General features: G+C 51.4%; 4 protein-coding genes across 22 annotated transcripts; 2 read left to right on the top strand and 2 right to left on the bottom strand.

The window, feature by feature from the left end:
- Positions 1-237: 237 nt before the first annotated feature.
- LOC135228810 (heat shock transcription factor, X-linked member 3-like) lies at positions 238-36,656 on the bottom strand. Of its 10 annotated transcripts, none has more exons than XM_064277699.1 (7): positions 35,712-35,889; positions 33,173-33,230; positions 32,121-32,204; positions 31,615-31,753; positions 30,957-31,099; positions 7,057-12,348; positions 238-6,632 (listed from the first exon to the last, which is right to left on the bottom strand). In XM_064277699.1, the coding sequence occupies exons 6-7, from the start codon at positions 7,537-7,539 to the stop codon at positions 6,030-6,032; spliced, it is 1,086 nt and encodes a 361-aa protein (XP_064133769.1). In that variant the 5' UTR covers positions 7,540-12,348; positions 30,957-31,099; positions 31,615-31,753; positions 32,121-32,204; positions 33,173-33,230; positions 35,712-35,889; the 3' UTR covers positions 238-6,029. The 10 variants fall into 10 exon arrangements, 9 of the variants coding, with proteins under 9 accessions (XP_064133769.1, XP_064133766.1, XP_064133771.1 ...); XM_064277696.1 differs by lacking the exon at positions 35,712-35,889 and adding an exon at positions 34,878-35,234; XM_064277701.1 differs by lacking the exons at positions 32,121-32,204; positions 33,173-33,230; positions 35,712-35,889 and adding exons at positions 13,321-13,540; positions 36,546-36,656.
- On the top strand, positions 3,510-5,113 carry LOC135228812 (protein EOLA1-like). The gene is made up of 2 exons (XM_064277703.1): positions 3,510-3,762; positions 4,561-5,113. Exons 1-2 carry the CDS (start codon positions 3,510-3,512, stop codon positions 4,782-4,784), a joined length of 477 nt encoding a protein of 158 aa, XP_064133773.1. The 3' UTR covers positions 4,785-5,113.
- Positions 36,138-47,896, top strand: LOC135228814 (protein EOLA1-like). Of its 9 annotated transcripts, none has more exons than XM_064277711.1 (5): positions 36,273-36,541; positions 37,431-37,481; positions 39,385-39,526; positions 40,254-40,540; positions 41,339-41,891. In XM_064277711.1, exons 4-5 carry the CDS (start codon positions 40,288-40,290, stop codon positions 41,560-41,562), a joined length of 477 nt encoding a protein of 158 aa, XP_064133781.1. In that variant the 5' UTR covers positions 36,273-36,541; positions 37,431-37,481; positions 39,385-39,526; positions 40,254-40,287; the 3' UTR covers positions 41,563-41,891. The 9 variants fall into 9 exon arrangements, 8 of the variants coding, with proteins under 8 accessions (XP_064133782.1, XP_064133781.1, XP_064133779.1 ...); XM_064277709.1 differs by having other exon boundaries at positions 36,274-36,585; XM_064277706.1 differs by lacking the exon at positions 36,273-36,541 and adding an exon at positions 36,894-37,117.
- LOC111748340 (heat shock transcription factor, X-linked member 3-like) lies at positions 42,257-47,984 on the bottom strand. 2 transcript variants are annotated; one of them, XM_023540373.2, is made up of 2 exons: positions 43,836-46,307; positions 42,257-43,411 (listed from the first exon to the last, which is right to left on the bottom strand). In XM_023540373.2, exons 1-2 carry the CDS (start codon positions 44,316-44,318, stop codon positions 42,809-42,811), a joined length of 1,086 nt encoding a protein of 361 aa, XP_023396141.2. In that variant the 5' UTR covers positions 44,319-46,307; the 3' UTR covers positions 42,257-42,808. The 2 variants fall into 2 exon arrangements, 1 of the variants encoding a protein (XP_023396141.2); XR_010319685.1 differs by lacking the exon at positions 43,836-46,307 and adding an exon at positions 47,872-47,984 and having other exon boundaries at positions 43,338-43,411.
- Positions 47,985-53,875: the final 5,891 nt, after the last annotated feature.

Genomic DNA, 53,875 nt, shown 5'->3' with positions numbered 1-53,875 from the left:
AGCCTTCAGACTTCTTCTAACCTCCACCCCTGCCGACACCTTTCTGCCCCCGCCCCCGTCACCGTCATCTAGTGCTGCTTCGAGAGAAATACCACGAGCGGATGGCCTTAACAAACAGAAATTTATTCTCTCACAGCCTAGGAGGTTAGAAACACCAGCTCCAGGGGAAGGCTTTCTCTGGAGGAAGGTCCTTGTCCTCAGTCTTCCCCTGGACTAGGAGTTTCTCTTGAGGGGGAACCCCAGGTCCAAAGGACGCCCTCTGCTCCCGGCACTGCTTTCTTTGTGGTATGAGGTCCCCCATGTTTCCCTGATGCATTCTCTCTTTTGCCTCTTGTAAGGTAAAACGTGATGCAGGCCACACCCTAGGCAAACACCCTTTACATTGGGTCAGGGATGTGACATCTATCCCACCCTAATCCTCTTTAACATAACCTAATCTTACTTCATTAACCAGGGGTGCAGATTAGGATTTACAACACAGGAAAATTACATCAATCACAAAATGGGGGACAACCACACAATACTGGCGGTTATAGCATAACCCAGTTGACACATATTTTGGGGGGAAACAATTCAATCCATGACACCACCCTTCCCCAACATTGCTGCCTTGTACTGTGGCTGTTTCTCATCATCCTTGTCCTTCTACAGGTGAAGGAGCTGAAACACGTGCAGGAACATCGCTCCTCAGCCACAAAACAGGTACTCTGTGCGCACAAGGCAGGAGGGGACTGGATCCCATCCGTTCTCACGGGCGTTGTCCTTGGGATCCTGTGCAGTTGGTGACAAGGGTCCGTCAGCCAAGGAACCAGGCGACCTTCAGGCTAGGTATAGGCCCTGATACAAGAAATAGCAACGGCCTTCCACGTGGGAGCAGCTGACCGCCCTCGCAAATAACCCAAATCCAGTGAAAACCATGGCAGGGGAACCTTGTCTTAGTCATCTAGTGCTGCCGTGACAGGAGTACCAGAAGTACGTCGCTTTCACATAGAGAAATTTATTTTTTCATAGTCTAGTAGGTTACAAGTCCAAATTCAGGGCATCAGCTCCACGGGAAGGCTCTCTCTGTCAGCTCTGGAGGTGGGCCCTTGTCATCAGTCCTCCCCTGTTCGAGGAGCTTCTCAGGCGCAGGGACCCCAGGTCCAAAGGACACGCTCTTCTCACAGTGCTGCTTTCTTGGTGGTATGAGGTCCCCAACTCTCTGTTGCTTCCCGTTCCTTTTTATCTCTTGGGAGATGAAAAGTGGTGGAAGCCACACCCCTGGGTCACTGCCTCTACCTTGGATCAGGGAAGTGACCGGAGTGAGGGTGATGTTACCATTGCACCCTAATCCTCTTAACATAAAATTACGATCACAAAATGGAGGACAACCACACAATGCTTGGAGTCATGGCCTAACCAAGTTGACACACACATTTTTGGGGGGACACAATTCACTCCATAACATTCCACCCTTTGCCCCCCTCCCCGAAATCACATCCTTGCAACATGCAAAACATATTCATCCCATCATATCATAGCAGAAGCCTTAATTCCAAATCCAAAAATTCTTCTTCACCTGTGAAATCTAAAACACAAGTTATCTGCTTCCAAGGGTACAATGGCAAAACAGACACAAGTTAGACATTTCCATTACAAATAGGAGGAACTGGCAGGAGAAGAAGGCATTAACAGGCAGCAAGCAAGTCAGCAGAAAACATTACATTAGCTCTCAAAGCTTGGAAAATAATCCACTGTTCTCTGAGACAATTTTATACAATACCCCTGCCCTCCAGACTCTAAGTACTAGCCACACTCTCCGAATTCTGAGTGGAGGCCCCTCGGCCCTGGGCTTTTAACTCTGCCTTCTAGGCCCACTGGGACGGCAACTCTATTCCCTTGGGTTTAGGTGCACAATTCCTGTAGTCCATCTGAGTGGCGACTCCACCCTTAGAAACACCAGTGGCCATGGCTCCACCCTTTGAAACCCCCCAAGGTCACGGCCATACCTTTTGAGACTGAGGCAGCTCAGCTACTTGTGTTCCCTGTCTCTTTAGCTTCTGTTTTCTCGTTTCTCGGCCTCTTGGCTCCTTGGGCCTCAAATGCCTGCATCTACCCTCCTGGGGCAAGTATTCCAAAGCTCTGTAGCTCCAGCAAGGTTGGCAAAGTCAAGCAGAAGGTTGGTGCTCAGGGTTGTCCAAGGAAGCTGAGCCCAGTGTAGAGGGAGGAAGGGCTGTGGAGGGCGTCTTAGAGACAGGCCTCAGGAGCGAGCAGAGGAAGAGGTCTTCTGAAGGAGACTGAGGCCAGGGTGGAAGAAGGAGGCGGTAGGGCAGTTGGTGTCACAGGAGCCCCGAGGAGGACAGTCTCCAGAGGGGGACAAGAGTCGGGCGAGCGAGTGTCAGGTCCTGCCAGTGCCCACGCACCAACTGAGCACCATCCCTGGAGGAGTCCCCGGCTCCTCACAGCCATCCCTGAGGCAGGGACCCATGGCACAAGAGGTGTGCACCTGAGGGAGCCAAGGACCAGAGAGATGGAGAACCCAGGCCGTGTGGGACGCTCTGGGGGTATCCCAGCCGCCTAACTCCAGGAGAGGTCACCGTCTCAGGGTGTCATAACTGCCTCCCCAGGAGAGCGGAAGGGCGGGCTGCTCAGGGAGTCCTGCTGGAGAGATCCCATCAGACGACACAGAAAGTCTCCAGGGGAGGCTGCGTGAAGTCGGGTCCCTGTGACCAGGGGCACCTCGTTTCCTGCTGCAGGGAGGGAGTGAAGGTAGCTCGGACCCTGTGGGCTCCTGTGGGGCTTTAAACTCCATTCTCTGTGGTCACGCAGCCTCTGGGCCCAGAGGTAGAAGACATATGCTTGTTAATGCCAGTCTTTCCTGCTCTGGATGGCTTGTCCCTGATGGCCTTGGGGTCCCTACAGCTCAGGGTGGGGCAGGGCCGGCTGCTGCCAGGGGACAGAAATGGTGGGGGAAAGAACTGAGGGGATGTTGCTTCAAGGGGTCAGGAGGAGAACCCCACGGGGTTTTGTGAGGTGGGGGTGGCAGGGTGTCCCAGGGCCAAGGGTGAATGTTGAGCAGCCCAGGGGAGGAGCCAGGCAGGTGGGGCCTGCAGTGCCCCCTGGGTAATGGGGCGGGAGGGAGCCCTGCAGCATCCCCACAAGTGCATGAGAGAGGGCTGAGGGCTGGAGTCCCCCTTCCCCCCCTAGGCCCAGGCCTTCCTGTGTACCCTTAGGTGACCTCTGGGCTGCCCCCACTGCACGCTGTCCTGGCTTTAACTCAGATGAGCACCAGTCACTGGATCCACACGCTCCCGTGTGTCCCACCATGGTGGGGACGCAGTGTCCCAGTGTGCATAGGGAAGGAGCAAAGGCTTTCTGCTCCCCAGTCAAAGACAGTGCAGTTTCGGGGCACGCCGGGGCCGTCAGGCCCACAGGCTGTGGCTTAGAGGCCTGGTGGGTGACTCTGGTCCACGCACGGTGCGTCCTCTTTCCCTAGCCACACTAAGAGGAGGAGCAGAAAGCTCGCGGAGATGAAGTTCGCCTGCCTCTCCTTCCGGCAGCCCTATGCCGGCTTGGTCTTGAATCGAGTCAAGACCCTGGAGACGCGCTGGCGTCCCCTGCTGAGCGGCCACTGCAACCGGACCCTGGCCATACACATCGCCCACAGGGACTGGGAAGACGACACCTGGCGGGAGCTGCTGCTGAACAGGCTGGGAATGACGCCGGCCCAGGTCCAGGCCCTGATCCAGGAGGGGGAGCGATTTGGCCGAGGGGTGATTGCAGGCAAGTGACACCAGGCCCAGCTGCTGGAGGATCCACCTTCTCTTTACTGCTGAGTGGGGTCCTGAGGGGCTGTGAGCAGCTACATTCAGAGGGCAGGGGCAGGCAACGTGCACTGGGTCGGGGGCTGACCTCGGGGGCTAGCTGGAGCCTTGTCTGCGACGGTCGGTGCCCTCGGGTCAGCCCTTGCCCTGCTCGGGGCCACAGCTCCCCACGGTGATCTGAGAGGCTAGGACAGGTCCGTTTCCACAGGTGTTGTCATGTGTGCGCATGTTTGTGTGTGCGTGTCCCTGGCAGAGACCACTGGAAGCATTATGGCTCTTAGGGCAGGTTGGATCCCCCAGCGTCCGACTGCCGGCCTAGGGTCCCAGGCCCACTCCACCCCCAGCCAGCAGCATCTTGGGCAAATCGCCTCACTTCGCGGGGGCTGAAGTTGTCCACACTGTCAGCACCTGATAGATGGTGGCCTGTGGAGGCATCGGCTTTCCTGTGAGTCCCCAGCGACCAGGGCCCCTGCCGACTGCTGCCCTGAGAATCTGGCCAGGCCCCGCACAGTCCTCGTGGGATCCTTGAGGACAGGCCCTCATCCTCCCAGCTTCGAGCCCTCCCTCGGCCTTCCCTGGCACACACTGAGCAGCATCTGGCATGTCCAGACGCTCCCTAAGGGGGGCTCAGGTCGCCGAGTTCCTTGGGGTGCTGTCATCTCAGTCCTCAGTGATTGTCACTTTGAATGAGTTTGTCGCACATGCAGGCTCGGACCTGGAAGGCAGAAACAGTCGTGTTTCTCTTGTCCGTGTGCAGGGCTCGTTGACCTGGGAGAAACCGTGCGGTTCCCCAAAGACCTAGCTCCGGAGGAGGCTGTACAGCTGGAAACCCGAGCCCTGCTCACCGATTTGAAGGACAAGTACCTGACGGCGCTCTCTAACCCACGCTGGCTGCTGCAGCCCGTACCCGGGAAAGGAGGCAAGGATGTCTTCCAGGTGGACATCCCAGAGCATCTGATCCCCTCGGGGCAGGAGGGGTGATGAGGCAGGACCCCCGAGAGGGACAGGACCGAGGGGCAAGCCTAATGCCTTCACCACTGTGACTCGGATACTTGAACCTCTTGAAATCCCAGTCGCCTCTACACCAGAGAGCAGGCCCTGCTCTGTGCTTTCCTGTGACTGACTGCCCCGCTCAAATGGGTGGTGGGGAGGGTGGGGCTCTCCTGGGGAGGTGTCTCTTTGTGCTCCTGGACAATGTCTCAAGGACTTTGTCCTCTACCAGGAAACGTCTGGGCAGGGCCACTATTTGGGTACACTGATGTCTGCATCATGCAAATAAATACACGAAGAAGACTGTTTAGCATCTGGGGGCCCCCTTGTCCCCCTCCTCTCTCTTCCCTCTGGTGAAACTGGAAGACTGTGGAGCAGCATCCGGGGGAGCTCGTGAAAGGCTGGGGTGGGGCCTGAATGTCACCTGCGCCTGGGCAGCCGTTGTGACCTCCTCCCCAATGAAGAGAACGTCTGAACTGACGCAGCGGCTACGTCCTCTGCCAGCTCCCCGTGCTCGGTTGGACAGTGGATTTGCTTAGTGAAGTACACACAGCACACACGTTTGCACAGCTCCTTCCCGTCCCTAGAGATGATCCCAAACAGCGCTCCTAGAGCTTGCCTTTGCACAGTGAGAAGTCTGTAGTGGGATTTGTTTTACCATTTCCGAGCACGCTTTCTAGTGGTCATTGTCTATGAGGGTGAGAGGCTGTTTGCCCCGGCCTTGGCTGCAACAACCCAGCTCTCCTGAGCCACAATGACGTGCTGGTGTGACCCTTGGCAGATGGGGTGGCCCTGGTTTCAGGGGCCCTCTTTGGAGCTAGGGACACTCAGCTGCAGGCCAGAAACTCAGGGGACCCATGATCCAAAGACTGCCACTTCCAGGACATCAATGGTGTCAGCTGACACCCTTGTGAGGCAGCAGCAAGTCTGGCTTGTCACCTGCTCAGCAGGCGGAGCTCAGTGACCAGAGCTTCGAACTGGCCCTCCCCACTCCCTGCAGAACCCTGTGCTAAGTGTGAAGATGCTGCCGCTGGAAAGGAAACGGTCAGCAGCGCGGTCCAGGGCCCAGCTGGAGATGACTGTCAGCCTCCTGCTTCCACCGATGAGACGCCTTTAGTGTGGAGGGCTAGAGACAACACAGACTGGCAGTTCTCATTAGGTCATTTATTTACCCTTACGAAAGCCGAAAATAGGTTCCTGGTTAGAAAATGGCTCTCCTGACCAGGGCCTGGGGGCCTACGGTGCCTGCTCATCCCTGAACTGTTCGCAGATGGAACAGTGGTAGTCCGAGGGGCTGTCCCCCTGGGGGTCGGAGGGTTCCTCGGGAGCCATGACCGACAGGCCTGCCAGCAGGATGGAGTAGCAGGCATTGTACAGGGTCATGACTGAGGACGGATCAGAGTAGCCCCCAGGCTCGGTGAGCGGCTCCCCCTCCCCCACCATCCCGGCGCTGACCTGGGGCTCGAACATGTCACGGTGAGAGGTGCTCTCCCAGCTGGGCACGCTGCACTGGGCGAGGGGAGGCTGCTCCATGGAGGCCTCGGCCACACTGCTCACCGACGAGATACTAGAGGACCTGACGGATGGGGTGGGGCTGGGCCCCAGGACGTCGGGAGGGTTCTTCGGGGACGCCTCCTTGCTTTCCTTAATGGCGTTCTTCTGCTGGATTCGAGCCGAGTGTCTGGTCGCTGCCAGCTTCTTCCTCTTGGGAGGCGGGGCCGCGGGGGCAGGCAGGGTGGGCGCCTTGGCTGGCTGAGCGCTGCCCTCGGCTTGGCGTCGTCTCTTGATGTTTTGGAGGACCAGAGGCTGGTCCCTCTTAAAGTTGCAGTTGCGGTAGACCTGAAACACAAGGGACGTGTCGGGCATCCTGGGACCCCAGAGTCATCCCCACCCCCTGCCCCGAAATCCTGGTCTCCTTGTGCTCTGCAGAATATGTGTTTTCTAAAATGGCTGTATAGTTTTCCCATACCCTAAATCAGGGGCTCTCTAAAGGGAAATATATTCACAGATGGACCCGTGACTGTGTGATCTCACAGGACCTGGCCTCTTGGAGTTGGTGGTGGCACTACAGGGCACCTCTAAGGGAGCTGCAGTTTAACGTCAACACCTATAGGTTCAAAGCGGACATTCTGGACTCTCAGCAAATAATGTCTCGTGTGAAAAACCTCATCCTGGAACATAAACCCTTTCGGTCTGTCCCTCACCCCGGCATACTACAAAGATGGTCGAGGACCAACATGGGACACAGGTGCTTCTACTTTACCATCACTTTTGTCTTCCCCAGAGCCTTGCTGGGGCGGATTTTGATGAAGCCGTGGAGGTTAAGCTGTCGATTGAAAGCCTTCAAGCTGTCCGTTTCAAAAATTCTCTCTGCACCTCTGCGGCGAAGGACTTCCCTCTGGAAGAGGTCCTTCTCGATGATCACCGTGTTCCCGCTGTCGCTCCAGCGCACGGACTTGAACGCGTCGTTCTCCACGATCATCCACAGCTTCCTTGGGAAGGCGAGCTGGAGAGCGTCACTCTCTTCTACCTGGACAGCTGCGCCTGGTGTTGGGCCCTCTGGTTCCAGCTTGTCCGGGGAGCCTGCGTCTTCGCTCGTGTCTCGGCCACCATGCTCGTCCAAAATCTCCCCGGAAGCCAGCTTTGGCTCAGGGACAGGATTCGACGGGACCCCTCCTTCTGGCTTGTCACCAACAGATGGGGCCAGGTTGACTTTGTATCTCTTTCTACAACCCTGAGCCGCCATGGAACTAAGCTAGCATCAGGAGCACTTCGTACCCAAGACCGTACCACTGTCGGATCCAGTCACCAATGCCTTTGGTCAGAGCGGGGATGCCCAGTAAATAGTGCCCACACTGTTCTAGAGTCTCCGTGGTGAGGTAACTGGCTGCTGAGGTCATCGTCCTGTGATGTCACAAAGCAGGCTCATGGGCACTCAGGGACAGGCAGCCCTGGCCAAGTGGGGGAGGGGCCGGGTGGCAGGGACCAATTTCTTCTTTTTTCAAAGTGTGGAAAGACTGAGTTCAAATTCCCAGAAAAGCCCCCCACCTACTGACAGGCACATTGTTTTCGTGGGGCCAGACCCTAGATGAGTAAAGAAAGCACGAACCCATCTCCACCCCACCTTCAAAACAGGGGAGGCTGAGAAGGCCAGCCCTTGGTTAGTCCTAGCTTGGCACCTCCAAGTATACCTGGGTTGCAGGGTTCCCTGGTGTCTCTGTAGCTCCCAGAAGATGGCAGTTGCTAGCGGCTAGTTGGCCTATTCTCCACCACGTGCCCTGTACCCCTCTTTCCTGTTGTGGGCTCCCCCTTCCAGCTGCCCTTGCCAGTTGGCTGGCACCACTCAGGAAAAAGTCCTGTTTTACTGCCACTCTGTCAAAATGTCCCCATGCAGCACCAGCCTGAGCGCAGCGGGTTGCTCCCAAAGCACCGTAGGCTCCATGACTGGATACCCACAGTGTGTGTTGCACTTGGAGTCTCCCGTTGAGTCGCCTCAGCTCCAAGACTCGTCCCACTGCAGATGGCAGCAGGTTGTCTGATCATTACCATTTCTTCCCCAAGGATACTGTTCCTGTGGCCCAAGGCCCACCCATTTAAGGAGTACCTGTGTTTGACTGCCCCTTCCACATCCCCTGCCCCAAACACTTCCTCTCAGTGGCCGCCTTGGCTCTGTCTCTAAAGCTGCAGCCCCTTCCTTCAGGAGGAGTTGTGACTGGGCTTTCCGCCCACATTTCTCCCCTCCCACGTCCACTCTGGGTCTCCTTTGGGACTTCCTCTTTCAGTGACCTGATTTGAGTTTGAGTGTGTGATGCGCCACGTCCACTCTGGGTCTCCTTTGGGACTTCCTCTTTCAGTGACCTGATTTGAGGTTCAGTGTACTATGCGCCAACTTGCCAGCCCCGTTCTCCCTACCCCGGGAGCTCGTCCACCCCTCTCCGAGTCCTTCTCCGCCATTCCCATGATTGCAGGGTGCACGTGCAATGATCTTGTTTGCTGTGTGTCAGATGCTTTTCACAACGTCTACTGTACACAAACTCAGACCCACGGGCATTCCTACATGCTTACCTAAAACCAACCAAACCACTCCTGTTGCCTTCAAGTCCATTCTGACTCATAGCTACCCTACAGGACAGAGTAGAACTGCCCCATAGAGTTTTCAAGGAGCGACTGGTGGATTTGAACTGCCATCCTTTTGATTAGCAGCCCTATCACTTAACCACTACGCCAACGGGGTTTCCACATTCTTAGCTAGACGGGACTAAGGGAAGCCAATGTGAAAATCCCCACCAATGTGTATATGAGCCTAGGGGAAACACCGAATGAGAGTGCGGGTACAAAACCCAAGGGCAAATCCTCATAGGCCCCAGGTGACGTGGTTCTGCAGTGTGTTTGGTGATACATGCTCCCTGGCCTTTGTGGACAATTTGTTCTCAATATTCACTTTCTAGGGAGGGAGTGCGGCTGCAAGGCCCCGGAGTGAAGGGCCCCTGGTTCCTGTCCCAGCTCTGCAGTGAGTATTACTCACTCCTACTTAGTTTCTAAAAGAGGGTACCAAGAGGGCTTGGAGAGAGAATCTCTCAAGGTACATTTCACTGCCAAGGCCTCTCAGCCTTCACCATGCCTCCACTCCACAACCCAGGATGGCCCGCGAGAGGCTTCTTGGCTCGTGTCTCGGCCACCATGCTCATCCAAAATCTCTCTGGAAGCCAACTTTGGATCAGGACAGGATTCGACGGGACCTCTCCTTCTGGCTTGTCATCAACAGACGGGGCCAGGTGGACTTTGTATCTCTTTCTGGTACCCTGAGTAGCCATGGAACTAGGCTAGCATCAGGAGCACTTTGCATTTGTACCCAAGACCGTACCACCATCGGGTCAAGTCACCACTGCCTTGGGGATATGTGCTCTGAGGCTAAGAATTTAAGTGGGGAAGACTGGAGGCATTCTCGAAGGAGGTGCCTAGAATCTTCAGTTAAACAGCCAGCTTCCGTCAGTTACGGACCACAGGGCTTTTTCTTAAGCAAGCTTTTCTTAAGGACAGAAGGGAAAGTTTCATGTGGCCTAGGCAGTCCGTGAACTCTACAGAAGACCTACGTGGAGGGATTTGGCCATCGGTGGCACGGAAGGTCATTGGTGGGGAGGAAGACAACTTGGGAAACCACAGTTGATGGCCTTCAGTAAAGCACAAGTTTTGGCTTTGACTTGCACACACTGTGTCCTATGGCTTCTGCCAGACCATTGTTCCCTGACATTCCTCGTCGTTCTAACTGTCACAGGATGTCTGTCCACTGGGAGGAAGAGTCTGTTATGGATTGAATTGTGTCCCCCTAAAATATGTGTGGTAATCCCTAACCCCTATACTTGTGGTTAGATTCCTGGTGGTGCAGTGGTTAAGAGCTCAGCTCCTAACCAAAAGGTATGGCAGTTCAAATCCACCAGCTGCTCCGTAGAAACTTTATGAGGCAGTTCCACTTGGTCCTGTGGGGTCGCTATCAGTGGGGATCCACTGGATAGCAACGAGTATACCTGTAGTTATAATCCCATTTGGGATCTCTTTGTCAGTCGCTACAAACCACCAGCTGACGTTCCATCTGAGCTCCCATCCCATGAAAAGGCAGAGGCACCATGGTGGGCCACACAGCAATCAGGGAGAGACTTTGCTTAAATATGAGGAATCCTTGGCTGCTGATGAGCCCTGGCCATGCAGAAGAATCCCTGAAATCCGATCCCTGTGGGGGGCCATCTTGGAACACCCCCCCAACACTCTGCTGAGTCTCATGAGCTGCAGCAAAGGTGACATGGTCTCACCTAGGCAACTGTGGAGACTTGATGCCGTCCCTATTTTCCTCCTGTCCCCTTAGGCTGTACCTGGAAGCCAACTAGTGCTAAAGGGTTGTTCCCAACATACCCCCGCAACTGCAGATGCTTCTCTGAGACTGGCTGAGCCCACACTGAGTTTCCTGGACCACCTGTACAACAAGCTCCACACGGTGCATGTCAAAAATGAGCAACTGCTTCAATGAACAGCTGAGGGACCTGGAATACTGAGCTGAACTTCTTACACACCACGCAGGCACAGCGACACCACCCATTCACCCTGTCCCCCCAAACAAGGACAGCTTTGCCGGAGTTCAGTGTCAGGGGAGGAGCTGTTTATAGGGTTCAGTTGTAGCCCAAACAGTCCACCTAGCAGTGGCCTCCTTTGAAACTCCTCCTGGCCTCTCCTGAGTGAGAACATCAACCCTCCTCTCTCCTTCCTTTAAAAAACACTACCTTTCTTTTCAGGCTGAAGGGTCTCCTACCTGTAAGAACTGGTTTCTCCCCTCCTCTGCTCCACGACTATACCAGCAGTGCTTACAGAAACCACTCTCAGAATGAAAAGCACGGGATTCAGGCTAAAGCGTTCTTGTCACCGCAGACCAAAATCTGCAGACTTGGAGCTACCCATGATACCGTTCTTCACGTTTCGTCTCTGACCACCTTCTGTAGGGTTCCAGTTTCAAACAGTGCTTTGTGATTTTTGGCAAGCCAGCGGTCCCTGGAGGTTGCGACAGCGCAGACCGTTTCTCACTTGTGGTGGCTGTCCTGGTAGTAGCAGCTGCTCCATCCGAGGAGAACCTCAAGTGGGTGAATGGCCGTGTCCATCTCCAGTACAAGCTTGTAAAAAAATACTTTAACGGAGTAGACTGTTCAGAGTAGGACTGCACACAATATGTCACAATGCTAAAATATATGTATAAATACTATACAGCCATGGAGTCACTGCATGAGAAAGGGCTTGCCAAGGAGGCTTTAAGGAAAACCTGCCGTGGTCCTGCCCCAAGAGCAAGGCCTTCGCGGGTAGGGTGCTGGGAGCGAGGCCTGCAAGGCATACAACCAGTGGGCAACAGGGACACGTGGAGAGCTCCTACTGTCTATGCGCGGCAGGAGAAGTCTGGGCCACACGTCCTGGCAGATGTGCTTTCAAAACGCTGTGATCCTGTTTAGCATTTTACCCAAGAGACACGAAGACCCCCTTCCTGGGCCTCAGCGTCCACCCCCAAGGGCAATGAGCTAGCTCCTCAGGCCCATGTGGAAGTCAGTTTCTCCTGCTCTCCAGGGCACACTCTCCATCAAGCATGCTTACCCTGACACCCTCCACACCACTTTGTCCAGGCCCCTCCTCCTCTGTGGCACGTGGTGGGGAGTCACAGATAGGCTTTGAATGCAAACAAGGCAGGAAATGACAGTCCCCAGGGTCCCAGCTCCAGTTCCAGCCCTGGGTGGAGGGTGCACACAGAGGCAGAGGGGAGATGAGGAGTGTGTTTCCGATCCACCGACGTCCTCCCCGGAAAGAAGGGCCTTTAATCTGGCATTTCGATATTTAGCTTGGGAGAAGGGAGCACATACTTTCCAGGGCTCTGTGTAACAACTACCCTGGCCTTCTTTCGAAACATAGGAGCAATTTTAGGAGGTTATCTTTGTGATGAAGGTCATATGAGATGTTTCCGTATTCTCTTAAAAATGGGAAAATTTCAAGCAGAAACTGACAGAAATCTTCCGAATACCGAACCACCCTGAAAAATAAGAAAACACTTTTTCAAAAACTTGGTTCAAGTGAGTTTCACATAAATTTTCTTTCCCGACCGTGAAGTTGCACTGCTGTGCGGTAATGCTTTATTCTGATGCCCCAGAAACAAAGACTGAACCCGGACTGAAAACCTGGAACTTGACCAGGCCCTCCAGGTGACCCTGAGGGTACACACAGCTGAGAACCTCGGCTCTAAACCAAAAAACCAAACCGAAGCCGTTGCTGTTGAGTCTATTCTGACTCATAGCGACCCTACGGGACAGAGTGGAACTGCCCCATGGGGTTTCCGAGGAGCAACTGATGGATTCGAACCCTCAACCCGTTGGTTCAGCAGCCAAGCTGTTAACCAGGGCTCTAGCGAGGCCCAGATACCTGTGGGAACCTAGATGATGCTGTCATTCTCTTAATCGTCCCTGGTCCAACCCTCACGTGGATGACATAGGATGTCATCCGGTTAGAAGAATTCTGTCACTCCCAGGATGAGGGAGGCCATCAGGCATGTGCTGGTCCTGGCCAGCAGGAGGCCTGGGCTCCAGGGGCCACTCCAGCAACTTCTAGGAGGCCAGTCTTTCCTGCGCCCAGCACAGGAACGTCAGCTCCATGCTGGCTTTCCTGGCGCACAGCCAACAAGGACAGCCAGGGCTGCACACTAGGCCCCTCACCACCTCCACTGCACTGGCTTGCAGAAGAGCAGCCTCTCGGGGTGTGCGCAAGGGAGCCCCTGAGCCTAGCAAACAGGGGACCACACCGTGTTGTTGGAGAGGAAGAAAATGCCAATTAAGTACCACTGACAAGACTAGGTTTAGGAGGGGCTGATGGGCTGGTTCTGGTATCCCTCAACTCGCTGCCCGACACTGCTAGAGAAGAGTGGTGCCAGCTAGTGGAGAGTAAGCTGATGGCGTGGCTTTCCGCTGAAGATCTGAGACCCGCCTCAGGCCCTGCTTTCCCAGGCAAGCACCTTCATTTGGAGCCCTCAGGTTCCTCCTTTCCTAGAGTGTGGGTGCGCACGCAAACACACACGCACAAGGGCTCCCAAAGGCTGTGAACATAGGGTGGTTTCCTCGCTTCTGCCCAAAGGTGGTTGCTATGAGAGTGATCAGTGAAAGCCACAGCAGGACAAATACTGGTGGTATACAGGAGAATGCGTTGTGGCCGTCCAGTTTGTGAACCAGCGGCATCTAAAGAAAGAAACAGTCAAGGTCATACCGATGCAACATCTGCAAGTAGTCAGAGGAAGCCTGCAGCCAGAGCCTCACTAGACACCCTCAGCAGGTCTCAGGGAGGTAAGTGAGCACTAGAGGAAAGAAGTGGCACGACGATGGTCATCCAGCTCAGGGCCATTTTTATGTGTGTCCTCCGCTGCTGCACTATCACATCCATGGAGCGCAGGAACAAGACGGACCACACGATGTAGTAGAGGACAACCACACACAAAAAGAACATGAGAATCCACAGGGGACACACACAACCTGAGGGGAGGAGGAGAGGCATCTCTGCAGCTTCCACCACAGCAGATGGAGGCGTTGGCAAAGCCCTGCTGGGTCTCTCTAGTTAAGACAGTGCAAGACTAGACAGTGCAAGATGGAATAAGGACAGTCCTACCTCAGGGGACAGCTGGGGGGACAGCATAGTGTTTTTAGCACAGAACCTGCGCTCGGGAATGTTTTCCATGGGTAACTCTGCAGGTAGACAAGCCTTCCTCTGCCCCTACTGCTTGTCAGTCATCCAGTCCTGTTAGCATCCTGGCTCCCTGAGGGCCCAGGGCAGAGCTGTCACCCTGCGGACAGAGACACTCTCTCGCCCTCTCTCTTCACAGGCAGCACTCTGCATCCTGCTCCAGCTACTTGGCAATGTATTTGGGAACTCACTCCCCGGAAACGTCAGCTGCCGAGCTTTCTACAGACCCCCTGGCTAAATTTGTAGATAGACGCCGGGTGCCTACACTCCCCCGTCCATGTCTCCACGCCAGTGCAGGCTCTGTAAGTTGCTGTGGGACCAGAAAGATCTTACTCCACCTCATACAGCCCGCAGGTAACAGTGGAGGCATCAGCTGGCCAGGCTCTTGCATGGCCCCCAGCCCCTTGGACTACTTTCTCAGTTATTCATTTTTCCTTTATTCACCATCATACAGGGAAATTGATTTTTTTCTTTTGTGTACAGTTCTATGACTTTTGACACATATACAGATTCATGTAACCGCTGCCACAAGATGGATACAGAACAGTTCTACGGCCCCATAAAACACTCCCATGCTAGCCGCCTTTACTGTTGCACACTCTCCCCACCCATAACCCCTGGCAACCACTATCACTATACTTTTGTCCTGTCTAGAATGTTATATAAATGGAATCAAACAGCATGCAACTTTTTCGGACGGGTTTCTCTCAATCAGCATGCCTTTGAGCTTCATTCCCTTTGTGTGTATATGGACGCTGTGCATATATGGATGCTGTGTGTATACGGACGGGTCCTTCTTTTATATTGCAGAGTGGTATTCAATGGTATAGATTTACCTGTTTGCCTGTCCATTCACTGACTGAAGAGTATCCAGTCTGGAGCTATCACAAATAAAGCTGCTACAAACCTAAGTTTTCATTTCCCTAGGGTAAATACCCACCCACGTATCTGGCACTTTGTCGTACCGTGGGAACTTGAGTGTTTGCTCTGATGCTGGCAGCTATGCCAGCAGTATTTAGGTACCAACAGGGTCACCCATGGCAGACAGGTGTCAGCTTTCAGACTAAGACAGACTAGGAAGAAGGAGCTGGCAGTCTGCTTCTGAAAAGAATTAGCTAGTGGAAACCTTATGAATAGCAGCGTAACAGCGTATGATATAGTGCCGGAAGATGAGCCCCTCAGGTTGGAAGGCACTCAGAAGACAATGGAAGAAGAGCTGCCTCCTCAAAGTAAAGCCGACCTTAATGACACGTATGAGGTCAAGTTGTTGGGACCTTCATTTGCTGATGTGGCACAACTCAAAATGGGAAGAAGCAGTTGCAAGCATCAATTAATGATTGGAACATGGGATGTACAAAGTATGAATCTAGGAAAATTGGAATTCATCAGAGATGTAATGGAACACATAAATAGCAGTATCCTAGGTATTAGTGAGCTGAAATGGGTTAGTATTGGCCATTTTGAATTGGACAATTATATGGTGTACTATGACAGAAATGACAACTTGAAGAGGAATGCCATTGTATTCATCATCAAAAAGAACATATTGAGATCTGTCCTGAAGCAGAATGCTGTCAGTGATAGGATAATATCCATACGCTGAATAGGTGTGGTGAAAGGATACAACCTTGATGCACACCTTTCTGAGTCATAGTGACCCTGTAGGGCAGAGTAGAATTGCCCCATAGAGTTTCCAAGGAGCGCCTGGCGGATTTGAACTGCCGACCCTTTGGTTAGCAGCCGTAGCACTTAACCACTACACTACCAGGGTTTCCTTGCTCTAGACAGGATACTGTTTCTCACCTGGGCATTGAGAAATCAGAGCTGTGGCAGGAAAGCCTAGTGAACTGTTCTTAATTAATGGGGCTGTGACACTCATTGTGTGGAAACCCATGCACAACATGAGGAAACAAATCATGCTCTCTCTTCTCAACACAAAAGTCGGGAAGTTCCATGGAAGAGTGGTCCGAGAGTCAACTAAAAGACTAAATGCCAACATTTACCACATCCACAGGGCAGAAATGCTACATTTCTCCCCTATGAATTGGCTCAAGGGCAGCCAACAATGATTTCTGTAAGTAGGTTTGTCTGGCCTTCCCAAAAGGAGCCCTGGTGATGCAGTGCTTAAGGCACTCGACTGCTAACCACAAGGTCAGGGTTCGAAACCACCAGTAGTTCTGTGGGAGAAAGACGTGGCAGCCTGCTTCTGTAGAGATTTACGGCCTTGGAAACCCTATGGGATCGCTTTGACTTGGAATCAACTTCACGGCAGTGGGTTTGGATTGGTTTTGGGGGCTTCCCGAAGACCTTGATTTCAACCCAGCTGCCACCTGAGTGAAACAGTATCAACTGAAGTTCAATTGCCAGGAAGACAAGGACAAATTCTACAAATAAAGAAAGAAACACCCACTTGTGCTCCAAAGAGGGACCTGGACACACTGAATATTAAGAAAACACAAAGGAAAAAACTATTTTTAAAAAGATACATGAGAGGGGGGCCAAGATGGCTGACTAGGTAGACACTACCTCGGATCCCTCTTGCAACAAAGACTCGGAAAAACAAGTGAATCGATCACATACATGACAATCTACGAACCCTGAACAACAAACACAGATTTAAAGAGTTGACCTGACTGACAGAGACGGAGAACGAACAACTATGGGGAAGCAGCGACTGTTTTCAGAGCCTGGAGCCAGCGTCCCAGTCAGGTAACCTTGGCGCCGGGCTTAGGACTGGGACCAGGGGACCTGAACACACCATCTTGTGACGGCGCAAACACGGGGTGCAGCCCTACCCCCCTGAACTGACCCCGGGAGGCGGCCCAGGCGGTCTGCGCGGGTGGCCTGGCAACGCGGCTGGTGGGAGGAGAAGTCCCTGGGAGGCAGTGACTGGTTTTGGAGCCGGGAGTGCAGCGTCCCAGCCGGGGAACCTTGGCGCCGGGTTTGGACTGGGCGCAGGTGAGCTGAACACATCTTGTGATGGCGCAAACATGGGGCGCAGCCCTACTCCCCTGAACTAACCCCGGGAGGGGGCCCAGCCGGTCCACGGGGGCGGCGCAGTGACGCAGCTGGTGGGACGAGAAGTCCCCGGGAGGCAGCGACTGATTTTGGAGCTGGGAGTGCAGCGTCCCAGCAGGGGAACCTTGACGCTGGGCTTTGGACTGGCAGTGGAGGATCTGACCTCAGCTTCAGAGGGCCAGACCCTCGGGGACAATCTCCACACAGCCAGCACACATAGGCGACACGACCCTCGGGAATCTCAGATAAAATAGTCATCCCAAGCAAGATAAGCAACTTTGGCTTTATTCCGGGGTGTACCCTCTCCTGAGCCCTCCCCCACCCTTCCCAGGCGGCTTCATTGACATTGGAATTTCCTGAGCCAGAGGAAGAACGGCTCCGGCTCCGCGGCTTTGCTTTTCCCTTTTTTTTTGGTCTTTTCCTAACCCACTCTTCCGGCCTGAGAGAGGCAACCACAAAAAACCCAGGGACCAAAAATCCTTCCCTAATTGGACTAAAAACACAGAACCAGCTCCAGCCAAGCATATAAAATCCAAATCTCGGGCTTTCATCCTTACAGGGAACAAGGTGGCTGTAATAATGCAAAGGCAGTTCTGATAGGGATCTGACTGCATTTTTTTTAGCGGATTTACTGGAAAAACAAATTTCCCAGGTCTGATATCTCTGCTTATTCAACAGAGCCCTAACTGACCCACAACAGGGAACTGAGGGCTGAAGCTCCCCCCAGACCACCTAGCCTCTGGCCTTAGGGGTCTAAGGAGGGTGACACCTACCAATCAGTAGAGGTACTTGCATTGGGGGCCTAAGGTACAGCTGCAGAGCCCTACCACCAAGGTGCTGCAGGAATAGAGACACACCTACCTCACTGACACTTGGGGGAAGCCTGTCAGCATCCTGCCCCCCCTGGAGTGTGAACCCCAGCTGCTAATAGAATCTGGTGCACACAACTATCACCACTACTTCTCGAGGTGGATAGGTGTTACGGTGCAGCACACACTTGATGGCCCAAAATCAGATTCTACTCGAGAATAGTGAATAGACTCAGGCATATATATCTGGCAACAGCCCAAACCAGCTGGTAATAGGTCATAAGTAAGTCAAAGGCTACAACAAACAAGACAGCACAATCTACTAGCCCATCCACGTATACTGAAAGAAAACAAAACAAGATAAGACTCAGTGAACAAATACAGAATAAATCACTACTATATTTTTAATTTAAATTAAAATATTTTAGTGATGGCTCGGAGACAGCAGTCAATATCAAACCACATGAAGAAGCAGACCATGACAGCTTCTACAACCCCCCAAACAAAAGAATCAAAATCTTTCCCAAATGAAGATACAATCCTGGAATTATCAGATACAGAATATGAAAAACTAATTTACAGAATGCTTCAAGACATCAGGGTTGACCTCAGAAATGAAATAAGGCAAACTGCAGAAAAAGCCAAGGAACACACTGATAAAACAGTTGAAGAACTCAAAAAGATTATTCAAGAACATAGTGGAAAAATTAACAAGTTGCAAGAATCCATAGAGAGACAGCATGCAGAAATCCAAAAGATTAACAATAAAATTACAGAATTAGACAACGCAATAGGAAGTCAGAGGAGCAGACTCGAGCAATTAGAATGCAGAGTGGGAAATCTGGAGGACCAGGGAATTAACACCAACATAGCTGAAAAAAATCAGATAAAAGAATTAAAAAAATGAAGAAACCCTAAGAATCATGTGGAACTCTATCAAGAAGGATAACTTGCGTGTGATTGGAGTCCCAGAACAGGGAGAGAGGACAGAAAACACAGAGAAAATAGTTGAAGATCTGCTGACAGAAAACTTCCCTGGCATCATGAAAGACGAAAGGATATCTATCCGAGATACTCATCGAACCCCATTTAAGATTGATCCAAAAAGAAAAACACCAAGACATATTATCATCAAACTTGCCAAAACCAAAGATAAAGAGAAAATTTTAAAAGCAGCCAGGGAGAAAAGAAAGGTCTCCTTCAAGGGAGAATCAATAAGTTCAGACTACTCAGCAGAAACCATGCAGTCAAGAAGGCAATAGGATGACATATACAGAGCACTGAAGGAGAAAAATTGCCAGCCAAGGATCATATATCCAGCAAAACTCTCTCTGAAATATGAAGGCGAAATTAAGATATTAACAGATAAACACAAGCATAGAGAATTTGCAAAAACCAAACCAAAGCTACAAGAAATACTAAAGGAAATTGTTTGGTCAGAAAACCAATAATATCAGATACCAGCACAACACAAGCTCACAGAACAGAACATCCTGATATCAACTCAAATAGGAAAATCACAAAAACAAATTAATATTAATTTAAAAAAATGCTCAAAACAGGGAATCATTGAAGTCAATCTGTAAAAGATCACAAAAATCAAAAAGAGGGACTAAATACAGGTGGCATAGAACTGCCATATGGAGAGGGATACAAGGCGATATAGGACAATACAAGTTAGGTTTTATTTAGAGAAACAAGAGTAAATATTAAGGTAACCACAAAGAGGTATAACAACTCCATAACTCAAAATAAAAGCCAAGAAAAACGTAACGACTCAACAAACATAAAGTCAAATACTATGAAAATGAGGATCTCACAATTTACAAAGAAAAACGTCTCAGCACAAAAAAGTAAGTGGAAAAATGAAATTGTCAACAACACACATAAAAAGGCATCAAAATGACAACACTAAACACTTACTTATCTATTAATTACGCTGAATGTAAATGGACTAAATGCACCAATAAAGAGACAGAGAGTCTCAGACCGGATAAAGAAACACGATCCGTCTATATGCTGCCTACAAGAGACACACCTTAGACTTAGAGACACAAACAAACTAAAACTCAATGGATGGAAAAAAATATATCAAGCAAACAATAAGCAAAAAAGAAGAGGAGCAGCAATATTAATTTCTGACAAAATAGACTTTAAACTTAAATCCACCACAAAGGATAAAGAAGGACACTACATAATGATAAAAGGGACAATTGACCAGGAAGATATAACCATATTAAATATTTATGCACCCAATGACAGGGCTGCAAGATACATAAATCAAATTTTAATAGAACTGAAAAGTGAGATAGACACCTCCACAATTATAGTAGGAGATTTCAACACACCACTTTTAGAGAAGGACAGGACATCCAGTAAGAAGCTCAACAGACACGGAAGACCTACTTACAACAATCAACCAACTTGACCTCATTGACTTATACAGAACTCTCCACCCAACTGCTGCAAAGTATATTTTTTTTTCTAGCGCACATGGAACATTCTCTAGACTAGACCACATATTAGGTCATAAAAAAAACCTTTGCAGAATCCAAAACATCAAAATATTACAAAGCATCTTTTCAGACCACAAGGCCATAAAAGTGGAAATCAATAATAGAAAAACTAGGGAAAAGAAATCAAATACTTGGAAACTGAACAATACCCTCCTGAAAAAAGACTGGGTTATAGAAGACATTAAGGAGGGAATAAGGAAACGCATAGAATGCAACGAGAATGAAAATACTTCCTATCAAAACCTCTGGGACACAGCAAAAGCAGTGCTCAGAGGCCAATTTATATCGATAAATGCACACATACAAAAAGAAGAAAGAGCCAAAATCAGAGAACGGTCCCTACAACTTGAACAAATAGAAAGTGAGCAACAAAAGAATCCATCAGGCACCAGAAAAAAACAAATAATAAGAAATAGAGCTGAACAAAATGAATTAGAGAACAGAAAAACAATTAACAAAGCCAAAAGCTGGTTCTTTGAAAAAATTAACAAAATTGATAAGCCATTGGCTAGACTGACTAAAGAAATACAGGAAAGGAAACAAATGACCCAAATAAGAAACGAGAAGGGCCACATCACAACAGACCCAACTGAAATTAAAAGAATCATATCAGATTATTACGAAAAATTGTACTCTAACAAATTTGCAAACCTAGAAGAAATGGATGAATTCCTGGAAAAACACTACCTACCTAAACTAACACAATCAGAAGTAGAACAACTAAATAGACCCATAACAAAAAAAGAGATTGAAACGGTAATCAAAAAACTCCCAACAAAAAAAAACCCTGGCCCGGATGGCTATACTGCACAGTTCTACCAAACTTTCAGAGAAGAGATAACACCACTACTACTAAAGGTATTTCAAAGCATAGAAAATGACAGAATACTACCTAACTCATTCTATGAAGCCACCATTTCCCTGATACCAAAACCAGGTAAAGCCATCACAAAAAAAGAAAATTACAGACCTATATCCTTCATGAGCATAGATGCAAAAATCCTCAACACAATTCTAGCCAATAGAATTCAACAACATATCAAAAAAATAATCCACCACGACCAAGTGGGATTCATACCAGGTATGCAGGGCTGGTTTAATATTAGAAAAACCATTCATGTAATCCACCATATAAATAAAACAAAAGACAAAAACCACATGATCTTATCAATTGATGCAGAATAGGCATTTGACAAAGTCCAACACCCATTTATGATAAAAACTCTGACCAAAATAGGAATTGAAGGAAAATTCCTCAACATAATAAAGGGCATCTATACAAAGCCAACAGCCAACATCACTCTAAATGGAGAGAGCCTGAAAGCATTTCCCTTGAGAACGGGAACCAGACAAGGAAGCCCTTTATCACCACTCTTATTCAACACTGTGCTAGATAGAGGTCCTAGCCAGAGCAATTAGGCTAGACAAAGAAATAAAGGGCATCCGGATTGGCAAGGAGGAAGTAAAATTATCTCTATTTGCAGATGACATGATCTTATACACAGAAAACCCCAAGGAATCCTCCAGAAAACTACTGAAACTAATAGAAGAGTTTGGCAGAGTCTCAGGTTATAAGATAAACATACAAAAATCAGTTGGATTCCTCTACATCAACAAAAAGAACATCGAAGAGGAAATCACCAAATCAATACCATTCACAGTAGCCCCCAAGAAGATAAAACACATAGGAATAAATCTTACCAAAGATGTAAAAGACCTATACAAAGAAAACTACAAAGTACTACTACGAGAAACTAAAAAGGACCTACTTAAGTGGAAAAACATACCTTGCTCATGGATAGGAAGACTTAACATAGTAAAAATGTCTATTGTACCAAAAGGCATCTATACATACAATGCACTTCCGATCCAAATTCCAATGACATTTTTTAATGTGATGGAGAAACAAATCACCAACTTCATATGGCAGGGAAAGAAGCCCCGGATAAGGAAAGCATTACTGAAAAAGAAGAAGAAAGTGGGAAGCCTCTCTCTACCTGATTTCAGAACCTATTATACAGCCACAGTAGTCAAAACAGCCTGGTACTGGTACAACAACAGGCACATAGACCAATGGAACAGAATTGAGAACCCAGATATAAGTCCATCCATATATGAGCAGCTGATATTCGACAAAGGCCAGTTAATTAGGGAAAAGATAGTCTTTTTAACAAATGGTGCTGGCATAACTGGATATCCATTTGCAAAAAAATGAAACAGGACCCATACCTCACACCATGCACAAAAACTAACTCCAAGTGGATCAAAGACCTAAACAGAAAGACTAAAACGATAAAGATCATGGAAGAAAAAATAGGGACGATGTTAGGAGCCCTAATACAAGGCATAAACAGAATACAAAACATTACTAAAAATGACGAAGAGAAACCAGATAACTGGGAGCTCCTAAAAATCAAACACCTATGCTCCTCTAAAGACTTCACCAAAAGAGTAAAAAGACCACCTACAGACTGGGAAAGAATTTTCAGCTATGACATCTCCAACCAGTGCCTGATCTCTAAAATCTATATGATTCTGTCAAAACTCAACCACAAAAAGACAAACAACCCAATCAAGAAGTGGGCAAAGGATATGAACACGCACTTCACGAAAGAAGATATTCAGGCAGCTAACAGATACATGAGAAAATGCTCTCGATCATTAGCCATTAGAGAAATGCCAATTAAAACTACGATGAGATTCCATCTCACTCCAACAAGGCTGGCATTAATCCAAAAAACACAACATAATAAATGTTGGAGAGGCTGCGGAGAGATTGGAACACTTATACACTGCTGGTGGGTATGTAAAATGGTACAATCACTTTGCAAATAGATTTGGCGCTTCCTTAAAAAGCTAGATTTGGCGCTTCCTTAAAAAGCTAGAAATAGAACTACCATATGACCCAGCAATCCCACTCCTTGGAATATGTCCTAGAAAAATAAGAGCCTTTACACGAACAGATATATGCACACCCATGTTTATCGCAGCACTGTTTACAATAGCAAAAAGATGGAAGCAATCAAGGTGCCCATCAACAGATGAATGGATAAATAAATAATGGTATATTCATACAATGGAATACTACGCATCGATAAAGAATAGTGAGGAATCTGTGAAACATTTCATAACATGGAGGAACCTGGAAGACGTTATGCTGAGTGAAGTCAGTCAGCTGCAAAAGGACAAATATTGTATAGTACCATTATTATAAGATCTTGAGAAACAGTTTAAACTGAGAAGAACATATTTTTTGTGGTTACGAGAGCGGGGAGGGAGGGAGGTGGGAGAGGGCTATTTACTAATTAGATAGTAGATAAGACCTACTTTAGGTAAAGGGAAGGACAACACTCAATACATGGGAGTTCAGCACAACTGGATTAAACCAAAAGAAAGAAGTTTCCTGAATAAACTGAATGCTTTGAAGGTTAGTGAGCTAGGGGCAGGGATTTGGGGACCATGGTTTCAGGGGACATCCAAGTCAATTGGCATAATAAAATCTATTAAGAAAACATTCTGCATTCCACTTTGAAGAGTGGCTTCTGGGGTCTTAAATGCTAGCAAGCGGCCATCTAATATGCATCAATGAGTCTCAACCCACCTGGATCAAAGGAGAATGGAGAACACCAAGGACACAAAGTAATAAAAAGCTCAAGAGACAGAAAGGGCTACATGAACCAAAGACTACATTATCCTGAGACCAGAAGATCTAGATGGTGCCCAGCCACAACTGATGACTGCCCTGACAGGGAACACAGTGGAGGACCCCTGAGGGAGCAGGGGAACAGTGGGATGCAGACCCCAAATTCTCATAAAAAGACCAGACTTAATGGTCTGACTGAGACTAGAAGGACCCCAGTGGTCATGGCCCCCAGACCATCTGTTGGCCCAGGACAGGAACCATTCCAGAAGCCAGGTCGTCGAACAAGGATTGGACTGGACAATGGGTAGGAGAGGGATGCTGGTGAGGAGTGAGCTACTCAGATCAGGTGGACACTTGAGACTGTTGGCACCTCCTGCCTGGAGGGGAGATGGGAGGGTATCGGGGCTTAGAAGCTGGCAAAATGGACACGAAAAGAGAGAGTGGAAGGAGGGAGTGGGCTGTCTCATTGCGGGGAGAGTAATTGGGAGTATGTAGCAAGGTGTATGTAAGTTTTTATGTGAGAGACTGACTTGATTTGTAAACTTTCACTTAAAGCACAAGAAAAATTTTTTAAAAAATTGATCTTAAAAAAATGATCATAAAGATGTCACTTTCAAAAGCAAACACAAAACCATTAAAAAAAAGAAAGAAAAATACAAGACACTACTGTAAGAAACCAAAAGAGACCTACATAAGTGGAAAAACATACTTTGCTCAGAGATAGGAAGACTCAACACTGTGATAATGTCTGTTCTACCAAAAGCCATCTACAGATACAACGCAACCCCAATCCAAATTTCAGTGGCATTTTCTAACGAGATGGAGAAACAAATCACCAACTTCATATGGAAAGGGTAGAGCCCCTGGATACGTAAAGCATTACTGAAAAAGAAGAACAAAGTGGGAGGCCTCACACTACCTGATTTTAGAAACTATTATACCATTATGATAGTCAAAACAGCCTGGTACTGGTAAAATAACAGATACATAGACCAATGGATCAGAATTGGGAATCCAGATGTAAATTCATCTACTTAGGAGCAGCTGATATTTGACAAAGCCTAAAGTTAATCTGTTGCTGTCTCTAATTCATGCCTATATGTGGGATGGCATTCTCTGTCCGGATTCGGACCATCCAATGGATGGCTCAAACCCGTCACAGGCAAAAGGCCCAATGCTTTTGCTTGAAATTTCCTTGATCTAAGGGACTATGTTGAAAATTGGGATAGGTGTATACGGCCACCCAAACTTCAAAAGGGTGGGGGGGAATATGTGACCCTAATACTTCACAACAACATGTTTTTTCTCCTTTTCAAACAGGCAATTGAGAGCTTGATGTAACTAACGTCATGATGAATACTCTAAATAACTTGTAAGTTTTTTTTGGTTTTTTGGCCTGTCTTCTTTCTGCATACTTTTGTTAATGACTTTGTTTTGTTCCACCAGGCCACCTGTGACTTATGACCCCCGAAATAAAGATTAGAATCCAGATGTCCAGTATGCATATCTACAGTCTGATAAGGAGACATCTGGTATGTATCTCTTTAGTCCGATAAGAAGTCTCTTATAATTGTCTTGTAATGTATAACCCATCAGGCCACCTGTGGGCTACATGCCTAACGACACTGTGTAACCCTTGCAATGACGATATATAAGCTCTAATGTAAAACTGCCTTTTGGGACTCCATGAAGACAGCTAAGGTTGCTGTTGGGCCAGCCGTTGGTGTCACCTCCTAGCAAACTTTCACTCTCTTTCTGACTTGGAGTACGTTTCATTGGCTCGACTGCTCCAGGGCACGGACCCTAATCAGACAACATCGGCAACATGTACTTACTGCAAAGCAAGGCAGAGCATTTTGAGAGCAGCAGTTGCAAGAAGGAGGAGTTCTACACATTCCAATGTGTGAGTGACTGCAAGAGGTATGAAGGGCTCCAGTAGTCAGAGTTCTCGGAAATTTCAAAACTAGCTTCTACTCTGGGATGCAGTAAGACAGGAGATGCATCATTCCGATCCCCAAAACAAAACAAAAACAAAAACGGCCAGACTAACTTCAAATTCATGAATTTTTTTTTAACAGATCAGAGAGTTGAGGTTGCAGGTGCAAATAATTTTGCCCCAAATCAGAGGAGATACAGTCCCTGCAGGATGAGAGGAGATGTGAGCACTAAGTAGCTTGGTAAACTTACCAAAACCCAGTAAGAAGAGTTCAGTTAGAACTACTGACGAACTGATGCAGGGAGAGTGTGGGATGGCAGGGAACGGTGAACCCCCTGGGGGCCTTCGAAACTGGGAGGGTCTGCACTCTCTTTCACTCTCTTTCTCCATGAACCCCACTGGATGCTTGCAGCAAAGATCAGGAAGAGCTCAAGACCAGACTCGTTGAAGTGCAGACCTTGGGGAGAGGAACATTAGCCACATGGGAAGGGCAAGAAACTCTGCCCAACACATTTCCCCTATGTCCCCTAGAAAAAAAAAAGGCCCCTACTAGCAACAGACCCCTGGCACCAAGTGCTGGAAGGCACAACCATATCACAATGTACCCTCCAGCCTTGCACCTCTTGATCTGACACTGGGTTTGTGGAGGCTTCTTTCTAAATACCGCATCATTGCGGTTATCAAGAAGGTGTGTTGACAGTAGACGCACAAACACCTGCCAGTGATTCCAGGGCTTCGCTTAGACTTACATCTCAGAGGCAGGCACTGGGCAGGCTCTGAAAGCAGATCACAACCTGTCTCTGCCACCGGCTCCCTGTGTAAAGTGTTCAGGAGCTCTCATAAATAGAACTTCTCTGGATCTGGATTCTCCTGGAAGCAAAGTGCAGCTCACCCTAATTACATGGATAACTCCACAGCTTCATAACCCAAATTGTGCTCTTTACAAAATATTTACAGTCCCTGAAGTCATCTTAAAACTGAACAAGAGTTTAGCTGAACTAGTAAATACTGCCTGCCTTGAGCATTATGGTCTTTTGAGAATCATGTATTTGGGACCAGACTGACAACAGCAACTTGAAAGATTGGATGGGAACCTGTGGGGTCAGTGAGTTTACGTCAATGGGGGAGGAACAACTCAGGGAAGGAGGGTGAGAATGGTTGTACAACTCGAAAAATGTAATCAACCTCACTAAAGGATACATGTACAAACTGTTGAATTGGTATATGTTTTGCTATGTATATTCTCAATAACAACAACAAAATAAATAAAATTTAGAAAAAAAATTTACAGACCCTTTGTGCACTCAAACTTGGGAGAGAAAACAAGTACTTGCTGTCTCCTTCATATTCCAGAAGGTCAGTTTCCACATCAGCATAACTCAGGATTTTGCCCTCAATAGAAACATTCATTCTACATAAAATTTCAATATAGGATGCAATCAGAGTTATCAGTAAGGAATGCAGAATCAAAGGATGTGAGAGGTAAGAGGCACTTGGTGATCAGACCCTTGCTTATCGAAACGCTGCCCGTGGACCAACAGCCTCGGCATCACCTGTGATCTGGTTAGAAATGCAGACTCCCAGGCTCCACCCCAGAACTTCTGAATCAGAATCTGCATTTTGGCAAAATCCCCGAGGGATGTGAATGCATGTTAAAGTTTGAGAAACATGACTGGTTTTCAAACTGTGCTGTGTGGCCTCCTTTGTGTTCTAAAAGGAATGGTCCAAGAAGAGGCTGGGAAGGAGAAGGGGTGCGGGGACCAGGTCATGCTTGAACCGAGCAGCCTGGCTTTGGTCTGTTCAGCAGGTTGAACCTCTAGCTGGACTTCTTTGGACTAACACATTCCGAGTCCACAAAAGGCTGAAAACCGCTGTTCTACATCAAGCATCTCATTTTCTGGGTGGCACAACTGAGATCCTCCAAAGGGTGCAAGGGACTTTGCCAAGATCGTATCACAGTCCCTTGAATACCGTGAGAAATCTCTGAAATTTGCTGGAACAATGTCCAACATGCAAAGATTGAGAACCTGAGCCCCAGCAGAGGACAACATAACAAGCAACGGTGTGGCCTGGCAACAACCCTGCAAGGTGAGCGGCCTTGAACGGCCTGGTTTACGAGAGCAGAGGGAGATGCAGAGAGAAGACTAACTACCAAGGCAACACAGGAAGAGGAGGTTGAGTTTTAAACCCAAGTCAGCTGAGCTTTAAGGCCCAGACTCTGGACCTTGTTATTACACAACATCATGGGCACACACAGTCACCCAGCTCCTCCATGTGCTGTACACACGGGTCTAGTATACGAGCATCATGGAGGCACACCCACTCAAATAAGGGCACGGTTCCATCCTCTCGGACTCACTGGATGCAAACAAGGGCTCCCATGTCCATACCTGGGGCCAACCTGTATAGGCCTTTCTCAGGGAAAATACCAAGCGTGTTGCTGTTTTCATGGTAATGAGCACTAGGAATTTGTGTTTGTTTTAACACCATTTGTCTTGTACCTGACATCCTATGTAATATGGCTTGGGACAGGCAGAAAGATGGAGAAGGCAGGAATGGTTAGAGAAGGGAGAAGAGAAAAGAGCTGTTTTACAATGTATCAACACATTACTCTCAGCACCTGGTTTTTACACTTGATCTTCTCCCCCCAAAGAATCCCTGCCTGGAGCTTTCTACCTTGGGAGCTGCTGGCTAAGTACACCTCTGAGTACCCAGAAACCAAACCCCATTGCTATCGAGTCAATTCCAACTCATAGCGACCCTATGGGACACAGCAGAACTGCCCCACAGGGTTTCCAAGGAGCGGCTGGTGGATTTGAACTGCCGATTTATTGGTCAGTAGCTGCAGTTCTTCACCACTGGGCCACCAAACCTGTTGCTGTAGAGTCGATTCCGACTCATAGTGCCCCTACTGGACACAATAGAACTGCCCATAGGGTTTCCAAGGAGCAGCTGATGGATTTGAAGTGCCGATCTTTTGGTTAGCAGCTGTAGCACTTAACCACTGTGCCAGCAGGGCTCCAAAATTACTAGTGCCTCCTAGTGACCACGGCAGGACTCAAACCTGCAATCTTCTGACCTGAAGTCAGTGGCCTTATCCATTAGCCCATGCAGCCAGTAAACCAAAAAACCAGTGTAAAATGTAGACCCCCTTTAATTGAAAGTGAAGTTGCATGGCCTGGCCAGCAGGTGGCATAATGAGAAAACAGCCTACACATTAAAACCAAAACCAAACCAAACTCACTGCCCTCCAGTTGATTCCACTCATAGCGACCCTATAGGACAGAGTAGAACTCCCCCACAGAATTTCCAAGGCGCGCCTGGTGGGTTGGAACTGCTGACATCTTGGTTAACAGCCGTAGCACTTAACCACTACGCCACCTGGGTTTCCGCCAACATGTTACTGTGGTCTAATTATAGCTTGTATCTTATTTCTTCATTTTTTTTTCTTTTGGTAACTACGTATGTAAGAAAACATTTGAAAATTCAACATTTTTTACATGTACAGTCCACTGACTTTAACCGTGTTCCTCATGTTGTCCAACCATCATCTGTTTCCAAATGTTTCCATCACCCTTAACAGAAGCTCAGTGCCCCCTAAGCCATGAGTCTCCCTCCCCGCCTCCCCCCCACCCACCTGCCCTGGTAACCACTAACAAACTCGGGTCTCTATATATTGGCCTAGTCTCGGTATTTTCTATACGGGAGATCATAAGATACCCGTCCCTTTGTGACCGCCTTATTTCACTCAGCATAACGCTTTCAAGGTTCATCCATGTTGTAGCATGTATCAGGAGCAACAAAAGAGAAAATTGATAAATAGGACCTCATCAAAATTAAAAACTTTGGTTCATCAAAGGACTTTATCAACAAAATGAAAAGACAACCTACAGACTGGAAGAAAATCTGGGGGACCCATACACCTAGTAAGGGTTTAACAGCTAATACCTTTTTATACAAAGAGAGGGCGGCCTCTTTCTTCAGCTTTCTGTAAGCATTCATTTGTGTGGATTCTAGGTGAGTGAGAGAAAACGCCTCTTCTTCTCTTGTCTTGCCTTCACCCAACGTCCTCCTCCCAAGGTGATGTTTCCAGAGGTATTTCCTGAATGCTGCCGCAGCCCAGGCCATCCATGAGCCCTCCCGAGGAAACCACATCATACCTTCTTTCTGCAGGTCAGTCAGTGGCAGTCAGGGGGCCACACGGGACAAATCACCTCTCTGGTGGGGTCCTGGCAGGATCTCACCCCAACACCCTCCATCCCCCACCTTCCACTCTCCACAGTGCATTTTAAAGTCAGGAGCAAAAACTGGAAAACTCAGCACAAGCCAGGAAAAAGACGCAGCCTTAAGGTTCCTCCAAAGGAAAAGACCCCTTTCCAGATCACCAACGACAGGCACCCACTGCTGGGAAGATCTTCTCTTCTGGAGCAGGCTGCCCCTGAGCCACTGGGAGCCTGCCTCTTGCTCATCAACACACCCCTGGGGTAGACACACAGCCTGACCCCCCGACAAATGACTGACTCAACAACCAAGTGAAATCGGTGAAGTTTTCTCAGGAAGAGAACCAACAGTTTGCCTTAAAAATATATGCTCACGATGAAAACCAAGTTTGGGCATTGGCCTCATGCCCACAAAACACAGCCCAGACTCCTTAGGGTGGCCTTTAGGAAACGGAGGCCCCTGAGTGTCCTAGCCTCACCTCCCACGACCTCCCTCCAGCCATGAAATTTTCCTCAGTTGCCTGAAGGTATCTGACCCTTTCAGCCTGCACTTCCCTCACCTTCCACCTAACGAAATCCTTTTTACCTTCAAGACTCAGCTCGAATGCCCGTCGCCCTCTGTGATGCCTCCCCTCCGCTGGGCCCCTTACCCAGGGTGAACGGTTCCTGCCTCTTCACGCTTACCTGCCTCAGTCAGCCTCATTTTAGACTCTGAGGTTTAGATTTCTGCCTGTAAAACACCAGCCCTGTGAGTGACACGGAGAGGAGTGTGTACCTTTGAAGAGCCTCTTACATGACAGGAGAGACAGAGGTGTCCACTTTGCAAGATGATCCTCTTGTCCTCAGATGTGCCCTCTCCCTTCCGGCTGGGTTTTCACTGATGATAACAGACCATGGTGATGCCCAGGTAACAACGCCCTGGAAACAAATCCCTTTCAGAACCGAGGCATTGTCTGATGAACAAAACAGGTCAAGCACCGCCCACGAAGTGGGCTACAGGGTGAAGTGGCTGTTCTGCCTACCTCAGAGAAGATGCCGGGGCCTTCACCTCCATTGCTCAGCCCACACCCTCTGGACACCCATTCTGGGTATAAGCTCATTCATTCCGTTAATACAGATGGGGCAGCCTACTGTAGGCCAGGTACTACAAGGGCCTGACCATCCGTGCCCAAGGTGGCCCCCATAGAGGGCAGCCCTTGCTCCCTGGGGGGCTGGTAGAGACTTTCTCAGGTTGGCATCTTGGCCAGAAGACACACCCTGCCCAAGCCTGCTCCCTTCCTTTTCCTTTAACAGATGTTACTCCCAGTAAGCCTTTGGCTCTCCTAACTCTCTCTCAGGGTTGGCTTCCCGGAGCACTCGGCCCAAGAAAGTTGGTTCTGGAGTGGTCCAAGAACGCAGGAGGGAAGATGGGGTCTTGGTACAGGGTCACTCACCGCCTGCCCAGCTGGTAAGGAGGATCCCATCCCTGGAGGAAGCAGTGTGCAGACAGCCCCGGACACAGGGTGGCAGCCTAGTGGTTGGAGTTTTCAGGTTAGAACTTCAAGTCTGCTGGCAGGTTGAGGAGATCCAGGCCTATGGAATGTACAGGAGGGACATTGGTATGCGGCGACTCAGCAAACTCTGTCTCAGCGTCAACTTCAGGAGAACCCCCTGTGCTAGGGTTTCTGAGGGAGGGTGTCCCTGGAGAATGCAATAAATGGCAGAATGAACTGCAGAGCTAGGGAGATGTCTTCCAAGAACCTTTCAGACTAGGGGGTATTCCTTTGCATTGACTGTAACAAGAGCAGATAGGCAAGCAGCAGGAAAGAGACTGGGGCCCGGAGGAGACCACCGTGTGTATGGAATGGAAACCAAGACAGAGTTGGAACCTGGACACTTTCACAGGGCGCTATGGATTGAACTGTCCCCCCAATATGTGTTGGAATCCTCACCCCTGTACCTGTGGATGTGATTCTTTTGGAAATAGCATTTTCTTCCTTATGCTGAAAGGCAGCCCTGGTGGTGCAGTGGTTCAAATGCTTGGCTGCTAACCAAAAGGTTGTCGGTTAGAACCCGCCAGCCACTCCGCGGGAGAAAGACATGGCAGTCGGCTTCCATAAAGATTTACAGCCTTGGAAACCCTATGGGACAGGTCTACTCTGTCCTAAAGCGTTGCTATAAGTTGGAATCAACTCAATAGCAGTGGCGGGGGGTGGGGGTCCTAAATCTAATCACTTCTGAGGACTACAAAGAGCAGAATGGACAACAGTATCACATATATCGGGGAACACAGGTGCCACGTGAGGATGGTCTACAAGCCATGGAACCCAGGAAGGCCCAGGACTACTGACAATGAAGGAATCAACATGGCCGTGACCGTGATTTGGAATTTAGCCTCCAGAGCTGTGAGAAAATAAATTCCCATTTTTTGAAGCCCCCGACTTGTGCTATTTCTATTACAGCAGCACTAGGAAACTAAGACACAGGAGTAGCCAGATGCCCCCCTCCCCAACACAAGTGAAGCGACTTCCCCTGGGACCACCCCGTGCGGCAGCCAACTGGCAGGACAGCCAATGGCAGCCACCACACTGGGGCTCTCCCTGCCTAGGACCCAAGTTCAGACATTCCCCATTCAGCTATGTCCTCCCGCTTCTCAGCTGACATGTGAGATGGACGAGCTGGGCGGCTTAGAACAGGGAGCCCCCACATACTCCACCCACAGCTTCCTCCAAGTAAAGCCATCTACTGTGGGTCTCCAGCCCATTAGGAAAGTCCTAGCTCTCCAAACAACAGGGTGGGGGAGTGGGAGCAACAGTGGCCACCCTTCAGTGCGCCCTCAGAACATAACCGGAAACCCCCATGAGGAGGTTCAGGATCTCCAGGCAGAAGCTGGTAACACTAGTGGGGTTGGGGCCTGAGGGGGAATTATGGGAGGTGGGACTGGTGATTGTTAAGGCCCCTTGCGGCCCCGAGGCCTCACATCCCGCGAAAAAGGCCCTCTCTGCCCCTCACCTCATCCCAGCCTTCCTGTTTCCTCGAGCTGCTCCAAGGACAGAGCAGGTGCCTCTCACTGGAAAAGAAGACAAAGGGTCCTCTGTTGAGGCAGCCAGCATTTACTAAGCAACGACTCTATCCCCGGCACCCGACTTAAAGAGTACTGAGCGAGACACAGTCCTCACCCTCGAGGGGCTCAGTGACCCCCAGCCACAGGCCCTTAGAGAACTACTCCAGGCCTGCATGATGATGGACGCTAACCGAGAAAGGAACAACATGCTAGGAGAGCTCGGAGGCAAAAGGGCCTGATGCTTTGGGGGGTGGGGCACAGAGTGTGCTGCCACAGTCAGGCCTTGAAGGAGGACTGGAGTTTGCTGGAGAGGAGGAGGCAGCCACCCAGGCTGTGAACAGCAGGGCCAAGCAGGGACTCGGGGAAGACTGTAAGGATCCCTCCATCCCCTCCCCCTACCAAAAAAAAAAAAAAACACTACCAGGGGTTTGGGCCTCAAACAGAAGTCTTGCCAAGGTTTCAAAAGGGGACTGGTAAGGACAGATTGGACTTTACGAACTGAACTGGAGGAATGAGGCGGCCTGCTCTGAGGCAGGAAAGACAGGAGGCCACAGGCCAGGTAGGAGCTCCTGACCTGTAAGAACATGCTGAGGCCTGACGTTAGGAGGGGGCTGTGGGGATGCAGGACAGAAGCACGTGTTTTCACCAGGTATCTCAGAGGCCAGGACAGACCGCTTGGTTAGAGGGCAGGAGCAAAGCAGGGCGCCTGGAGTGGTCCGGGCAGCCCTAGCGACATGCAGAGGAGGGAGAGCAGGTCTGATGGGGCAGTTGGAATGTTCTAGTCCTGTCGGGTCTGAGGGGCATCAGGACACCCAAAGAGAGCGGGTTTTCCTCCTTGATGCAGACGCCCCTGGGGACCCCACCGACAGTGGCTTCCAGGAAGGAAGCCGGCCCGGGGGATTCGGCCCTGTGGTGAAGGACCAGCCTAGAGGTCCCCAGACCCCAGTCCAGTTCGCATCCCTCTCCCTGCCTCGATGCCCTCTAGGTCCACAAGGGCGGCTGGGCTAGGTCGCTGAGGACCCCGGGGGCTGTCCGTTGGGCTTTTGCCTGGAGTGCAAGCACGAGCTGCACGCTCAGATCGTAAGGGCTAAAAGGGTACCACCTGTCTGGACTTTTACCCTGAAAGAACCACCAGAGCACAGACTCCTGCAGTACAGCTTGGTCCTACCATCCTGCCCTGCTCCTCCCGCAGCTCCGCCCCTCACGGCCGTCGCACAGCCCCGCACCGAAGCCCCGCCCACAGCCCCTCCCCGAAGCGCCATCCCGCAGCCCAGCACCGAAGCCCCGCCCACAGACCCATCCTACAGCCCCGCCCTGAGGTCCCGCCCACAGCCCCTCCCCAAAGCGCAATCCCGCAGTCCCGCCACCGCGGCCCCGCCCACAGCCCTGCCCACAGCCCCGCCCCACCGCAACACCTTAGCTCCTCCTGGACCGCGGCCCCTGCTCTCCCTCAGCAGACGTCCATGCCACAGCTCCTCCTCCCCACAGCCGCGCCCCACTCGTCCAGCACCCCTGCCCCACAGAAACATCACAACTCCTCCTCCTCCTCATGGCCGCGCTGCCTGGTGGCTCCCTTATTCACGTCCTACAGCCCCGCCCGGAAGGAACGTTAGGGCTCAACCGCAACAGTCGCGCCCCGCCCCTCCCGCATACCTGCCGCACAGCTCCGTCCTGCTCCTGCCTCAGCCCCGCAGCTACCTCAGAGCTCCTCTCCTCACAGCCACGCCCTGCTTCTCCTGCAGCCCCGCGCCACTGCTCTTAGAGTCCCGACCCAAACAGCCGACCCAATGCTCCCGCAACCCTCCCCACAGATATTCCGCCACACAGATATCCTGCCCCACAGATCCTCTCCACCACAGCCCCTTCCCGCCTTGGCTTTATTCAGCCCCGCCCCTCGCCTTAAACCTTCCGCAACTCCACCCCACAGCCTGTCACAAGCACCGCCCGAAGCCCCACCTCCGCACAGCCTGCCACTCTCCGCCCCCAGCCCCGCCCCACAGCTCCATCCGACTCCGCCTCTCGCATTTCCGCCTAGGTCGGCCCCCAGCCCAGCCCCGTAACCCCACTTCCTGTGACCCCGCCCCGCAGAGCGTAGGAACGCCTCCTCCCTGCAGCCCCGCCCCTCAGCTCAACATCCACTAACACCTCCCCACAGCACCGCCCTAGTCCTCCATCTTACTCTATTTGCATTTCTGCCTGTCTAGGTGCACCGCCTACCCCAGAGAAGCCCCGCCCCGTTCCCTCGTAACCCCGCCCCCTTCCCTCCTAACCCCGCCCCCTAGCTGATCCGAGAGCCACACAACGAAGTTAATCTACCAATAGCCACGCCCCACTCTGCTCGGAGCCACGCCCAAGAATTCTTCCTCCGCGGCCACGCCCCCATGGCTCAGGCCCCGCCCACTGCTCCCGCAGTCCCGCCCATCCTCCACTCCAAAGCTCCGCAGTGCCCTACACATAGCTCCGGCTCCCCAAAAACCCGCGCTCCACCTGGGCCCCTTCGCCTCCACACACTCCACGAAGCTAGATCCACATCTCAGGCCCTGCTCCTCCTCTCTCAGCTCCGTCCAGACTCCGCCCCGATATCTCCGCAGTCCCGCCCCGTCGTCTTCCCCACAGGGGGTCCCCAAGTCTCCGAGCCTTCTCCTCCCAGAACTACACCCTTCCGCATCCCCATACCCGCCCAACAGCTCATCATCCCCACAGCCCCGCCCCCTAATGCCGGAGCCACGCCCCTCCGCAACCTTAGCCCCGCCCCACCCCTCAGCCCCGCCCCTCCGCCAACTCAGCCCCGCCCCTCCACCTCCCCAGTCCCGCCCCTCCACTTCCCAAGCCGCGCCCCAAACGCCTTCGCCACGCCCCTTTTCGTCTTCGCCACGCCCCCAGCTCCGTGTACTCCTCCCCAACTCCTTCCGACCGCCCTCCTCTGGCCCACCCACGCCAGCCTCGGCCTCAGCAGCGCTTCCTGACCACGCTGACGATACCTTCTAGGGAGACTGAGCGTGTGTGCGTGTGTGCGTGCTTTCGTCATTACGTGACCGCGTAAGTGCGTGCGTGGCTTCCGGTTGGCCCTTGTCCCCTGGAAGGCGGGGCGTCAGTGGTGCCTTAACTCGGTCTCTCTCCACGATCTGTCCCCTGAGGCCGCGAAGCGCGAGCCCGCGCGGGCGCCCTTGACCCTGGGGACCAAATACTGTGGGCGCCGTTCTTCCTGGCGCGGGACCTCCCCCCGTCCCCCTCGCAAGCCTGGGACCTGAAGGCCTGAGACCCGCCCCCCAGTGACAGCCCTGGACCCTGCTGTCAGCTCCACCCTCCGCGGGATGGTACCTGGGGGCCGAGGGGTGGAAACACTTGCCGGGCAGCCGAGGTCCTGCTTCCTGTCCCTGTGACAGTGGGGGTCACGGGTCATTTCTCTCGTCTCTTCCGGGTAGGGGGGGCCCACTCAGAGGAAAGGATGTCTGTGCTGCTGACTATGCCTCCAGGGTACGCTCCCCCAGCCAGGAGGAGGGACCATGCCCTGAGGGAGGTGGAGGCTGTGTTTCCCATCAGCCTGACCGCCTGGCCCCAGCCTTCAGACTTCTTCTAACCTCCACCCCTGCCGACACCTTTCTGGCCCCCTGTCACCGTCATCTAGTGCTGCTTCGAGAGAAATACCACAAGCGGATGGTCTTAACAAACAGAAATTTATTCTCTCACAGCCTAGGAGGTTAGAAACACCAGCTCCAGGGGAAGGCTTTCTCTGGAGGAAGGTCCTTGTCCTCAGTCTTCCCCTGGACTAGGAGTTTCTCTGAGGGGGAACCCCAGCTCCAAAGGACGCCCTCTGCTCCCGGCACTGCTTTCTTTGTGGTATGAGGTCCCCCATGTTTCCCTGATGCATTCTCTCTTTTGCCTCTTGTAAGGTAAAACGTGATGCAGGCCACACCCTAGGCAAACACCCTTTACATTGGGTCAGGGATGTGACATCTATCCCACTCTAATCCTCTTTAACATAACCTAATCTTACTTCATTAACCAGGGGTGCAGATTAGGATTTACAACACAGGGAAATTACATCAATCACAAAATGGGGGACAACCACACAATACTGGCGGTCATAGCATAACCCAGTTGACACATATTTTGGGGGGAAACAATTCAATCCATGACACCACCCTTCCCCAACATTGCTGCCTTGTACTGTGGCTGTTTCTCATCATCCTTGTCCTTCTACAGGTGAAGGAGCTGAAACACGTGCAGGAACATCGCTCCTCAGCCACAAAACAGGTACTCTGTGCGCACAAGGCAGGAGGGGACTGGATCCCATCCGTTCTCACGGGCCTTGTCCTTGGGATCCTGTGCAGTTGGTGACAAGGGTCCGTCAGCCAAGGAACCAGGCGACCTTCAGGCTAGGTATAGGCCCTGATACAAGAAATAGCAACGGCCTTCCACGTGGGAGCAGCCGACCGCCCTCGCAAATAACCCAAATCCAGTGAAAACCATGGCAGGGGAACCTTGTCTTAGTCATCTAGTGCTGCCGTGACAGGAGTACCAGAAGTACGTCGCTTTCACATAGAGAAATTTATTTTTTCATAGTCTAGTAGGTTACAAGTCCAAATTCAGGGCATCAGCTCCACGGGAAGGCTCTCTCTGTCAGCTCTGGAGATGGGCCCTTGTCATCAGTCCTCCCCTGTTCGAGGAGCTTCTCAGGCACAGGGACCCCAGGTCCAAAGGACTCGCTCTGCTCACAGTGCTGCTTTCTTGGTGGTATGAGGTCCCCAACTCTCTGTTGCTTCCCGTTCCTTTTTATCTCTTGGGAGATGAAAAGTGGTGGAAGCCACACCCCTGGGTCACTGCCTCTACCTTGGATCAGGGAAGTGACCTGAGTGAGGGTGATGTTAACATTGCACCCTAATCCTCTTAACATAAAATTACGATCACAAAATGGAGGACAACCACACAATGCTTGGAGTCATGGCCTAACCAAGTTGACACACACATTTTTGGGGGGACACAATTCACTCCATAACATTCCACCATTTGCCCCCTCCCCCGAAATCACATCCTTGCAACATGCAAAACATATTCATCCCATCATATCATAGCAGAAGCCTTAATTCCAAATCCAAAAATTCTTCTTCACCTGTGAAATCTAAAACACAAGTTATCTGCTTCCAAGGGTACAATGGCAAAACAGACACAAGTTAGACATTTCCATTACAAATGGGAGGAACTGGCAGGAGAAGAAGGCATTAACAGGCAGCAAGCAAGTCAGCAGAAAACATTACATTAGCTCTCAAAGCTTGGAAAATAATCCACTGTTCTCTGAGACAATTTTATACAATACCCCTGCCCTCCAGACTCTAAGTACTAGCTACACTCTCCGAATTCTGAGTGGAGGCCCCTCGGCCCTGGGCTTTTAACTCTGCCTTCTAGGCCCACTGGGAAGGCAACTCTATTCCCTGGGTTTAGGTGCACAATTCCTGTAGTCCATCTGAGTGGCGACTCCACCCTTAGAAACACCAGTGGCCGTGGCTCCACCCTTTGAAACCCCCCAAGGTCACGGCCATACCTTTTGAGACTGAGGCAGCTCAGCTACTTGTGTTCCCTGTCTCTTTAGCTTCTGTTTTCTCGTTTCTCGGCCTCTTGGCTCCTTGGGCCTCAAATGCCTGCATCTACCCTCCTGGGGCAAGTATTCCAAAGCTCTGTAGCTCCAGCAAGGTTGGCAAAGTCAAGCAGAAGGTTGGTGCTCAGGGTTGTCCAAGGAAGCTGAGCCCGGTGTAGAGGGAGGAAGGGCCGTGGAGGGAATCTTAGAGACAGGCCTCAGGAGCGAGCAGAGGAAGAGGTCTTTTGAAGGAGACTAAGGCCAGGGTGGAAGAAGGAGGCGGTAGGGCAGTTGGTGTCACAGGAGCCCCGAGGAGGACAGTCTCCAGAGGGGGACAAGAGTCGGGCGAGCGCGTGTCGGGTCCTGCCAGTGCCCACGCACCAGCTGAGCACCATCCGTGGAGGAGTCCCCGGCTCCTCACAGCCATCCCTGAGGCAGGGACCCATGGCACAAGCGGTGTGCACCTGAGGGAGCCAAGGACCAGAGAGATGGAGAACCCAGGCCGTGTGGGACGCTCTGGGGGTATCCCAGCCGCCTAACTCCAGGAGAGGTCACCGTCTCAGGGTGTCATAACTGCCTCCCCAGGAGAGCGGAAGGGTGGGCTGCTCAGGGAGTCCTGCTGGAGAGATCCCGTCAGACGACACAGAAAGTCTCCAGGGGAGGCTGCGTGAAGTCGGGACCCTGTGACCAAGGGCACCTCGTTTCCTGCTTCAGGGAGGGAGTGAAGGTAGCTCGGACCCTGTGGGCTCCTGTGGGGCTTTAAACTCCATTCTCTGTGGTCACGCAGCCTCTGGGCCCAGAGGTAGAAGACATATGCTTGTTAATGCCAGTCTTTCCTGCTCTGGATGGCTTGTCCCTGATGGCGTTGGGGTCCCTACAGCTCAGGGTGGGGCAGGGCCGGCTGCTGCCAGGGGACAGAAATGGTGGGGGAAAGAACTGAGGGGATGTTGCTTCAAGGGGTCAGGAGGAGAACCCCACAGGGTTTTGTGAGGTGGGGGTGGCAGGGTGTCCCAGGGCCAAGGGTGAATGTTGAGCAGCCCAGGGGAGGAGCCAGGCAGGTGGGGCCTGCAGTGCCCCCTGGGTAATGGGGCGGGAGGGAGCCCTGCAGCATCCCCACAAGTGCATGAGAGAGGGCTGAGGGCTGGAGTCCCCCTTCCCCCCCTAGGCCCAGGCCTTCCTGTGTACCCTCAGGTGACCTCCAGGCTGCGCCCGCTGCACGCTGTCCTGGCTTTAACTCAGACGAGCACCAGTCACTGGATCCACACGCTCCCATGTGTCCCACCATGGCGGGGACGCAGTGTCCCAGTGTGCATAGGGAGGGAACGAACGCTTTCCACTCCCCAGTCAAAGACAGTGCAGTTTCGGGGCACGCTGGGGCCTTCAGGCCCACAGGCTGCGGCTTAGAGGCCTGGTGGGTGACTCTGGTCCACGCACGGTGCGTCCTCTTTCCCTAGCCACACTAAGAGGAGGAGCAGAAAGCTCACAGAGATGAAGTTCGCCTGCCTCTCCTTCCGGCAGCCCTATGCCGGCTTGGTCTTGAATCAAGTCAAGACCCTGGAGACGTGCTGGCGTCCCCTGCTGAGCGGCCACTGCAACCGGACCCTGGCCATACACATCGCCCACAGGGACTGGGAAGACGACACCTGGCGGGAGCTGCTACTGAACAGGCTGGGGATGATGCCAGCCCAGGTCCAGCCCCTGATCCAGGAGGGGGAGCGATTCGGCCGAGGGGTGATTGCAGGCAAGTGACACCAGGCCCAGCTGCTGGAGGATCCACGTTCTCTTTACTGCTGAGTGGGGTCCTGAGGGGCTGTGAGCAGCTACATTCAGAGGGCAGGGGCAGGCAACGTGCACTGGGTCGGGGGCTGACCTCGGGGGCTAGCTGGAGCCTTGTCTGCGACGGTCGGTGCCCTCGGGTCAGCCCTTGCCCTGCTCGGGGCCACAGCTCCCCACGGTGATCTGAGAGGCTAGGACAGGTCCGTTTCCACAGGTGTTGTCATGTGTGCGCATGTTTGTGTGTGCGTGTCCCTGGCAGAGACCACTGGAAGCATCATGGCTCTTAGGGCAGGTTGGATCCCCCAGCGTCCGACTGCCGGCCTAGGGTCCCAGGCCCACTCCACCCCCAGCCAGCAGCATCTTGGGCAAATCGCCTCACTTCGCGGGGGCTGAAGTTGTCCACACTGTCAGCACCTGATAGATGGTGGCCTGTGGAGGCATCGGCTTTCCTGTGAGTCCCCAGCGACCAGGGCCCCTGCCGACTGCTGCCCTGAGAATCTGGCCAGGCCCCGCACAGTCCTCGTGGGATCCTTGAGGACAGGCCCTCATCCTCCCAGCTTCGAGCCCTCCCTCGGCCTTCCCTGGCACACACTGAGCAGCATCTGGCATGTCCAGACGCTCCCTAAGGGGGGCTCAGGTCGCCGAATTCCTTGGGGTGCTGTCATCTCAGTCCTCAGTGATTGTCACTTTGAATGAGTTTGTCGCACATGCAGGCTCGGACCTGGAAGGCAGAAACAGTCGTGTTTCTCTTGTCCGTGTGCAGGGCTCGTTGACCTGGGAGAAACCGTGCAGTTCCCCAAAGACCTAGCTCCAGAGGAGGCTGTACAGCTGGAAACCCGAGCCCTGCTCACCGACCTGAAGGACAAGTACCTGATGGCGCTCTCTAACCCACGCTGGCTGCTGCAGCCCGTACCCGGGAAAGGAAGCAAGGATGTCTTCCAGGTGGACATCCCAGAGCATCTGATCCCCTCAGGGCAGGAGGGGTGATGAGGCAGGACCCCCGAGAGGGACAGGACCGAGGGGCAAGCCTAATGCCTTCACCACTGTGACTCGGATACTTGAACCTCATGAAATCCCAGTCGCCTCTGCACCAGAGAGCAGGCCCTGCTCTGTGCTTTCCTGTGACTGACTGCCCCGCTCAGATGGGTGGTGGGGAGGGTGGGGCTCTCCTGGGGAGGTGTCTCTTTGTGCTCCTGTACAATGTCTCAAGGACTTTGTCCTCTACCAGGAAACGTCTGGGCAGGGCCACTATTTGGGTACACTGATGTCTGCATCATGCAAATAAATACACGAAGAAGACTGTTTAGCATCTGGGGGCCCCCTTGTCCCCCTCCTCTCTCTTCCCTCTGGTGAAACTGGAAGACTGTGGAGCAGCATCCGGGGGAGCTCGTGAAAGGCTGGGGTGGGGCCTGAATGTCACCTGCGCCTGGGCAGCCGTTGTGACCTCCTCCCCAATGAAGAGAACGTCTGAACTGACGCAGCGGCTACGTCCTCTGCCAGCTCCCCGTGCTCGGTTGGACAGTGGATTTGCTTAGTGAAGCACACACAGCACACACGTTTGCACAGCTCCTTCCCGTCCCTAGAGATGATCCCAAACAGCGCTCCTAGAGCTTGCCTTTGCACAGTGAGAAGTCTGTAGTGGGATTTGTTTTACCATTTCCGAGCACACTTTCTAGTGGTCATTGTCTATGAGGGTGAGAGGCTGTTTGCCCCTGGCCTTGGCTGCAACAACCCAGCTCTCCTGAGCCACAATGACGTGCTAGTGTGACCCTTGGCAGATGGGGTGGCCCTGGTTTCAGGGGCCCTCTTTGGAGCTAGGGACACTCAGCTGCAGGCCAGAAACTCAGGGGACCCATGATCCAAAGACTGCCACTTCCAGGACATCAATGGTGTCAGCTGACACCCTTGTGAGGCAGCAGCAAGTCTGGCTTGTCACCTGCTCAGCAGGCGGAGCTCAGTGACCAGAGCTTCGAACTGGCCCTCCCCACTCCCTGCAGAACCCTGTGCTAAGTGTGAAGATGCTGCCGCTGGAAAGGAAACGGTCAGCAGCGCGGTCCAGGGCCCAGCTGGAGATGACTGTCAGCCTCCTGCTTCCACCGATGAGACGCCTTTAGTGTGGAGGGCTAGAGACAACACAGACTGGCAGTTCTCATTAGGTCATTTATTTACCCTTACGAAAGCCGAAAATAGGTTCCTGGTTAGAAAATGGCTCTCCTGACCAGGGCCTGGGGGCCTACGGTGCCTGCTCATCCCTGAACTGTTCGCAGATGGAACAGTGGTAGTCCGAGGGGCTGTCCCCCTGGGGGTCGGAGGGTTCCTCGGGAGCCATGACCGACAGGCCTGCCAGCAGGATGGAGTAGCAGGCATTGTACAGGGTCATGACTGAGGACGGATCAGAGTAGCCCCCAGGCTCGGTGAGCGGCTCCCCCTCCCCCACCATCCCGGCGCTGACCTGGGGCTCGAACATGTCACGGTGAGAGGTGCTCTCCCAGCTGGGCACGCTGCACTGGGCGAGGGGAGGCTGCTCCATGGAGGCCTCGGCCACACTGCTCACCGACGAGATACTAGAGGACCTGACGGACGGGGTGGGGCTGGGCCCCAGGACGTCGGGAGGGTTCTTCGGGGACGCCTCCTTGCTTTCCTTAATGGCGTTCTTCTGCTGGATTCGAGCCGAGTGTCTGGTCGCTGCCAGCTTCTTCCTCTTGGGAAGCGGGGCCGCGGGGGCAGGCAGGGTGGGCGCCTTGGCTGGCTGAGCGCTGCCCTCGGCTTGGCGTCGTCTCTTGATGTTTTGGAGGAGCAGAGGCTGGTCCCTCTTAAAGTTGCAGTTGCGGTAGACCTGAAACACAAGGGACGTGTCGGGCATCCTGGGACCCCAGAGTCATCCCCACCCCCTGCCCCGAAATCCTGGTCTCCTTGTGCTCTGCAGAATATGTGTTTTCTAAAATGGCTGTATAGTTTTCCCATACCCTAAATCAGGGGCTCTCTAAAGGGAAATATATTCACAGATGGACCCGTGACTGTGTGATCTCACAGGACCTGGCCTCTTGGAGTTGGTGGTGGCACTACAGGGCACCTCTAAGGGAGCTGCAGTTTAACGTCAACACCTATAGGTTCAAAGCGGACATTCTGGACTCTCAGTAAATAATGTCTCGTGTGAAAAACCTCATCCTGGAACATAAACCCTTTCAGTCTGTCCCTCACCCCGGCATACTACAAAGATGGTCGAGGACCAACATGGGACACAGGTGCTTCTACTTTACCATCACTTTTGTCTTCCGCAGAGCCTTGCTGGGGCGGATTTTGATGAAGCCGTGGAGGTTAAGCTGTCGATTGAAAGCCTTTAAGCTGTCCGTTTCAAAAATTCTCTCTGCACCTCTGCGGCGAAGGACTTCCCTCTGGAAGAGGTCCTTCTCGATGATCACCGTGTTCCCGCTGTCGCTCCAGCGCACGGACTTGAACGCGTCGTTCTCCACGATCATCCACAGCTTCCTTGGGAAGGCGAGCTGGAGAGCGTCACTCTCTTCTACCCGGACAGCTGCGCCTGGTGTTGGGCCCTCTGGTTCCAGCTTGTCCGGGGAGCCTGCGTCTTCGCTCGTGTCTCGGCCACCATGCTCGTCCAAAATCTCCCCGGAAGCCAGCTTTGGCTCAGGGACAGGATTCGACGGGACCCCTCCTTCTGGCTTGTCACCAACAGATGGGGCCAGGTTGACTTTGTATCTCTTTCTACAACCCTGAGCCGCCATGGAACTAAGCTAGCATCAGGAGCACTTCGTACCCAAGACCGTACCACTGTCGGATCCAGTCACCAATGCCTTTGGTCAGAGCGGGGATGCCCAGTAAATAGTGCCCACACTGTTCTAGAGTCTCCGTGGTGAGGTAACTGGCTGCTGAGGTCATCGTCCTGTGATGTCACAAAGCAGGCTCATGGGCACTCAGGGACAGGCAGCCCTGGCCAAGTGGGGGAGGGGCCGGGTGGCAGGGACCAATTTCTTCTTTTTTCAAAGTGTGGAAAGACTGAGTTCAAATTCCCAGAAAAGCCCCCCACCTACTGACAGGCACATTGTTTTCGTGGGGCCAGACCCTAGATGAGTAAAGAAAGCACGAACCCATCTCCACCCCACCTTCAAAACAGGGGAGGCTGAGAAGGCCAGCCCTTGGTTAGTCCTAGCTTGGCACCTCCAAGTATACCTGGGTTGCAGGGTTCCCTGGTGTCTCTGTAGCTCCCAGAAGGTGGCAGTTGCTAGCGGCTAGTTGGCCTATTCTCCACCACGTGCCCTGTACCCCTCTTTCCTGTTGTGGGCTCCCCCTTCCAGCTGCCCTTGCCAGTTGGCTGGCACCACTCAGGAAAAAGTCCTGTTTTACTGCCACTCTGTCAAAATGTCCCCATGCAGCACCAGCCTGAGCGCAGCGGGTTGCTCCCAAAGCACCGTAGGCTCCATGACTGGATACCCACAGTGTGTGTTGCACTTGGAGTCTCCCGTTGAGTCGCCTCAGCTCCAAGACTCGTCCCACTGCAGATGGCAGCAGGTTGTCTGATCATTACCATTTCTTCCCCAAGGATACTGTTCCTGTGGCCCAAGGCCCACCCATTTAAGGAGTACCTGTGTTTGACTGCCCCTTCCACATCCCCTGCCCCAAACACTTCCTCTCAGTGGCCGCCTTGGCTCTGTCTCTAAAGCTGCAGCCCCTTCCTTCAGGAGGCGTTGTGACTGGGCTTTCCACCCACATTTCTCCCCTCCCACGTCCACTCTGGGTCTCCTTTGGGACTTCCTCTTTCAGTGACCTGATTTGAGTTTGAGTGTGTGATGCGCCACGTCCACTCTGGGTCTCCTTTGGGACTTCCTCTTTCAGTGACCTGATTTGAGGTTCAGTGTACTATGCGCCAACTTGCCAGCCCCGTTCTCCCTACCCCGAGAGCTCGTCCACCCCTCTCCGAGTCCTCCTCTGCCATTCCCATGATTGCAGGGTGTACGTGCAATGATCTTGTTTGCTGTGTGTCAGATGCTTTTCACAACGTCTACTGTACACAAACTCAGACCCACGGGCATTCCTACATGCTTACCTAAAACCAACCAAACCACTCCTGTTGCCTTCAAGTCCATTCTGACTCATAGCTACCCTACAGGACAGAGTAGAACTGCCCCATAGAGTTTTCAAGGAGCGACTGGTGGATTTGAACTGCCATCCTTTTGATTAGCAGCCCTATCACTTAACCACTACACCAACGGGGTTTCCACATTCTTAGCTAGACGGGACTAAGGGAAGCCAATGTGAAAATCCCCACCAATGTGTATATGAGCCTAGGGGAAACACCGAAAGAGAGTGCGGGTACAAAACCCAAGGGCAAATCCTCATAGGCCCCAGGTGACGTGGTTCTGCAGTGTGTTTGGTGATACATGCTCCCTGGCCTTTGTGGACAATTTGTTCTCAATATTCACTTTCTAGGGAGGGAGTGCGGCTGCAAGGCCCCGGAGTGAAGGGCCCCTGGTTCCTGTCCCAGCTCTGCAGTGAGTATTACTCACTCCTACTTAGTTTCTAAAAGAGGGTACCAAGAGGGCTTGGAGAGAGAATCTCTCAAGGTACATTTCACTGCCAAGGCCTCTCAGCCTTCACCATGCCTCCACTCCACAACCCAGGATGGCCCGCGAGAGGCTTCTTGGCTCGTGTCTCGGCCACCATGCTCATCCAAAATCTCTCTGGAAGCCAACTTTGGATCAGGACAGGATTCGACGGGACCTCTCCTTCTGGCTTGTCATCAACAGACGGGGCCAGGTGGACTTTGTATCTCTTTCTGGTACCCTGAGTAGCCATGGAACTAGGCTAGCATCAGGAGCACTTTGCATTTGTACCCAAGACCGTACCACCATCGGGTCAAGTCACCACTGCCTTGGGGATATGTGCTCTGAGGCTAAATTTAAGTGGGGAAGACTGGAGGCATTCTCGAAGGAGGTGCCTAGAATCTTCAGTTAAACAGCCAGCTTCCGTCGGTTACGGACCACAGGGCTTTTTCTTAAGCAAGCTTTTCTTAAGGACAGAAGGGAAAGTTTCATGTGGCCTAGGCAGTCCGTGAACTCTACAGAAGACCTACGTGGAGGGATTTGGCCATCGGTGGCACGGAAGGTCATTGGTGGGGAGGAAGACAACTTGGGAAACCACAGTTGATGGCCTTCAGTAAAGCACAATTTTTGGCTTTGACTTGGACACACTGTGTCCTATGGCTTCTGCCAGACCATTGTTCCCTGACATTCCTCGTCGTTCTAACTGTCACAGGATGTCTGTCCACTGGGAGGAAGAGTCTGTTATGGATTGAATTGTGTCCCCCTAAAATATGTGTGGTAATCCCTAACCCCTATACTTGTGGTTAGATTCCTGGTGGTGCAGTGGTTAAGAGCTCAGCTCCTAACCAAAAGGTATGGCAGTTCAAATCCACCAGCTGCTCCGTAGAAACTTTATGAGGCAGTTCCACTTGGTCCTGTGGGGTCGCTATCAGTGGGGATCCACTGGATAGCAACGAGTATACCTGTAGTTATAATCCCATTTGGGATCTCTTTGTCAGTCGCTACAAACCACCAGCTGACGTTCCATCTGAGCTCCCATCCCATGAAAAGGCAGAGGCACCATGGTGGGCCACACAGCAATCAGGGAGAGACTTTGCTTAAATATGAGGAATCCTTGACTGCTGATGAGCCCTGGCCATGCAGAAGAATCCCTGAAATCCGATCCCTGTGGGGGGCCATCTTGGAACACCCCCCCAACACTCTGCTGAGTCTCATGAGCTGCAGCAAAGGTGACATGGTCTTACCTAGGCAACTGTGGAGACTTGATGCCGTCCCTATTTTCCTCCTGTCCCCTTAGGCTGTACCTGGAAGCCAACTAGTGCTAAAGGGTTGTTCCCAACATACCCCCGCAACTGCAGATGCTTCTCTGAGACTGGCTGAGCCCACACTGAGTTTCCTGGACCACCTGTACAACAAGCTCCACACGGTGCATGTCAAAAATGAGCAACTGCTTCAATGAACAGCTGAGGGACCTGGAATACTGAGCTGAACTTCTTACACACCACGCAGGCACAGCGACACCACCCATTCACCCTGTCCCCCCAAACAAGGACAGCTTTGCCGGAGTTCAGTGTCAGGGGAGGAGCTGTTTATAGGGTTGAGTTGTAGCCCAAACAGTCCACCTAGCAGTGGCCTCCTTTGAAACTCCTCCTGGCCTCTCCTGGGTGAGAACATCAACCCTCCTCTCTCCTTCCTTTAAAAAACACTACCTTTCTTTTCAGGCTGAAGGGTCTCCTACCTGTAAGAACTGGTTTCTCCCCTCCTCTGCTCCACGACTATACCAGCAGTGCTTACAGAAACCACTCTCAGAATGAAAAGCACGGGATTCAGGCTAAAGCGTTCTTGTCACCGCAGACCAAAATCTGCAGACTTGGAGCTACCCATGATACCGTTCTTCACGTTTCGTCTCTGACCACCTTCTGTAGGGTTCCAGTTTCAAACAGTGCTTTGTGATTTTTGGCAAGCCAGCGGTCCCTGGAGGTTGCGACAGCGCAGACCGTTTCTCGCTTGTGGTGGCTGTCCTGGTAGTAGCAGCTGCTCCATCCGAGGAGAACCTGAAGTGGGTGAATGGCCGTGTCCATCTCCAGTACAACCTTGTAAAAAAATACCTTAACAGAGTAGACTGTTCAGAGTAGGACTGCACACAATATGTCACAATGCTAAAATATATGTATAAATACTATACAGCCATGGAGTCACTGCATGAGAAAGGGCTTGCCAAGGAGGCTTTAAGGAAAACCTGCCGTGGTCCTGCCCCAAGAGCAAGGCCTTCGCGGGTAGGGTGCTGGGAGCGAGGCCTGCAAGGCATACAACCAGTGGGCAACAGGGACACGTGGAGAGCTCCTACTGTCTATGCGCGGCAGGAGAAGTCTGGGCCACACGTCCTGGCAGATGTGCTTTCAAAACGCTGTGATCCTGTTTAGCATTTTACCCAAGAGACACGAAGACCCCCTTCCTGGGCCTCAGCGTCCACCCCCAAGGGCAATGAGCTAGCTCCTCAGGCCCATGTGGAAGTCAGTTTCTCCTGCTCTCCAGGGCACACTCTCCATCAAGCACGCTTACCCTGACACCCTCCACACCACTTTGTCCAGGCCCCTCCTCCTCTGTGGCACGTGGTGGGGAGTCACAGATAGGCTTTGAATGCAAACAAGGCAGGAAATGACAGTCCCCAGGGTCCCAGCTCCAGTTCCAGCCCTGGGTGGAGGGTGCACACAGAGGCAGAGGGGAGATGAAGAGTGTGTTTCCGATCCACCGACGTCCTCCCCGGAAAGAAGGGCCTTTAATCTGGCATTTCGATATTTAGCTTGGGAGAAGGGAGCACATACTTTCCAGGGCTCTGTGTAACAACTACCCTGGCCTTCTTTCGAAACATAGGAGCAATTTTAAGAGGTTATCTTTGTGATGAAGGTCATATGAGATGTTTCCGTATTCTCTTAAAAATGGGAAAATTTCAAGCAGAAACTGACAGAAATCTTCCGAATACCGAACCACCCTGAAAAATAAGAAAACACTTTTTCAAAAACTTGGTTCAAGTGAGTTTCACATAAATTTTCTTTCCCGACCGTGAAGTTGCACTGCTGTGCGGTAATGCTTTATTCTGATGCCCCAGAAACAAAGACTGAACCCGGACTGAAAACCTGGAACTTGACCAGGCCCTCCAGGTGACCCTGAGGGTACACACAGCTGAGAACCTCGGCTCTAAACCAAAAAACCAAACCGAAGCCGTTGCTGTTGAGTCTATTCTGACTCATAGCGACCCTACGGGACAGAGTGGAACTGCCCCATGGGGTTTCCGAGGAGCAACTGATGGATTCGAACCCTCAACCCGTTGGTTCAGCAGCCAAGCTGTTAACCAGGGCTCTAGCGAGGCCCAGATACCTGTGGGAACCTAGATGATGCTGTCATTCTCTTAATCGTCCCTGGTCCAACCCTCACGTGGATGACATAGAATGTCATCCAGTTAGAAGAATTCTGTCACTCCCAGGATGAGGGAGGCCATCAGGCATGTGCTGGTCCTGGCCAGCAGGAGGCCTGGGCTCCAGGGGCCACTCCAGCAACTTCTAGGAGGCCAGTCTTTCCTGCGCCCAGCACAGGAACGTCAGCTCCATGCTGGCTTTCCTGGAGCACAGCCAACAAGGACAGCCAGGGCTGCACACTAGGCCCCTCACCACCTCCACTGCACTGGCTTGCAGAAGAGCAGCCTCTCGGGGTGTGCGCAAGGGAGCCCCTGAGCCTAGCAAACAGGGGACCACACCGTGTTGTTGGAGAGGAAGAAAATGCCAATTAAGTACCACTGACAAGACTAGGTTTAGGAGGGGCTGATGGGCTGGTTCTGGTATCCCTCAACTCGCTGCCCGACACTGCTAGAGAAGAGTGGTGCCAGCTAGTGGAGAGTAAGCTGATGGCGTGGCTTTCCGCTGAAGATCTGAGACCCGCCTCAGGCCCTGCTTTCCCAGGCAAGCACCTTCATTTGGAGCCCTCAGGTTCCTCCTTTCCTAGAGTGTGGGTGCGCACGCAAACACACATGCACAAGGGCTCCCAAAGGCTGTGAACATAGGGTGGTTTCCTCGCTTCTGCCCAAAGGTGGTTGCTATGAGAGTGATCAGTGAAAGCCACAGCAGGACAAATACTGGTGGTATACAGGAGAATGCGTTGTGGCCGTCCAGTTTGTGAACCAGCGGCATCTAAAGAAAGAAACAGTCAAGGTCATACCGATGCAACATCTGCAAGTAGTCAGAGGAAGCCTGCAGCCAGAGCCTCACTAGACACCCTCAGCAGGTCTCAGGGAGGGAAGTGAGCACTAGAGGAAAGAAGTGGCACGACGATGGTCATCCAGCTCAGGGCCATTTTTATGTGTGTCCTCCGCTGCTGCACTATCACATCCATGGAGCGCAGGAACAAGACGGACCACACGATGTAGTAGAGGACAACCACACACAAAAAGAACATGAGAATCCACAGGGGACACACACAACCTGAGGGGAGGAGGAGAGGCATCTCTGCAGCTTCCACCACAGCAGATGGAGGCGTTGGCAAAGCCCTGCTGGGTCTCTCTAGTTAAGACAGTGCAAGACTACACAGTGCAAGACGGAATAAGGACAGTCCTACCTCAGGGGACAGCTGCGGGGACAGCATAGTGTTTTTAGCACAGAACCTGCGCTCGGAATGTTTTCCATGGGTCACTGTGGAGGTAGACAAGCCTTCCTCTGCCCCTACTGCTTGTCAGTCATCCAGTCCTGTTAGCATCCTGGCTCCCTGAGGGCCCAGGGCAGAGCTGTCACCCTGCGGACAGAGATACTCTCTCGCCCTCTCTCTTCACAGGCAGCACTCTGCATCCTGCTCCAGCTACTTGGCAATGTATTTGGGAACTCACTCCCCGGAAACGTCAGCTGCCTGGCTTTCTACAGACCCCCTGGCTAAATTTGTAGATAGACGCCGGGTGCCTACACTCCCCCGTCCATGTCTCCACGCCAGTGCAGGCTCTGTAAGTTGCTGTGGGACCAGAAAGATCTTACTCCACCTCATACAGCCCGCAGGTAACAGTGGAGGCATCAGCTGGCCAGGCTCTTGCATGGCCCCCAGCCCCTTGGACTACTTTCTCAGTTATTCATTTTTCCTTTATTCACCATCATACAGGGAAATTGATTTTTTTCTTTTGTGTACAGTTCTATGACTTTGGACACATATACAGATTCATGTAACCGCTGCCACAAGATGGATACAGAACAGTTCTACGGCCCCATAAAACACTCCCATGCTAGCCGCCTTTACTGTTGCACACTCTCCCCACCCATAACCCCTGGCAACCACTATCACTATACTTTTGTCCTGTCTAGAATGTTATATAAATGGAATCAAACAGCATGCAACTTTTTCGGACGGGTTTCTCTCAATCAGCATGCCTTTGAGCTTCATTCCCTTTGTGTGTATATGGACGCTGTGTATATATGGACGTTGTGTGTATACGGACGGGTCCTTCTTTTATATTGTAGAGTGGTATTCAATGGTATAGATTTACCTGTTTGCCTGTCCATTCACTGACTGAAGAGTATCCAGTCTGGAGCTATCACAAATAAAGCTGCTACAAACCTAAGTTTTCATTTCCCTAGGGTAAATACCCACCCACGTATCTGGCACTTTGTCGTACCGTGGGAACTTGAGTGTTTGCTCTGATGCTGGCAGCTATGCCAGCAGTATTTAGGTACCAACAGGGTCACCCATGGCAGACAGGTGTCAGCTTTCAGACTAAGACAGACTAGGAAGAAGGAGCTGGCAGTCTGCTTCTGAAAAGAATTAGCTAGTGGAAACCTTATGAATAGCAGCGTAACAGCGTATGATATAGTGCCGGAAGATGAGCCCCTCAGGTTGGAAGGCACTCAGAAGACAATGGAAGAAGAGCTGCCTCCTCAAAGTAAAGCCGACCTTAATGACACGTATGAGGTCAAGTTGTTGGGACCTTCATTTGCTGATGTGGCACAACTCAAAATGGGAAGAAGCAGTTGCAAGCATCAATTAATGATTGGAACATGGGATGTACAAAGTATGAATCTAGGAAAATTGGAATTCATCAGAGATGTAATGGAACACATAAATAGCAGTATCCTAGGTATTAGTGAGCTGAAATGGGTTAGTATTGGCCATTTTGAATTGGACAATTATATGGTGTACTATGACAGAAATGACAACTTGAAGAGGAATGCCATTGTATTCATCATCAAAAAGAACATATTGAGATCTGTCCTGAAGCAGAATGCTGTCAGTGATAGGATAATATCCATACGCTGAATAGGTGTGGTGAAAGGATACAACCTTGATGCACACCTTTCTGAGTCATAGTGACCCTGTAGGGCAGAGTAGAATTGCCCCATAGAGTTTCCAAGGAGCGCCTGGCGGATTTGAACTGCCGACCCTTTGGTTAGCAGCCGTAGCACTTAACCACTACACTACCAGGGTTTCCTTGCTCTAGACAGGATACTGTTTCTCACCTGGGCATTGAGAAATCAGAGCTGTGGCAGGAAAGCCTAGTGAACTGTTCTTAATTAATGGGGCTGTGACACTCATTGTGCGGAAACCCATGCACAACATGAGGAAACAAATCATGCTCTCTCTTCTCAACACAAAAGTCGGGAAGTTCCATGGAAGAGTGGTCCGAGAGTCAACTAAAAGACTAAATGCCAACATTTACCACATCCACAGGGCAGAAATGCTACATTTCTCCCCTATGAATTGGCTCAAGGGCTTAAGCACAACTGATGCCACTACAAAATGTAAAATTAGATACGCTGTGGAAAATCCACAAGTCCTGGGTGGCACGAAGAGTTAAGGACTTGACTATTAACTGAAAGGTTGGCAGTTTGAATCCGTTCAGAGATGCCTCAGAAGAAAGGCCTGGCAATCTGTTTTTGAAAGATCAAGCCTTGAAAACCCTAGGGAGTGCAGTTCTACTCTGAAACACATGGGGTCACCGTGAGTCAGAATCAACCCAATGGCAATGGAGTTTGTTTTTTTGGGGGGGTATGGTGGATGGTCTAACAATTTATTTGATGAAGAGCTGGTTGCTATGTAAATGAAATGCGCCTCTTCTTTCAAGATCACCAAAAAGTCTCCTGATGCATACCTTTATACACTATTTTTACTGCAAAGCCTAGAGTTTCAAAATAAAAATGACACCTCCAATCCTATATTCAAGTAGGTGGGAGGTAGGGGTGGAAAAGTGTGGGAGGGAGGGAAGCAAGCTGACAGCAGCCAACAATGATTTGTGTAAGTAGGTCTGTCTGGCCTTCCCAAAAGGAGCCCTGGTGACTCAGTGCTTAAGGCACTCGATTGCTAACCAAAAAGTCAGGGTTTGGAGATTTAGGTTCATAGTTTCATCGTACATCCCACTTAATCGGCCTAATAATATGTTTAGTGCTTCTGTTCTACTTCCTAGTTTCTCGTGTAGTGCCTGAGGTCTTAAAAGCTTGCAAGCGGCCATCCAAGGCACAAAAATCGATCTCTCTTCCTGTGGAGCAACAGAGGAAGAAGGAGCTTCGGGAACAGGAGGAGGATATGGAATGTGTTGGTAACTGCCTCCATGAACAACTGCCTCCTTTGTCTTGAGACCAGAGGAACTAGATGGTACCCGGCTACCATGACTAAATATTTTCATCATAGATTCTATAGCAGTATCCTGATCAAAAGGGGGAAAATGTAGAACAAAATCTCATGCACTCCAGACTTCATGGAGCTGTGAAAGTTGGATG

The sequence above is a fragment of the Loxodonta africana genome, chromosome X (genome assembly GCF_030014295.1).
Source record: "Loxodonta africana isolate mLoxAfr1 chromosome X, mLoxAfr1.hap2, whole genome shotgun sequence".
In the NCBI taxonomy this organism is placed as follows: domain Eukaryota; kingdom Metazoa; phylum Chordata; class Mammalia; order Proboscidea; family Elephantidae; genus Loxodonta; species Loxodonta africana.
Note: the sequence above shows the minus strand (reverse complement) of the source record. Positions and strands in the feature narration are given on the sequence as shown.

Excerpts from the sequence above, each read along its gene's own strand:
- LOC111748340 (XM_023540373.2), bottom strand. The coding sequence starts at position 44,318 with ATGGCGGCTCAGGGTTGTAGAAAGAGATACAAAGTCAACCTGGCCCCA. Across the intron at positions 43,412-43,835 it reads TGCGGAAGACAAAAGTGATG|GTCTACCGCAACTGCAACTT; the intron begins GTAAAGTAGAAG and ends CTTGTGTTTCAG.
- LOC135228814 (XM_064277712.1), top strand. The coding sequence starts at position 40,288 with ATGAAGTTCGCCTGCCTCTCCTTCCGGCAGCCCTATGCCGGCTTGGTC. Across the intron at positions 40,541-41,338 it reads CGGCCGAGGGGTGATTGCAG|GGCTCGTTGACCTGGGAGAA; the intron begins GCAAGTGACACC and ends GTCCGTGTGCAG.
- LOC135228812 (XM_064277703.1), top strand. The coding sequence starts at position 3,510 with ATGAAGTTCGCCTGCCTCTCCTTCCGGCAGCCCTATGCCGGCTTGGTC. Across the intron at positions 3,763-4,560 it reads TGGCCGAGGGGTGATTGCAG|GGCTCGTTGACCTGGGAGAA; the intron begins GCAAGTGACACC and ends GTCCGTGTGCAG.
- LOC135228810 (XM_064277701.1), bottom strand. The coding sequence starts at position 7,539 with ATGGCGGCTCAGGGTTGTAGAAAGAGATACAAAGTCAACCTGGCCCCA. Across the intron at positions 6,633-7,056 it reads TGGGGAAGACAAAAGTGATG|GTCTACCGCAACTGCAACTT; the intron begins GTAAAGTAGAAG and ends CTTGTGTTTCAG.